General features: G+C 45.6%; 2 protein-coding genes across 5 annotated transcripts in view; one reads left to right on the top strand and one right to left on the bottom strand.

Moving 5' to 3' along the window:
* The window catches only part of DZIP1 (DAZ interacting zinc finger protein 1), a 63,836-nt gene extending 58,742 nt beyond the window's left edge, over positions 1 to 5,094 (bottom strand). Inside the window, exons 1-3 of one of the 4 annotated variants that reach the window (XM_083168789.1) lie at positions 4,935 to 5,055; positions 3,105 to 3,232; positions 2,341 to 2,901 (exon numbers count right to left, since the gene is read on the bottom strand). In XM_083168789.1, coding sequence (XP_083024915.1) covers positions 2,341 to 2,823 — 483 coding nt within the window. In that variant the 5' untranslated portion in view covers positions 2,824 to 2,901; positions 3,105 to 3,232; positions 4,935 to 5,055. Of the gene's footprint in view, positions 1 to 2,340; positions 2,902 to 3,104; positions 3,233 to 4,934 lie in introns of all 4 variants that reach the window. The other 3 variants (XM_083168788.1, XM_083168786.1, XM_083168787.1) reach the window with 3 other exon arrangements.
* Positions 5,095 to 14,512: 9,418 nt separating this feature from the next.
* On the top strand, positions 14,513 to 66,170 carry DNAJC3 (DnaJ heat shock protein family (Hsp40) member C3). The gene is made up of 12 exons (XM_083168785.1): positions 14,513 to 15,064; positions 24,227 to 24,337; positions 29,911 to 30,035; positions 35,442 to 35,516; positions 49,026 to 49,178; positions 50,124 to 50,305; positions 50,743 to 50,862; positions 52,881 to 52,986; positions 56,417 to 56,537; positions 61,934 to 62,066; positions 62,556 to 62,704; positions 65,534 to 66,170. Exons 1-12 carry the CDS (start codon positions 14,983 to 14,985, stop codon positions 65,692 to 65,694), a joined length of 1,518 nt encoding a protein of 505 aa, XP_083024911.1. The 5' UTR covers positions 14,513 to 14,982; the 3' UTR covers positions 65,695 to 66,170.
* Positions 66,171 to 72,089: the final 5,919 nt, after the last annotated feature.

Below are 72,089 nucleotides of genomic sequence, written 5' to 3'. Positions count from 1 at the left end.
ATATGTATGAAAAAGGGGACTGACAGAAAATGGATTGTGTGGGTTAATTACCACTTGGACCCTTATTATTTAGGTGGCCCATGTCCTGTGATGGACTCAAATTATTGATCTCAATGTTCACAGACTGTGATTATTTTTCTCTAGTTGCTTTGTAACTGTTTGCAAATACATTCAGAGGCTGTTAAGAATGATGAGATCCATTTGATATTATGTATCAATTAAAATGTCAGTTTCTCATGTTTTTGTTTAATGACGCGCTAGATGCAAAACTCACACAATTACGAACATCGGTGTGGCCTACATTATATTACTGCCTACCACATACTGTATTCAGTATATATACACCAGTTAGAGCACAGTAGACCATTACTGTTCTGCTTTATAATGCAGTTAAAAAAAGGTGAAAATAATGGAAAGAGTGGAGCTGAGGGGTCATCACACATTTACTTGGACTACCATTTCTGTTGGTCAATTGAACAGGATGATCCCTGTCATTACCAATAGTTACATTTGGTTACGTTTTCTAAGGATTGATCAGTAATATTTGGACACATTTTTTTTTTCTCATTTGTAGTAGAAGAAAGGTATTCGGATCTCTAATGGTTTCAGAAGAACTAAATACCTGTAAGCGCAAAGGAATATATAAAACCTGTAAATAAATAAATAAATAAACCCATTTAAAACACTAGAGCTCGAATTCATGCAGTATAAGCATTGTATTACTCTCTTTACTCCATGCTCCGCAACTGGTGATCTGGGCAAATACAACCTCCTCTCTGCCTCCAACCACAACAGAGGGGGCTGCACAGAAACGCATCTGTTTGCTTTAATATTGGTAGGTGGCAATAGCTCCACAAACGTTTTTCATCAGCTGCTATTCCACTATCTTACATAAGGGGAAATTCTCACCATCAGGCTGTAAGCTCGTGTGTGCCGGACAGTTTCCCGACAGTCATTACCCTGACGTCCGGATCCCGACAGTCAAAACCCCGACACTCGGGGTCCCGACGGCCACCGGCTATTCTCCCTCGTGGGGGTACACGACCCCCATAGAGGGAGCATAGAATAGGTGGCGAGCGTAGCAAGCTACCTTGCCCGCAGCGTGGCGAGCCCGCAAGGGGCTTTGTTGCGCTCGCCCATGCTGTCTGAGTCCAGCCAGTTGGGATCCCAACGTCGGGCTAATGACTGACGGGATCCCGACTGTCGGGACCATATACCACACCCAAGCTCATTAAGTTCAGGCCTTCTTTGCCTTTTGTTACAGGTACCGGCACCATATAAAAGCATTAGCATCTTTAAGTGTGCTATTAGGGGTGCTTGCTAATATTATTTACAAGATTTGGATGTGTTAGATATAACACATATAATTAGTTTTCATTATTCATATTAATATTCAATTAATACTGACACCATATTATAAACAGTATATATATATATATATATATATATATATATATATATATATATATATATATATATATATATATAACAGTACTGGATATTAACAAATAGAGGTAAGAAATAGGAATTTTCAGGGGAACCCAATTAGCGATAAAAGCCTGCACAGAAAAATGCAACCAGCAGGCATTACCCTGTGTATTAAGCCACAAAAGGTGGACTTTATCTATGCAGCTTAATTCCACGTTTTACCGTGGTACAGGTACAGGGGGCAGCATAAGATCGGTGGACCAGGCCCGCCAAAGTCACCACTGCGGGCAGGCCCGGCATCTACGGTGATGATGGGCTTCCCCGAGCATACTGGTTAATGTAAAAAGATCTATTCACGCAGGGACGGACAGACCAGCAGGCTGTTATAGCAGGGCACTGCTAGAGGAGCAGCGTGGGCGATTATTTTAGCTGAGAGAAATTAATAACATTTAAAAATTTAAATCCTAAAAACAAAAGGTTTGCAGTAAAGATTAATATTCCATTTAAAATCCCATTCTGAACCAGTGGATTATGATGTCACTCAGTCTGGATGTGCCAGTTTTAAGCAGAGTTTTGTTTGCATGTGTGAGTATGTGTATGCTAAAAAATGGATGGAATTATCTTTCACATAGCTATTTCTTGTTGTTTTTCTCAATTTAGCTTGCGATTAAATTCAGCCCCAGCACTGACCATCATTGCTGGGTACGTACCCTGTAATAGGATGCATCATCGGCAATGATCATCATTGCTGGGTATGTAACCTGTGATAGGATGCAGCACCGGCACTGACCATCATTGCTGGGTACCTACCCTGTGATAGGATGCAGCACCGGCACTGACCATCATTTGCTGTGTATTTACCTTGTGATAGGATGCAGCACCGGCATTGACCATCATTTGCTGTGTATTTACCTTGTGATAGGATGCAGCACCGGCATTGACCATCATTTGCTGTGTGGCAATGATCTTTTTCCTACGCTTACACTCCTCTTTCAGTGACTTCATGTCCTCTGACTGCTTGATTACTTTACATTTTATTTGCTCCGTCTCGCACAGAGTGGAATGAATCTTCTCCTCCAATGTCTGCACATGAGAGGTTAAGTACTCCTGAGAATGTAGCAGGTACTCAATAGTGAACTGAGCAAGTCTAAACAGTTTAATTAATACCGGATCCAAGCTGTTGTGACAGCGTGGGCACTTTTCATGTTCTATGTTGCAAAAAGTGATGCCCATGATGTTTTCCTGTAGGGTTGTAAAGTCCAACTCATTTGCTACTCTGTCCACATCAATAGCTGCAATACTCCTCCAGTCTACACTTTCATGGCGTGCTCTGAATTTGAACAGTGTGCCATGGCTTGACGAAGGCGTACTTGTAGGCATTGTAGATTGTGGCATCCATGGAGTATTTAGTAGAACGGGAGACTGTTCTGCCCAGACAGGCTCAAATGGGTAGTACACATTATCACTGAAAAGCTGAAAGAACAAAAGACAAAAATCAAATCTAATGCCAAATATGGTGAAACGAAAGTTAATATATAAAAGTACTGAAATATTTGGTTGCTCTCTAGCTAGGTAAAGCATGCTGTAATCATTGTTATACACTAAGAATGTACGATTCCTATCTGCATATCATGCCAAAGTTTATGTGCAAGCAAAAAAAAAAAAAAAATCCAAACCAAATCAGTTTATGTACAAGGTTACTGGGTACGTCCTCATATTTGCGGTCACCGCTTACGCCAGTTACATTAGCCGCTACGTAGATTTAGCCAGTGGTGCACTTTTTTAGTGTTCATGTCGACTGTGTCTACATTCGGAATAAAAAAAAGTGAAAAACCCCATGTTGACCTTTTGACTGTTGACCTTGCTCATGTCGACTTCATGGTTGTGTCGACCTAATGAACCTGTCGACCTAACCCCATGTCAACCTTCCTCTTGTTGACCCTGTTACCCCTAGAAGAGATGACAAAATCTTAATGCTCAGTGTAGTCCCAACAAAACCATCAGGTTCTGTTATTTTTCATCTCATTCACAAGTGTACCAGACAAGGCAGCCATGTTGGGCATTTTACAGTTTGTGCGGCACAATGGATGCCTGAGAGATCAAATGCTGCGTCCTAGGCGCAGGTCACATGACTGAAGCAGCAGGCATCTCCTGCTGCATCATCATACAGCAACATCACTGCTGCTTCCAAGGGAGCATAAATGGTAGCAACTCCAACTATGTTAGTGAGGTGTGAAATGTTTTGATTTCTCAGCTCATTAGAAATTCCTGGTCTTGTAAATAAAGCAAGCATATGTCATAAGCTGGGAAATGAGACTGTCAGCTGTACACAAAGCCAGAAATGTTGCTATATCACCGCAGGACATTGCTGATCTACCGATATATCGATTGTCGCTTCCTGCTCATTCATCACTTTCTTTCCCATCCCCACAAGACTAGTTGATAAGAACAACATTACAGCCTGGCACCCAGGTCATGAGCTCTGCAGACAGGCTGGAAAGATGATGTGTGAGAACTGAGGTGATACAAGTCTCCACAGGTGGAGAATTCCTGCTTACCACAGTGTCTGCCCTGGGGCAGTGTGAAGCGAGAGGAGAGCATTTGTGTATTGTGAGGGAAGGGTGCCCCAATGTAATGTAAGGAGGACATAGATGTATAAGTGCGGGGGGGGGGGGTTGCAAATCCGTATTGGAGAGTATACAGATGAATAAACCAGTGCAGCAGCAGGAGGACACAGAGTATACAGCATGGTGTGATGAGGGATAGCAATGTATAAATTACGAATTATGAGCGCAGGTAGAGGAGTGAGTCTCCCCAGCAGTAGGGGCACTACCAGGACCAGCATATTACAAGTTCTACAACAAGAAGCTGGGGTATGGGTAAAATCCGGAATCGGATAAGACACCGGAATGCCGGACTGGACATCAAACTCTGCTTTCCGGAGCTTGTAGTATCCGGTCCGGGGGTGTCCTGTCCGGGGGTGCTCCATCTGATGAGGCTGCTCTCGCACCTGTCACCTGGGAGAGGAGAGGGGGGAGAATACAGCCTCACCGCATGGTCCGGGGGTGTAATAAAAACTGGAACGGTCCAGACCACACGGGGGGGCTGTAATCTCCCCTTCCCCATGTCCCTGGTGTGAGCAATCACAGGCATCCCCCCGGACAAGACACCCCCCGCATGGGACACCCCTCGGACCAGACACTATAAGCTCCGGAATGCAGAGTTTGATGTCTGGTCCGGCGTTCCGGTGTCTTATCCGGGTCCGGTTTTAACTTAGTCTCAAGAAGCTGGAAGAACAAAGTTTGCGGGCTCCAGTGATAGCAGACATTTGGCCAGCAGACACGCACCGTGAACAATAGCATCAATCCATCACAAACACAACCACCCCCCCAGCACAGAACATCCGGGGGGAGCACGGCACGCATACTCAGACACCCGGCAGGGTGAAGGTGAAAGAAAGAAGTAAGCTGCTCCCCTATTGAATCCCAGGACTCCCATGGTCTCACCATTAGCCCAGGCCCTTCCAACGTTTCTTCATCCGGGGACTCGGCTGGGTTCGCAGAGCAGCAGCAGTGGGATGGTGAGCGGCTTGGGTGGTCTGCGCTGGTTACCATGACAACGGCAACATGCCCCGCCCACAAGACTTACACACACTGCCTAGGAGTTACGCCCCGCCCCGCTACTACATCACTCACTCGTCCCCTCTCAGAGTCCACGCTGCTGCTCCCTCTGTATATATGACACCTTGGATGGATGGAGAATACCGCTACATGCATGCTGGAGTCTCTGGACCGGCCTTACGGGGCAGCACATTATGCCTGTGCCGAGGGTGAGCGCCATTCCCCCAGTCCCCTTACCTTGAATTAAAGGGCCTGATTCAGAGTTGATCGTTGATCAGCAATTTCACAATTAGGTAGTCAGCCGCAGTGGCGTTGAGGGGTATGGAATGGATCAGAGGATAGACATGAACTAGGTCGACGTGGGTTAGGTCGACAGGGTCATTAGGTCGACACAAGCATTAGGTCGACATGGGGAAGGTCGGCAGTCAAAATGTTGACATGGGGTTTTTAATTTTTATGTCCCGAATGTCGACACAGTGGATATTGACAGTGAAACGTATCACCGTGTCCCCTCACCATGCTTAGACTATTTTATTCTCCCACCATGCCCTAGTGGATGGCAGGCCATGAAATACCACCTGTCGCACATGTCGGATTAAAAAAAAAGTGAAAAACCCCACATCAACATTTTAACTGTCGATCTTCCCCATGTCGACATAAAGCTTGTGTTGACCTAACCCATGTTGACCTTCCAGAATGTCGACCTTCAGTCATGTCAACCTAGTGGTGTCGACCTAATGCTTGTAGACCTAGTGACTGTGGGGGTTATTCAGGTTGATTCGCAAGGCTGCGAATCCACAGCCTTGCGAGTCCACCAAACCCCGCCCGGCGAACGACCCCCCCCCCCCCCTGCCGCCCCCTCAAAGTGCGGCTTCGCCCGAACAGCTGCAAATGGATGTTTTGCATAAACATCCATTGGCATGGCTCGGGTAACCGCTCACATCTTTCGATGGTCACCGACCATCGAATGGTGTTTGGCGTGCACGCATATATAAGTAGTGATGTCAGCTACCCGCGTCACTGCCTCATTACCATGAGAACGCCCAACGTTCTCATGAGAACGCCCATGGAACGCTGGGCGTTCCCATATGGTAATGGGGCAGCCCGGCGCCCCCCGCCCATCTCCACCCCCCCACGCCGCCATGGGTGCGTGCACCATACGCCTGCACATGCGCAGATACCTGCCTGTGCATGCGCAGACGCGCAACATCGGTGAGATCTGAATGAGGCCCTGTGTGTGCAATGTTGATCTCACTCTGTACCCCACACAAATTATGTTTATTTTTTTTCACCTGGTCCCAGAGTCCCCACCCGGTTGCCATGCCCATCTATGTTTACCAAAGCCCTGCCCAGTGGCGTTACTAGGTTGTGGCAGGGGGCGTTGGGAGGGTGGAGCCGATGGAGCACGAGCTCCGAGCACCGTAGGGGTGCAGGGCAGTGTGCACTGCAAATGATCCTCCGGAACTTGCTGTGCCTGTCACCTATGTGGTGTCCACCCTCCTCCCCGCCCAGCCGCAGCCTGAAGTCTTCTCACTCCGTGTCCGGACTCTCGACTCCTGCCCTGCGCCACCCTCAGCTGTAAACCACGGGAGGCTGCACAGAAGTCAGGACACTCCCTCCCTGTACTCTTCCCTCCATTAGCACTCCCAAGCGTATAATGTGCCTTGTTACATTTGATGGAGGAGGCTGAGGAGAGAGAGGGACTGGAGCCACGTTTTACATGACTAACTACAGTGCTGCTGGCTGCCTGGCTGAGGCTGTCAGTAATGCTGCTTTCCCACTGCAGAAACGGGTAAAGACCCGGTATTGTTAAATAGGACTTTAAAACAGGTCTGAGCCTGAAACCCCTTTCCCACTGCATGTTGTAAACGGTATATTACTGGTTAATTACAGTTTTTGTACCATTCATATTGCACCCGTTTTGAAAGGTACAAAAACGGTAATTCACCAGTAATATACCTTGTGTCCCCTGGTACCTGTCCTCCCCCCCCCCCCCTCCCCTGGTACCTTCCAACTGGTACCCCCGCTCCCGCCCTGGTACCCCCCCCCTGCCTTGGTAACACCCCCGCCCCCCCCCCCCCCTCCCCTGGTACCTGGCAGCAATACATCCAGGCAGTGGGGCAGTGCAGTAGGCATCGGCGTGCCAGGGCTCCTAGTCGGCAGGTCCCCCACTGATGCATGGAAGCATCATGCAGGAGCCGATGAAATGACAATCTCCTAATGGACCTGCTTCCTCCTCCTGAGCACGGACCTGCCTGGATCCCCAGTACACCCGCTGACTATGCACCAGCTGTAGCCTCCTCCTGCATCAAACTCCTTCATGATGCTTTCATGCAACAGTCCGGGACCTGCGGACTAGGAGCCCTGGCATGCCCTCTGCCTACTGTGCTGCCTGGATAAATCTCTGCCAGGTACCAGGGGAGGGGGTACCAGCTGCAAAATACCAGGGGGGGGGGGGGGGGCAGGACAGGTACCAGGGGAGGGGGAAGACTAGTGTGGGGTCTTAAATACCGTTTAAGACCCTTTCCCACTGCCAAAGAACCAAGTCTTAAACGTGTAGGACACTGCTTTTTACCCGTTTAACAAATACCGCTATTTGTTAAACGGGTAAAGCACCCTGGAGCTTTCCCACTGCAGCTCTACCCATTTAAAAAGGCAAAAAAAACCCGGCAATTTACCGTTTAAGAGCTGCAGTGGGAAAGGGGAATAAGGTGCGCTTTCAGTGTGGAACACACAAATCAAACACTGGGCATTTATAATATTAGTGCTCAATCATTAATTGATGGGGAGGGGCCGAAACATACCCTTGCTCCGGGCACCATTGCACCTAGCTTCACTGCTGGGCAAGGGATGCAGGGTGTCAACCTTCATTGGGGTGCAGCCAAAAAGAGCTCCACTGGAGCAGGGATTGATGTGAATGTTCAAATAGTCTGTGGAATATGTGTGCGCTAAATACCTGGTAATAAATTATACCCATTTTCATCAACCTGAAATTTAAATCAAGTATTTATTTTACACAAAAAAACTCGCTTTAAAAAAAATTTTCATTGTTTTTAAAAATTGTAAAAAAATATATTTTTAATATGCCCTTTAATTTACTTTTATACCGTTATCCTATATACTTTGCTATTGGCCAAAAAATGCCATATGTGTATCTGACCAGCCAAATCCATGCAACTGATCAGATAGAAAGGCCCGAACCTGTATTTTCTGCAAACCAATGGATCGGAATATGATCCTTTACCACAAAAGCTTTACCCCTAATCCAACAATTAAAGGGTGGCCCTACTCCCAATATTTAAGAGTACAGTATGTAGGTCAAAAATTCAATTGAAATGAGAGATCACACTTAGAGGGTATGACCAGGAAGTCATCCTAAGAAAGAATTGGAACAGGCAAAGAGGGAAACCATGAGCATTAATAGGGCAGAACTCATTAAAAGGCGCACAATAGCTTAAAATACATATATAGTTTTGTTTGTTATAACATATAATAATAAAAGCTGGGCTCCTTTTAAGAGAGCAAAAGATCTGTGGGGGGATCATTAAAACTGATCCAGAATTCCAATGTTTCGCTAATACAGAATTAATGCTAAGATTTACTAGAGGAAAAAACATTAAAAAACTTGTGGTTAAAACTGATGTAACCGGATTTTTAAAAGAGGACAAAAAGGTGCATTTTCTTTGTTCATACTTAGGGCAGTATTCAATGCTCTTTAGCGAGCTGTGACTGCGAGCAGTGCTGATTGCTCACCGCCATAGCTTGTGGGTCAGTATTTAACTGACCCCCTTGCACCCACCATTTCCACCTCGCTGGATTTTTACAGCAAGATGGAAACGGCGTGTGCGGCCGCCAAAATGGCAAGGCTTGAGGCTAAATGCAGTGGGCTCCCTGCATTAGTCGCGAACCTCGACATTTGGTGGAATCCTCGTCATACTCTGACAGCGAGGATTCCCTTGGAACATTGTATAGGGTGAGATGCTGGCACGGGTGTTAAACGGCGAGGGTGGCTTGTTTTCAACCATCCTCGCCGGCAGCATTGAATACCGCCCTTAGTGACAGGAGATAAGTCATCCCCATTCAGGAAAGAAGATCCCCATATGCTGGCCCTTGACATGTACGACTAGTCATTCCATTTATATTATTTGTCCCTGCGGATTGTATTATGTAGGAAAAAATCGAAAGTACATTTAAAACCTGTATGGCCCAACATCGGTCCACCATTCGGTCAGTGCTAAATACTGGCATTTTTAGGACAAAAAACCGCATGGTCACTTGCCGCTTTTTTCCAAATATTATTTTTAATATATTTATTTTATAATATAATGTAAATTATTTCTAAATAAGAATAGAGTGATTATTAGAGTTATTTCACTGTTTTATTATGACCTAGGTTATTTAACAAGACTCTTATTGTATTTTCACAGTTTTTCTGTGTGTAGTAGTTGCCATGGCACCACTGCCATGATGATGTCACTTCCGGTGAGATATGACCCCGCGACCGGAAGTTGGTGGAGTCACGAATGGACGGCTGGGACCAGGCATACCTGCTGGGGTTTGATCTGGGAAGTAATTGTTATTATATGTATATATTGGGGCAGTAAGGCTGGTGTAATGGTTAGCATTACTGCCTCACAGCACTCAGGTCATGGGTTTGATTCCTACAATGGTGCTAACTGTGTGGAGTTTTTATACTCGACCTACGCTGCAGACAGTTACAGGTCCGTACTCAATGGTGAGAGATGACTCTGGAGCAGGTATGGGCAGTCCGATGGTCAGAGGTCATGCTGCTCAGGTCCAACTGCCCATACCCGCTCCAGACTGCAGTCTAGGGATCAGGAACTCCTGGGTAGCGTCTGAGCACTCGCTCAGATGCTGCCCGGAATTAGATATGCGCATCTAATCCCGAAATCCCGGGATTGGAAGATCAAATCCCGGCGTTTTTTAGGCCAAATCTCGGGATCCCGATCCGGGGATTGGCCACCCTACTTGTGTGGGTTTCCTCCGGGTACTCAGGTTTCCTCCCACATTCCCCCAAAAAATATGCAGGTAGGTTATTTGGATACAAAAAAAAATTAACCCTAGAATATCTGTGTGTGCGTGTACATGTGGTAGGGAATATAGGTTGTAAGCTCCACTGGGACAGGGACTGATGTGAATGTTCAAATATTCTCTGTAAAGCGCTGTGGAATATGTGTGCACTATATAAGAAACTGTTAATAAATAAAAATAAATAAATATATTTTGCACATTTCACTGTATGATTTATTCTGTCTTGAGGAAGGGGAGGTAGTCCCCAAAATGTAGACAGGAGAAGAAACAACATCTATTATTTTGCACTATACAAAGACTCCTGTGTGCTGTCCTTCATCACAGAACTTTACGTTTGGAGGTGAGTCCTCTGGATCGGGCACCAGGAGCAAGGATACCCCACTAAGGGGCAGCGGAGTGTTGGGAAATATGTGGACTATATGTAAATGCAGGTTGAGTATCCTTTATCCAAATATCCGTTATCCAATTATTCTGAAAACCATACGTTCCATAATAAAAAAAATTTTGCTACTACTGAGGACATGATATGTAACTGCCCAGTGGCGGTTCTTACCATTATGGAGGTTGGACTGCCGCAATGCCGTCCCCGGCCACCGTGCCCGGACTCCACGCACCCCTGTCCCCTGTACTGCGCATGCGCTGGCCCAAGCCTCTGGGGGCTGCCTTTGCATCCAGCCTCCAGAGGCTTGATCGGGTTCCCGGGTCCGGCGCATGCGCAGTATGGTCCGCAGTACTGCGCATACGCAGAACCTGTTTTGGGGACTGCTGCGCATTTGCCTGGCTCACTGTGCTTGCCATGCTTTGGGCAAGGTGGATCGATGCGCTCTGCACACAATTTTTTTCTCCCAATATGCCGTAGTGGATGGTATGGCATGAAATACCACCTGTCGGCACATGGCTCAGGAAACGTGAAAAACTCATTGACCTTTTGACTGTCGACCTAATGTTTGTGTCGACCTTCCGACCTGTCAACCTAAGGCAGGCATGTCAAAACTATGGCTCTCCAGCTGTTGTAAAACTACAAGTCCCATCATTCCTTGCCACAGTTTCGCTATTAGGGAATGCTAAAACTATGGCAAGGCATGCTGGGATGTGTAGTTTCACAACAGCTGGAGTGCCATAGTTTGGACATGCCTGACCTAAGGCCTGTCGACCTTCAGTGGTTGACCCCAAGCATGTCGACCTTAATAGGGTTGACCTGATGACCGTATCCCTTGCAAAGTGATAAGGTGGAGATAAAGCGAGAGGGGATAATGCATGAGCCAATCAACTCCTGTCATTTTTCAAACACAGCTGGTACGTTATCAGCTTCCACTTTATCACCACCATATCACTTTAACAGGCATAATCTGCCCCAGTATGTAGTGTGTACCCAGCTTTACCATAAAATGGCCATTCCACTTCTGCTTCCTGATGCATTGGACATTGATATCCAGTATTGCACAGAATTATATTTCTATACATCTAAGTCAAAACAAGCCTCTTATTTTGTGAAAGTAACATCATTAATGGTGAATCTATAATGGGTGCAGAGTGGGCATTGCATGAGGACTCCTGAGTCAATAGGGGACCACATTGCACATCCTGCACCCATTTCTTCTATATCTACCTGTCATGAGTCCAATGTTAGCAGTCACATCGCTGAAGAAACTTGGAGAAAATGCCACAGTGGCCATGTTCCTGGTGTTTTGCGCATGCACATAGTCAATTCACCAGGAGGATGTGCCTGAAGACCTGCACATACACTCTGGAGTTTGGCACAGCACCAGTCTACTAGCGCTCAGATAAGATCTGCCTCTCTTTTTAAAATGCCCTTAAACATTATGTAATATTTAGTGTGGAGAGGAACAGCCTCTATTACAGTGGGTGCAACCCCAAAAATCCTAATAAAGGTTAGGGGAGAATGAAGATAGAATAAAAATGTTACTTTCATTATAAGTAATCATTAATGACCCCCTCCCTCAACTAAACATGTACAGATGAAGGAGGTCCTCGTTAACAACAGCCATGCTGCAGCTACAGCACCATTGCTCCATTCCATGAAGGCATTGCCAAGTCTGTATGCTCTTGCCAATGCCTGCACCCCACCAATACCGGTGTTGACGGAGATCGGCTAATGGACCTTATTCTGATTAATGTTTTGTGTCTGCGCAGGCGTGTTTCTGTGCATGTGCAGACACAGGGTGAGTGCACCCACGGCAAATGTTCGGTCCGCCGTGTGAACGCACCCTACATGCCGAGCGGGGGGGAGGAGGAGGGCGAGTCAATCAGAATAAGGACCAGTGTGAATGGTTAACACTTTCGGTCCAAAACTTAAGCAGAGCATAGACAGTCAGTAGACTGACAGACATTGCAAGTCAGCCTGTAACCCAGCAAATATCATGGCCATACAGTAAAGGAACAGGGAAATATCTGATGCGGCTGACTTACAACTTCAATCAGATCTGAATAAAGGCCTATGTGGGAAGATGCAGCTCTCTCCCACAGAGACAGACAGCACAGCCTTCGGCCTCTGACATGGTTTGTAACAAAATCTGGGTCTTTAAATGGCACATATGACCTTTTTTATGCTTTTTTGGGTAGGCATGACAAAAAAAATGGCTGTCATTCCATTGGAAATCACTGTCATTACACATCAGGTGACATGTTTATTAAATTACGGGTATAGATGCATATGGAAAGGGCTGATGGGGTGATCTTAAGGGATCTTAGTAAAATTTATATCTTTATGTGGCACAACAATAGTAATGTTTTAATGTTATTTTTGCTTAGGGATGAAAAATAAAATGTCTGTCATTCCATAGAAAACCCCTATCATTCTGCATTATGTGACATGTTTATTAAAGTAGAGGTACAGTATAGGCAGGTGCATATGGAAAGGAATGAGTGTGTGCACTAAGGGGATTACAGCAAACTCTGGGGCTTTATATGATATAATAGTTCTGTTTTAATGCAATTTTGGTTTAGGGATGACAATTATAATGGCTGCCATTCCATAGAATGCCACTGTCATTCCATGTTATTCCATATGTAACATATGTGTAATTGTCTTAATCATGAGATCACACCAACGATTTTGAAAAATTGCATGGATGGCACACCAATCGTATGTGTCACCAGACGTGATGCGTTGGCATGCTGGTCAAATCTCGCATCTCAAGATTTATGTACAGCACATAATATTAATCGCATTGCATGTACAACCGCATGTGGTTTTTAAACACCTGCAATCTATCACAATCTCCAACTTTATATACCCCCAGACAGCCCAGCCCTCATTCAATCACCAGGTTTCAGGTCACAAGGGGCATGCGATTTATCTCATGATTGTATGCACATTGAAGGCGAAAAGAAACACTTCAGATGCGATTTATTGAACGGGGAGCTTCACAGCACAATATAGCATCACATACAATCGCCCTAGTGTATGGCCAGCATAAAGCTGTGTACACACGCTTCGATTTTTCTGTGTTTTTGTTTCAATTTGACTTCTAGAAGCAAAATTGAAACCTAATCAAAATCAAATGGTTTTTAGGACACTTTCGACTGATATTCGATTTGAAGCATGCTCCCGGTTTGTCTATATCGAAAAGAAAAATAGACTGTGCAGCCAAGGAAATATCGAATTTGATCCAGTAAATCAAATGTCACTGGCGTAACTATAGCACCGCAGCCCCCGCCACCGCGGGGGGGGGGGGGGGGGCGCTGTGCATATGGGGGCGCCGGGGGCTGCGGTGCTATAGTTACACCTTCCCCCAATCCCCCGCAGGCTTACCTATTTCGCTGGTCCCGGCGGCTCCGTTCTTTTGCTGAGGACCACCACAAAATGGCCGCCCCATATAGCACAAAGTTCTCTGAAACTGTCTGCTGTATGGGGGCGGCCATTTTGTGGTGGTCCTCAGCAGAAGAACGGAGCCGCCGGGACCAGCGTGAAAGGTAAGGCTGCGGGGGATTGGGGGGGTTTGAATGGGCGGCGGGGGGCGCCCCCCCCTGACGGCGGGGGGGCACCCAAAACGTAGCTACGCCGCTGTCAAATGTGTACACTGTGCACCTGTGCCTTGAATGTAAATCGAATTCAATATCGATATCGAATGCAAAGGTGCAGATTGACTGTGAAAACGAATGGAAAATCAAAGGCAAAATCGAAAGGTGGTGGAGAGGGGAAATCGAATAGAAAGCGAAAGCAAATCAATGCGTCTGTACACACCATTAGTAAGATGTGTGCGGAAGCTATAGCGAATCGGTGTACACTATATGACATATTCAGAAAATTAAATCTGCTCTCTTTATAGTCAATTGTCAGTCCATTTCTGCAGACCGGACTGGCATTCTTTTTTTGTCGGACTCATTTTAGGAAAGAACAGAAGGGACGCCTCCTGGCACAGCCAGCCTGCACTCTACGGCAACAGAGAACCCCCGGTTAGTAAGCGCCGGTCTCCCTGTACGGAGCTGCTGTAACTGCTCTGACTGACGGGAGCGCGCACACAAGGCTCCACAGTCAGCGGCAGCAGAGGTCGCTGCATGGAGCCGGACGGAGCCGTTCCGGTCCGGCTGTCCGAGGATTCCGGATTTCACCCAATCCCGTGCAGGCAGCAGGCAGGCAGGAAGCAGATGGGGAGGAGGCGGAGCAGCACCCGGCGCCCAGCACGTCTACTCTCCGGCCGAGGCTCCACGTTCTCCAATGGTGAGGGAGAGACGGCCTCTTCCCCGCTCCTTCCAATCACAGCTCACCACGACCAGGGCTGAACTAACTTACTAGGAACTAGTTGAACTGAAGCTGGACAATTATTATTACTGTGAGTGTATAGGAGGCGGCAGCTGACTGCACACAGCAACACCTCGGAGCTGTCCTGCTGTCACTGCTCTCCCCGAGTGGCCCAGCATGGTGTCCCCCAGCGCCTGTGCCCGCAGGCTATTCTCCTTCTTCCCCTTCCTGCTGGTACTGCTGGATCTGCAGTATGAAGGTAAGCAGCAGCTGGGACCTAGTATGCAGTCAATGACAGCACAGTATATATAGTATAGATGTCACTGGCACAGCCCTGCACTTCAGCAGTGAGTGCACTTACTCTATGTATTATGTGCTGATGATGGCTAGCTGACACGTTACACTTTGAACATGTCACTTTGGGACTGATTCAGACCTGTTTGCTGGGCTGCGTATGCTCGCATACATGTGAGAGGATGTGTACATAACCACATCCCCTCACATGCAGCTGCCTGGGTGGAAAATCTACCATCATATTATTTTTTTCCATTCGCAGATAAGAGTCTGAACTGACTTTTTATCTTGGCTGGAGATGGCCGAATTCAGGGCGGGCGCCAACGTCATGTAATGTGATTGACACGACTAGGGTGGCCAATCCCGGGATCGGGATTGGCGGGATCCCGGGATTTGGCCCTAAAAACCCTGGGATTTCAATCCCGGGATTGGACTCTCCAATCCTGGGTTTTCGGGATTAGACTGCGCATGCGCAGTCTAATGCCGGGCAGCGTCTGAGACCCTGCTCAGACGCTACCCTGCTTCTCCCATGCCCAGCAGAGCGTCTCTGCGCAGTGTGACTATGTCAGAGGTCACACTGCGCAGGTCGCACAGCCCACCACGCTGATCGCACGCTTGCCCAGCTCCCGGAGGAGCAGCCCACCCTACCTGCCCAGCTCAGCTCCCGGAGGAGCAGCCCACCCTACCCGCCGCCTGCCCAGCTCCCGGAGGAGCAGCCCACCCTACCCGTCACCTGCCCAGCTCCCGGAGGAGTCGCCCACCCACCCGGCCGCAACCGCCACACATGTAAGTGAATATGCGGGGCATTTTTTTTAATCAGGGAAGCCAATCCCGGGATCCCGGGAATCCCGGGATTGAGCATTTTTCAATCCCGATACCCGGGATTGAAAAGATGCCCTGGGATTGGCTTCCCTAGACACGACTGTGTTCTGAACGCCCAGTGCTTTTATGGGGACGTTCCCCTGCTGCCGCCACCTTCCATCCTTTTATGAGCTATGGTATATTGTTTATGGCCTTACTGCGGTATACAGTCACTGTGTCACCAAGTGGCATGTTATCATTAATAATGTCAAGACCAGAATGTTAAATGTGACGTCAGCGTAGTGACAATGGGGAGGTTAGGGTTAGAACTTCCTTGTAGACATTTCATCATTGTCAACATGCTGAAAGTGTCATGCAAATACACTGAACACGCTCATCTCTGCTGTCATAGTATAGGTGGTGTTTAGTAACATTAGCCCCTGCACTTTTGGTGGGCATGTTCCAATGCGTCTCATGGCTAAGCCTATTGGTCGGACGACTGGTGCTTATGCACAAGATGGGTTGTGCATTCACACCAGTCTCTGACTCTGACCCATATGTCTGGCCAGCTGACCCATTGGAACATTTGTGTCGATCTATTCAATGGATTCTGAGAAGGCATTCATGGACAAATGCACTTGGCAATATGTTGTTTGTCAGCTGTATGTATGACATACAGTATTGGACCAGTCTTGGATTGTAAGCTCCTTTGGCCCAGGACCACTTTACCTTTTTTTTTTTTTTTGCCATTGTATGTTATTGGTGTAATAATCCCCTCAACATACAGCACACCATAATATCAGCGTTTTAGAAATAAAGTTATTCTATATAATCCACACTGATTTATGCTGATCGTGGTTGCACATACAGGTAGTTTTACCGATAATCAGGCACCCTGGGCTCCAGCACTGTGCAGGATAACCTGTTTTGCCGATTTATCAGTGGTATCCCCTGGGTCATCTGGTGGACCTGCACTTGGTTCCCCATACCCCCGCAGTGCCCACCTGTCTCACTTGCAGCAGGGCACCTCCACCATAAATAGTATTCAACCCCTGTTTTACACTCACATTTTGGATGTATTCCTATAGAAATGTATTCATGTAAGATCTACTGTAATGTGTTGAAATTTAATAATAAAAATATTGTAGCGTTTCCACGTAATTATTAACAAAACAATGCTAAGTTGATTATAACCCACCCTTGTCATAATACTTTATAGAAGCACCATTATATGTGTTATTTACAGCCATTTCAAAACAATTTAGCACCTATTACGAACAGTAAAAATGCCCCCCCCCCCCCCCCAAAAAAAAAGAGACCGTTCTAAAAGAGTGTGCACCACAAAACGATGTGTGACCTTGAAGAAAAATACTACATTTACAGCTATACAATACTTCCCCTTACTCCATATTCTGTCCCAAACAGCTATTCCCCTTGCATCATATTATACCACACTACCTGTTTATTGTCAGGGATTTCATGCCACTGCCTCTAGCTGCAGTATCTGAGTCCGAAACCCTTCTCTCTTGGCCCACTGTCCACAGATACCCCTTGCAATTGCACAGCTCGCCCAACCCTGAAAACAGCCCTGATGTCACATATTCCTTAATACAATATTGCTTGCAGTACAGTAAAGGTCCATACACACTGGACGACTTTGAGCTGAAAGTCGCTCAAAACAGCATGTTTGAGCGGCTTTCAGCTCAAAGCCGCCCAGTGTGTATGGCCTGGCGATGAGTGGTGAGCGCTGCTGCGTGCTGCTGCAACATCCCCGGGAAAGCCGTTCACCTTCGCCGTTCACCAGATGAGCGGCTATCAGGACGGCTTTGCATAGCGCTCCGCTATGCAACGCCACCCCCCCCCCTCCGTTGGCGCCAGGCACTGAGCGGCTTTCCCTTCAGCGATGAACGCTATCATCATTGTCCATACATGCTGGGCATAGTCGCCCAGTGTGTATGACAGACTGAGAGACTCCAGTGCTGCAGAGGGAATTCAATTGTTAGTGATGTTGGCAAAGTGTCTTGTGGATATAAATACAGGTAACACAGCAGCTGCCATGTTTCTCCGGAACATGTATGGCTGTACATAGCTGAGCAATGTATTTCCCACAAGATCATTCAGTGCTACCTGTTCTCTAGCTGAGTGTCAGTACAACACAAATGAAAACTGGAAAAAATAAATACAGAATTGGGTCCTAAGATATCACAAGAGAAGTGTGAAGTTTTCACAAGGAAATCTCTATGAATAGAACAGGTGGCAAATGGAAACATGCGTTTTCTTGGCAAAACAGCATATAGAGTATATGATTTAATATATATGGTTCTCTATCTTCTCTGAGAGATAGTAACATTACGTACAATGTGCGATCCCACAACACACAGATTACAACATTGATAACTGTAAATATTGTTTACAGGATCTTTGTTATCATTGCTGTAGGATAAGTAGCTTTTGGGGAGGAGATGTATCAAGCCTTGCAGTGAGACAAAGATAGCTATTCATGTCGGATTGCTCAGGTCGGAGTTCACACCGGGTCCCGATGGAGGGGGTTTACACATGTGCGAATATGCACATGCGCAAACGCCCGTGAGCGGACACCTTTGGCACGTTTGGGGTTTTCGCAACCGGATGGGTGGGCAGGGCCGGATGCAGGGGACCACCCATCATTTTATGGGCGTGCCCACAAAGTGGTCGCGCCAATGGTAACGCTGGTCATACCCCTGAGAGAGCCTGTATCCTCGGGGTGGTCGGCTGACATCACATGACGTCAACGTCTGCCCCAATTCGTCGGATAGCAGGCATCTGAAAAGTAAGTATAGTCTGACGTTTCAGCGCGAAGGCTGCATAAATCATTCGATGGTGAGCGACCATCGAATGATTTCTCCTCCTTGGGGATGCGAGTGGATCGGTTAGCATACACATTGGATTCGCTCAGCTGAGGGGGGGGGGGCATTTACCTGCTCGTGAGACAGTGAATACACGCTGTAAATGCCGCAATCCGCTGGTCTCAGAGGAGGGGGCGGAGCTAAAATGGCACAATTACGTCACAGTCAAGCCCCGCCCCCCGATCGGGTAAGGAAAGTCTCCTCTCCGGGCTTCTCCCGGAGAGGAGCATTTAAAAGTCGGCAACCCTGGTATTACTTTACATGTATTCCGCGTCCCCTCACGGGGCTCGGTGGGTCGCTGCGCTCGCCACACTATCTAAATTCAACTCCACGCCGACGTGGATAGTGGGGGTATGAAAAGGTCGGAGGACGCGTACAGACTTGTGTTTTTTTCATGTCACTAACTGCCTCCTGAGTGCTGTTCTTTTGGAAATTTGCATTAATTCTTTTCGGGCACCGGGGCCTATTGTCAAGGAGTTTCTAGCGAGTGCCGGTTGATTTGGAATAAATATATATATATATATATATATATATATATATATATATATATATATATATATATATATATATATATATATATATATATGGAAAAAAGTGAGATGGGCGCCTTCTGGTGCAGTATATTGATATTAAAACGGATCCCTCCACCTTAAGTGAATAGATCACCCCTAGTGTGTACAAGTGTACCGTAATCAGTGGTCTCCCAACCACTCTTTCATTCGCTTAATTGATAGGTGCCTCTGGGTGTCTGGTAGCTTCAATATTTCTCAGCTCCGTGTATATACAACAAAACACCTCAGGTTCACAGGAATGGAAAAAGGAATATAATAGCGTAATATTGCTAACACAAATTTATTAAAAAGCAAACAAGACAAAATTTGCCCGTACAATAAAAAGATTTTTAAGAGCTTATCTGATGCATTGGATGAAGTCATTCAGTCATCGCATAGGTAAGAGTCCCTCTCTCAACGCGTTTCATCCCCCGCCTCAAAACGGCTTGGACTTCCTCAGGAGTATAAGTCCTCTCTCAAAACAGGCTTCTATTTATACCACTTCTATGGTTGTGGATCCCGCCAATTCGCGGTTCTCCACTCCCTCTTCCGGTTATGTGGAACGCATACGCGTCATTTCCGGAAGTTTCGTGACACGCACGAGACTTCCGGTTCTAGACGCGACTTCCGGGTTTTTCCCCGGCATTCTGAGCCATTCGTAGACTCTCTGGCTAAATGGAACGCACGCGCATCATCACCAGAAGTCCCATGATACGCACGCGACTTCCGGTTTCGTGCGCGATTTCCTGGTTCTGCTGTCACTAGCTAGAACCATTCGTAAATACCTTGGCTGTCATATATATATATATATATATATTTTATTAATAAATGTCATTTATTGTCATTTTGTTTGTAAATATATTTTTTTATGTTTATTATTGCCCATATAAATATATTTAGATTTTTCTTTTCTTTTCTGTCCCCATCGCACCTGCCCCTCTCTGTCCCCATCGCACCTGCCCCTCTCTGTCCCCATCGCACCTGCCCCTCTCTGTCCCCATCGCACCTGCCCCTCTCTGTCCCCATCGCACCTGCCCCTCTCTGTCCCCATCGCACCTGCCCCTCTCTGTCCCCATCGCACCTGCCCCTCTCTGTCCCCATCGCACCTGCCCCTCTCTGTCCCCATCGCACCTGCCCCTCTCTGTCCCCATCGCACCTGCCCCTCTCTGTCCCCATCGCACCTGCCCCTCTCTGTCCCCATCGCACCTGCCCCTCTCTGTCCCCATCGCACCTGCCCCTCTCTGTCCCCATCGCACCTGCCCCTCTCTGTCCCCATCGCACCTGCCCCTCTCTGTCCCCATCGCACCTGCCCCTCTCTGTCCCCATCGCACCTGCCCCTCTCTGTCCCCATCGCACCTGCCCCTCACTGTCCCCATCGCACCTGCCCCTCACCAGAGAACACTGGCCCTGACAGATCACTCAGCACACAGTGTTGACACATTGCTGTGTGATGAGCAATCTCAGAACGCTCAGCAAATCTCCCCCCATTTTTTTTTTATGTATAAACTTCTCTAGTAATTAGGTTCATTTTGAAGTGATTGCATGTTTAAAGCTTCAAGGACAGTTATTATTTCCGGCGATCCTGCTCTATGTTGTAATGTTAGGCATAATTATAGAAAACATCTCCGATAGTTCAAATGCAGTTTTACAGGCAGTACGCTGTCAGCCTTCAGATGCTTTTAGTTGAAATGACCAATGCTTTATCTTTTAATGACTGCTTCTTAAATACATCTTCAATCATAGACACTTTTATTTCAATGAATTCAGGTTATCTTGTTAAAAGCAATATAATGACTATATTATGTGAAATTGAACACTAAGAAAGTATTCATTTGAGAAATATATGGTTGTGGTATAAAGTCAGTGATGCCAACCAATACAGAGCTTTTGTTTATTGACTAATAGGGCCCATACATCTGCATTGTAATTCCCTTTTCTGCCAGGATTAGGGGTAAACTAGCGTGCTGGAAATCTGTGTCCGGTCAGCAGGTTGACCACTAATGGTCCATAGTAGGTCGGCACCTAAGAATGGTCCACATCCGCTATGTTGACACAAGCAAAATGGCGACATGAACATGGTCAACACAGGTAAAGGTCGTTTTTCATGACTTGTTCATACGCTACCATGCAAGGGGACATGATACATTTATACGGTCAACATAGACACCAAAAAAAGGTGAAAACTCTTGTTGACCTTTTTCTGCGTCAACCATTTTCAAATTGGCCTTTTGCTTGTGTCGACCTTCTGTCAATGTGGACCTAGTGTATGTCAACAGTATTTAGGTGTTGACCATTATGGGTAATCTTACACAGACTGAACATAGGGGTAGATTTAATATAGTTCATCATGAAGAAGAAGCGGTATCCGTGCCATTATGTGCACTGATTCTGCTTCTCCCAATGTATGCATGCGGGGAATTGTGTTCAGTGTCCTATCTACAAGATAGCACGCCACTAGCAAGGGGCAATGCATGAATGTTCAGTAGATCATGTAAAATGCACCGGCAGCCTTGTGTACATGTAGCAGTGGATCGGTAGGAAGGACACAATTCTGTAACTCTGGCATTCCCCTGTGAGGGATGAGATTAGTTGCAGGTATCTCTGTTACAGAAAAGTGTAGGTGCTGATCATCACAGCACCGCTCCCCCCCCCCCCCCCCCCCAGAATCTCTGGGGGAAAAAACTTATATGGAATAAGAGCGCCTCATACATTTTCTTCTTTACCCAACTAGAAGAGCTTAGAAGGCAGCATATTCCGCTTTATAAGCTCACATTGAGCTGGAGGTACATCTAACTTTCAGCTGTGTAATTCTGCTTTGTTTTCTTGTGCATATACTGTAAAAACACTTTTAATTATGTTTCAAGTAAATTGCACTTAAAACCCCTCTGCCATGCAAGGGGTTATGCAACCCCTCTGCCATGCAATTATGGTAAAGGCATGCTCGTCTAAAGGCCCATACATACTGGGTGACTTTGAGCTGAAAGTTGCTCAAAACAGGAGGTTTGAGCGTCTTTCAGCTCAAAGCCGTCCAGTGTGTATGTCCCGGCGATGAGCGGTGAGTGCTGCTGCGTGCTCCTGCAACATCCCCGGGAAAGCCATTCATCTGCTGGTTATACGAGCAGAGGGACGGCTTTGCATAGCGCTCTGCATCGCCGCCCTGCCCCCCCCTCCGTCGGCACCGGGCAGGGGGAAAGCCGCTCAGTGCATACTTTCCCTGCAGCGATGATAGTGATCATCGCTGTCCATACAAGCTGGGCATAGTCGCCCAGTGTGTAGGGACCTTAAGTGTGGCATTCCCCTTTAGCAGGGGTGGGGAACCTCAGGCCCGGGGGTAGTATGCGGCCCCTGTAGCCGGTCTGAGTGGCCCTCCCACGCGTCGGGTGGCTTTGCCGTGAGTCAAGTACAGGGGAATTCTCGCAGGAGGTCGGTTGCTCTCGCGAGATTCCTCTTAATCAACAGCAGCCAGAGACTGTCAGTCCTATTCAGTGGCAGCTGCCGGAGCGTGGGACAGCTGCAGCAGGACAATTTGTAAGATACATTTTTACTTATGGCCCGAAGGATTTTTTCCCCATACAAACGGCCCTTGGCACAAAAAAGGTTCCCCACCCCTGCCCTTTAGAATGGGGCCTAGTCTGAGTAGGACACATCTGAAGATATGTTTCTACAGTAGGTGCGACTTTTGCAGTCTCAAGTCTTCCACTTTTGTACCACGACACAATCATTGGAGTAAACTTCTTGTTGCGTAGCATGTGATTAGGGGAAAGACACTAGAACCACTTTAGCTGCATACTGGGATCACAGTTAGGTGATGGGACCCCCTTATAACTGCCCACAAACATTCCATGACCATCAATCATTTTCCAATTAAATCCACACTGCCATGCCATTGCAAGACCTTCACAGCATGTGCAACTCGGATACATGCCCCGTGGCAAAAATCGTTCCATTGCGTCCGACATCGATATTCTGTCCATTTCTGAATCAGGCCGTTTGTCCTCCCATTCCAAATTTGGCCCATTGCAATGCAGCACGGTTTTGGAAAAGTGCTGTAATTACTTGGCGTGTCTGCTTTAATATAATTAATTATAATTGGAAAAGTAGTATGCTACACATTTTGCCAGTGTGCCTATAATAAGCCAAGTTTTACTTTGCCAGGTGATGGACTGGTACCAAGCATTCACTATTTATTAGATCCCAAATTGTCATTCTCTAAAGTGACTAAGGGCTTTGTTTAGGAATGAAGGTTGGAGGAGAACGTGTATAACTGCACTTACAGGTGCTGTACTCCCTGGCATGCCTTACACAGACTGTGCAGTACTCCCAACGTACTAAGATGGGAGTTATATTGAAGATGGGATGTTGCCCATAGCAACCAATCAGATTCTGTCTATTATCTTCTAGAAGGTGCTAAATAAATAAGAACTTGAAGTAGAATCTGATTGGTTCCTATGGGCCACATACCATTTTCAGGAGAACTCCCATCTTAGTACGTTTACCCCTGTGAGCTCGGTTATACATCTTCACCTTTACCCTCTGGGAAACAGTCGCCACTTCCTAAATAAAGCCCTAATACAGAGAGACATTGGGAAAGAAAGACGATCATTGCTTTCACTCGCTAGTGGTAACTGGACGTTTCTTAAAGTTATATTATAACTAGCCTGGTGTTGCTTTTAATTAAATTTGAATATTTTATTTAGGCAAGGATTTGTTTAAAAAATGCATTTTGCATTTCCTAGTTTGCTATGTTTCGATTTTGTTACCTGCTGTCCCTCTGGGGAAACTAATGTGAACGGACTCATTACATTTATATTTCGTTTTTTGTAGTCTTGTGTATATAGGGTGTCTCTGGGATATTGTGTGTCTTGTGAACTTTTATTTTCTTCCTCACAGGAGTGGAATGCGGGATAAATGCAGATGTGGACAAGCACCTGGAAATGGGGAAGAAGTTGTTAGCAGCTGGCCAGCTTGCTGATGCGTTATCTCACTTTCATTCAGCCATTGGTGAGTTCTCTACTCACACCGGTACTGAGCAAACGTCTACACTGTAGTATTCATTATAGCACCCTGCACCTTTCAAAACCTGTGCAGTTCCCGTTTCCTGTCTGAGGTGTCGCTCTTTGGTTTGGTGTCTGTAGCACGGTCCATGGTCTGCATATGAGCTCTGAGATATAGACCATACTGAAGCACCAAAGAGAGCGACTTCCTAGGTGGGGAAGGGGAACTGCACAGGTTTTGAAAGGTGCAGGGTGCTGGAATGAACACTACCACTGTACTGTTCTGCAATGACCTTGTTACATTGTGCTCCATATATCCACTATAATATTATACAATGTGTGTGGATGGAAGTAACACCATCTAGTTTATATGTATAAAATAAAAACTACCCTGTGTCAGTGCTTCTATTACTGTGCCAAAACTAAAAATAACCATCAGCTGATCTGGGAACATGGCCTGTTGCTTAGTAGTGGATATCAAGTATTCCTCAGCAGGCTAGGGCATGAAAGGAGTGTGTTTCACATAGTGGCCTTTATTCAGATCTGATCGCAGTACAAAGTTGTTTGGAAAATGGGCAAAACCATGTGCACTGCAGGTGGGGCAGATGTAACATGTGCAGAGAGAGTTAGATTTGTGCGAGTTACTTAGTTTCTGTGCAGGGTAGATACTGGCTGTATTATTTTTACACTGCAATTTAGATTTCAGTTTCAACACACCCCACCCAAATGTAACTCTCTCTGCACATGTTACATCTGCCCCACCTGCAGTGCACATGGTTTTGCCCAACAAATTTGTACTGCAATCAGATTTGAATAAGGGCCAATATGTGTATCCTACTGGTGACCGCAATAGCTCAGACACATATACACCAGTAATAAATGATTGTAGTAACGCCTACTAAATGCACACATGCACTGGTATACTATCAGGTACTAAAGGACAATTCTTTCAATGTAAACATAAATTATGTTACAAGAGAATGCCCATTGACGAATATATTTTATAATCATATATTTGAATTTTATAGTGACCAGTGGCTTACTTCCTTTCCACAATCCTTTCCTTGCCTTGAAAAAGCGTTAGTGAAAAGCGCGCCGGCAGCATGGCCGTGTGGGTGTACGATATGTGCACAGTCTCTCCCATTATCATAAATGTGTATTTAGCGTCTCTCAAACCTAGCCCTTTTAAGGGCTCTAATGTGTTTAATGTGTCTAATGTGATGTGATATAGATATGGCGAATGTGAAAATCTGTTTAAAACTCTTGCAGTACTACAGAAGTGCCTATTGCATTAGTGGGCACACTAACTATCAGCAGGTATCGCTGAGATACTCCAAGCGCCACAAGCTCACGTATTGGCTTAGCGCCGTGTGTTTTCAGCCCGGCTAAGGGCTCTAATACCAATCTGTTATTTTACTGCAACAGTGATATACATATATATGAACTACCGCTGAGATCTTGAGCTCAAAGCGGATATATGCATACTGTATACAAATCCGCACTGTTAATATGCTGACGGGTGCAGTGGTTCAGCACCATAGACAACTGGTTGTAATACATTGAGACAGTCAGGCTTGACTAGTGCTCATATATAAACGACCAAAGAACAGTGTTCTAATGCTCACAGTATGAAGTACACTTTATGTCCCTAAATATACAATTTAGCACAGTATCAATTATATTAAAATTTGACTGGCTCATATAACACCGAGGACATCGATGACCCAATTTGGTTGTGTACTATCATCAGAGCACATACACACCCGACAATTGCGGGGAGGTGATTTGCAGCACCCATATTAGCAAAAACCTACATTTAACAGAGTCGACATATGATGTGTTGACACACACACCAGACCTGTCAGCGGTCACCTCTCCTATCTGTACACTAGTGATGTGCGGTGAGGTTTTTGGTTGGTGAGGCACTGGCTTGATGGAGCCAGTGCCGCCAGGCTCTGTGAGGAGCATTGGGTTCAGGATGTTTCTGCGCTGAGAGGCAGGTGCGGTAGCTGCATAAGCAGCAGAGACCTGGCAGAGCAGCTCCTGCCTGTCAGCGCAGAAGCAACCTGGACCCAGCGCTCGCCACAGACCCGTCGTCGCTGGCTCCACCAAACCACCATGGGGTCTGCCCACATACCTTTTCACTTAAAGAAAAAACATGCAGACAATGTACTAACTAGCCTCTAAAGGGACAGACTTGTGTGTTTGTGTTGTGAAAGAGGTATGCATTTGTGTAAATTGACAAAGGTGTGTGTTTGTGTAAAGTGACAGCGGTTTGTGTTGTGAAAGAGGTGTGCATTTGTGTAAAGTGACAGAGGTGTGTGTTTGTGTAAAGTGACAGAGGTGTGTACGGTTTCTGTGTGTTTGTGTAAATTAAGTATATTTTTAAATGAAGTATACAGTATTGGCCCAATGTACTAGCCTTGGAGTTCAGTGGCTGTGCGGGGTGACGGCCGAACTCTGAGGTTTTTTTTAAAAGGGCAATCACTTACAATGCATGGTTTTGCCTTGTAAATGTCTGCCTCTTTAAAAGAACCTCTGAGTTCAGCCAGCACCCCGCACAGCCACTGTACTCCGAGGCTAGTACATTGGGCCAATATACTTAATTTAAAAACCACACTAAATTTACACAAACACACAGAAACAGTACATACCTCTGTCACTTTACACAAATGCACACCTCTTTCACAACACAAACACACACCGCTGTCACTTTACACACATACAGATACACACCTCTGTCACAACACAAACACACAAGTCTGTCCCTTAACACAAACACAAATAGACACCTATGCCACTTAAAAAAAAAAAAAACACAGCCCCCACCCTTCAACAAGTGCCAAACACAAATTACCATTTCACCCAGGTACCACATGGATACCCAAGCAGCAGTGACGCAGCCTCCCGGTACAGGCACCAAACACAGATCAAGAGCGGCGGGGCGTGAGGCAGAAGAGAGACGCTGGTGCCTGTGCCGAAGCGTGTGCCAGTGCCTGGTGGCCAGATAACAGCGGGAGCTGTCGGCTCGTCTCAGCGCAGCTCCGCCCCCCACCCCCGGGCGTGAGGCAGAAGAGAGACCCCGGTGCCTGTGCCGAAGCGGGAGCTGTCGGCTCGGACCACTCGCCCCCCACCACCCTCCCCCGGCAATACAAGTAAGCAGACGAGCTGTGCAGTGGTTGCACGGCTCGTCCACCTTTAAAAACTTCAGAGCGCTATAAGCGGCACCTCACCTATAGAAGAGCCATGGTTCAGGGACGTGCTTTCTGCCTTTATGAAAGCTGCCCCTGTCACTGAGACAGCGCCACTGTGCCCAATCACATCTGTCTCAGTGACAGGGGCGTGCTTTCATATAGGCAGAAAGCAAGTCCCTGTCACCGAGGCACTGCTATAGGTGCCGCCTATACACTTTTTCTAAATGAGCTTTTACCAGCTCGGTTCTCAGCCCTGCCCACTGCCCGCCCCTGTGTCTGTTACTTTAATATGGACAGCGGGAGGCACCGCTCATGGTGCCTCCTAAGCTAATAAAAAAAAAAAGCAGAGTAAAAATTATTCTAATAATACAAAGCATATACTTATGACACATAATATGTGTCCTAAGTATTTTCTTTGTATTGTATTATTATATTAAACATTAATGACAGAGGAGGCACTGCCTCCCCTGACTGCACCTCCCTGCTGTACACATACGCTGCCTCAGCATAAGCAGCTTGCTATCAGAAGGAATTAATACTGCAACAAATGTAATAAGAGGAAGTTTTCCTTCCCACATTTGGCAACAATACTTGTTATTCTGAAGAACGCTACACTGTATTAATATAAAGAGACTTGTTCTAAACACATAGTCAGTCCCCACACGTGCTGTTTTTAAACACGCATTATTGTTCACTTTGTTTGTCATTTGTATGTTTTCTTTTATATTTCGCAGTTTTAATAATACTCAATTATAGGTTAAATTTTATTGGCATCCATTACTTCTTTAAGGTGCACCACACCCAGACACACTTTCTCTTTCTGTGTTTAACTTTCCACAATCATGTTTATATTAAAAATGTGTCATTGGCATGAAACCTGTCTATCTGTATATTAAACATATAATGAAATTGTACAGAAAACAAATAATTCCTATACATTTCTCATTTTTTGAGTGCTAAAATATTCTCTGAAAGGTGATGAACAGCACAATTTGGGGGCATACCATCCTCCTATCATGTGGAAGTGACTGTTTCCACACGGTTTAGGGGCTATTTAAGAAATGGCAAACTAATACTACAGACTGGCCCAAATTACCAAGCTCTGAAAACTTTTTTCTCTGCTTCACCCTTTGGTGAATTACTACATCTGCAGCTGGCAATAGCTGTTATGGGGTGAGCATTACTGGGGACAGATCACGTGGAAGCATCCATACTTCTTCTTCCCTCTCTGTTCTGATATCTATGCAGTGGCCTAGTCCGCATCCAGATGATCGATCAACAGTGTCAATGTCGACACAAGCAAGAGATCTAACAAAGGTCGACATGACTTTTCCACAATGTTTTCTTTTATACTGTAACTTCCACGTGTCCCAAAGCATGGCTACGGTAATTGGGGGTCTAGGTGCTCAGGTGTTGACATTTGTACAAAAAAAGGGAAAAACTTATGTCGACCTGTTCATGTGTCCTTTTGCTTGTCAACCTTTTTTTGTGTATGTCGGCCATTTGACAGTTGACCTAGACACTGTCTATTAACCAAACCCAGGCATGTCCAGCCTGCGGCCCTCCAGCTGTTGTGGAACTACACATCCTAGCATGCCTTGCCATAGGTTTAGTATTCCCTACTAGCAAAACTATTGCAAGGCATGCTGGGATGTGTAGTTTCACAACAGCTGGAGGGCCTCAGGTTGCACATGCCTGCTTTAGACCATGCCCGGCCTAGTGAGATGTAAAGTGATAGTAACAGCTATAATTTTATTGCTGGCACAATTTCCTCTTGGAGGCCTGTTTAAGGAATTGTTGTACCCGAAAAATCATTTGTTATTGCTGCAATAAGAACTACTTTTTGGTGACCCCTCTGCCTCCAATGGCCAACCAACCTCTAAATATGCGAGTCCTCAACATATCTAGCAAATCGCTGATTTATTGCCTAAAAAAAACACCTGGCCATATTGGGTTGTTCCCAGCTGTCAGGTCTGGGTCATTTGGCCATGAACTCACATGGCAATAAAGCATATCAGTGGTTCTCCATAAGCCTCTGTGAGTATTCCATCCTGCCCACATGATTTTAGAAACAATCTTTCCACAAACATACAATACAGTACAACAATCGGTATAAATGTGCATCTATAGCCTGTAAGCTTGCAGCAGGGCCCTCCTACCTCCAAGTCTGTCTGTTGTTACCCAGTTTGTGTTATCACTGTCTACAATTGTAAAGCTCCACGAAATCTGCTGCTATATAAGAAACTGTAAATAAATGTATACACACCTCAGGAGAGATGTGACAATACACACCAAGTGCAGTCTGCATTCTGAGATTAATGTGTCCTCCTATACAGTTTATGTAGTTGTTGATGCCAGCTTGTTTTCTTTCCCCCTGTATTGTTAGATGGAGACCCAGATAACTACCTGGCATACTACCGAAGAGCAACAGCATACCTGGCCATGGGCAAGTCTAAAGCTGCAATTCCCGATTTAAGTCGTGTGATTGAGCTGAAGCCTGACTTCACATCCGTATGTAGTGCTTCTAAAGCTTATCTGCAGGGCAGGAACAAATAACCAGCTCCTACAGTATTTCTCTGCCTATAATCTGCACTTCACTTGGGTTAAACCTTTTAACATGTGAAACAGAATTTAGAAGATTTCAAGTATTGCTGGATGTGACTTAAATGTAATAAGCAGGCATATGGTGATATAAAAGCCTCAATATTTTACACAGGGCCTGATTCATGGCAGAACCATACTGCACTGCATGTGGGGCAGATGTAACCTAGTGCAGAGAGATTTGGGTGGGCTGTGTTCAAACTGAAATCTAAATTGCTGAGCTGCCTTATTTGTTTGTGCTACAGGCAAAAGTAGCCAGTATTTAACTTGCACAGAAAAAAAAATATATAAATTTATTTGCTCCCCATGCAGTGCAACATGGTTTGTTCCAGACAGTCCCTTGCTTTTTATTGGTTTCAATGAGTCATGAATGCATGAGTCAAACCCACAATCTGTAGTGCTCTAGGTGAAATCTAAACCGAGAAGGCAAAGTATAGGGAAGGCTTTGCATATGAGAGCTTACAATGTACTAGGAAAGGAGAAGAGCTCGGTCCTCAGGAGCAAATGTGATTTATAGTAGAGGGAAAGGAAGGAGGCTACAGCTTTACTGAGCCCTCTGAACTCCGGCTGCAGGAAAAATGTTAGGATCGCACTTTTCTTCCCATGGCCAGAAGAAGGAGTTTGCCAATGGAAGAGAGAGGCCGGTTGGGCGTGCTTAGTCTGGGGGCTGCTGGAAGATTACCTCACAGCAGCCTCCGGCAGGAGTTTGACAGGCATCTGATGTGACCATATCAGGGTAATCCCAGCTGGCATGATCTGATAAGACTATGCCAGGCAAGTGGTAAATCATTTAGGCTTGAGTGGGTCTTTAAAGGGAAATGGGATTTTGCAGGGACTGTCATTGGATACAGGGGAGATTGAGAAAATCTGGAAAGCTAAAGAAATGGGATAAACATGGTTTAATGGTGTATATTATATCTTTGATGTGAGTACCAATTAGCTGCTGTGGGGTAGTAAGTACAGAAGTTTATCTATATATAGCAGACTTTCTCCATCAGGACTCGAGACTCTTAACAGACATCAAAACAACGCACCTTGGGCCTTATTCTGGTCCATGTGCTCCCCTGAGTGTTCGCACAGGGGAGCGATGGTGTGTGACTGCGCATAAACAGTTTTCCGTATGTGCAGCCGCTTAGTGCAAGTGGCCACAGCTAATTGATTTAATCGCACACAGCACTGCGGTTTGGGGCCGTGAGGCAGCGAGCAGTCGCACCCATGGTAACTCCCAGCGTTTCATGGGCATACCCATGAAAATGCTGGGCGTTCGCATGGAGATTCATCAATGGTGTGGGAGGCGGGCAGCTGATGTCAACGGATGTCAGCTACCCGTCCTCTTTCCGCAGACCTGAGACAAAACAGAGGTGTCTTGGGTCTGCGTGCGCTGTAGTAATGATTTCATGGTCAATAACCATCGAATGATTCCTCCCTGCACGCAAGCTGTGAATGGGTGTTAATGCAAAACAGTGTGGGAGGGGTTGGTGGACTCGCAAGGCTGCGAAATTTGCAGCCATGTGAGTTAACCAGAATAAGGTCCATAATACCTTATCCAGGCAACCAACTGGGGTGCACAGCGTAGGTCAGGGCGTGCAATCAGTGGAGGTACACACACTACAGGAATACTACATGGCGGGGCAGCGATTAAAAGATGCTGCTCTAAATCTTTAGTTCTCTCATTCTAGGCATGACCGCAATGTAATAGCACCCGTAGGAATAAACTGGGGCTTATGTATACACCATTTCCCATTCTGTGGCTTCCAGTGCACTCATTGTTTATTTACTAAGAAAAGAATTTCATTTAAGATTGGCAACCAATCAGAATCTACTTATTTATTTAGCACCTTCTAGAAGATAGATACAATCTGATTGGTTTCCCATCCCATCTTCATTATAACTCCCATCTTCGTAAATAAACCACATCATCTCCATTAATTTACCCATATCGTTCCCGATGAGGCTGGTGCTGCAAGTTAAGAATGTGCACGATACACAATGGGCGGTATTCAATGTGAATACCTGCGAGGTGCAGCGAATCCTTTTTAGGATTCGCTGCACATTCGCCACGTTCCGGAGCCAGAGGGCTCCGGTATTCAACGTGTCAGGGGCTCGCTGCCCCTGACAGGCGAATATGAGCTCCTGCGGCGATTGCCGCAGGGAGCCTGAGGAGGGTGCCAGGCAGAGAGATGGAAGTCTCTCTGCCTGCCCCTGAACGTTTGTGGGGGGCAGGTGGGCTCCCCGGGTGCCAGGCAGCACAGGCTGCCCCCCGGGGGTGCCAGCAGGGGGCCGCGTATATTCACTATACCCGAACGTAACATCGGGTGCAGTGAATATATGAATATGTAATGAACGGCTCGGGTCCGGCGCCCCCTGCTGGCTGCTGTGTAAAAAAAAAAAAAAAAAAAATATTTTTTTTTTAAATTAAATATATATTCATGTGCTTACAGCACATGAATAAAAGTAGCATGCCCCTCCTCAGAATAAAATTCCTGATTTTTAGACACCAAATGTAAAAAACAAAACACTTTATTTTAGAAGTTCACATTCCACTTCACCATAAAAAGATAGCGATTGCTACTCGGTGAATCATGGCGAAAAAAACCTTGAAATGTATTCGCCATGTGGTCATTGAATAGGGTGATTCACCGTTTTTGTCAAAAATTCGCCAAACAGCACACATTCGCCATAAAAACATGGCGAATCAGGCTCATTGAATATCGCCCAATGTCTTATTAAAACCTAATGCAAATGGAACATACCTGTACATTGGTATAAAAGTAACTCTGAATGCAGTCATTAGAAGCGATCACTGGCATTGCATCTATGTATGGAGCAGATGCACAGTGCACCAGATTGTATGAGTTTGCTTCCACCACAGGCAGCTGCACCTTTTTATATCTCAGTCACCTCCAGCTGTTGCTGAAATACATCTCTGATGGGGCCTACACAACTATTACCAGAAAGGCTGCAGCAAATGGAAAGCTTTCTCTGTTTTGATTCACACAGCAATCCTTTTCTAAACTGCTCACTTTTTTGGGGGGGAAGGAACACTTGGGCCTATTTTTTTGTGCCTCTAGAATGGTCTCTTTCTCTTTTCTCTCATATATTTTAATGTGGCACTGCAGGGATTCAAAGCAGTATGAAAGATCTGATACTCCCACAAGTTAAGCATAATACCCATAGATACAATGCAGTATGCATACACCGTTTAATAAAGAAGCTTGGATGTTCCCTTACGGTGAGGCATTATATGAAACCTGACTGAATAGTACAATGAGACAAAAATAAAAAGTGCAGTTGAGATGCTGTAAAGTCCTTCATTTTAGCCATGATGTTCATGCATGGAATCAAATAAACCATGACTGTGCTTGCTGTAGGGTGTAATCTGTAGCAAACACATAGGCCTAGATGCCATCCATAACCAAATATATCATCTGCAGAGTGGACAACTGTGGACATGTTATCAGAGCCAGCCCTAAACCATTTTCTGCCTTTTGTAAGATATTGGGCCAGCTGCACTCAGCTTCAAAAGTGATAAAATAGAGAGTGATAAACAACCAACCAATCGGCTCCTACCTGACATATTTCAAGCACAGCCTGTGACATGGCAGGTAGGAGCTGATTAGCTGCCTGTTTATCACTCTCCATTTTATCACTTTTGAAGCTTCGTGCATCTGGCCTATTGTCTGGTGCCCCCTAGCACGTCTGCATGTTCCACTATTAACAGATCACCCCTATCCCAGCATAGCACCCAATACCCAGCAGCACAAATCACAGCACCATCCATTACCCCTTACCTTTAGCAATCCTCATTTTGGTGCCCTGTGCCAGCAAAAGCAATGGCACCCTTACCCTCATATTATAAAGAGGGAGTGCTCAAAAGTGTGTTTAGAAGTACAACCTTTCTAACCATATGTCACACGAGTTTCCCTTTTTCATATTAGGCCACATAGTAGCGCCTCTTATTCACTTTGTCACATAGAAGCATCCTTTATTCACTTTACGTAATACAGTAGCATCCCGTATTCACGTTACGCCAGATAGAAGTGACACATTCACTTTGAGACAAAGTAGTAGTGCTGTATATGCCTTTTTGTTCCATCATTATACAATAACGAGGGACTGGATGTAACACACCTGTCACCATTATGTGTATCTGTAGTCTGTAATACTTTAGTTTCCAGCAAAGGGCGTGTGTTTCCTAGGAATACTAAAGTCTTGAGGTCTAAACTTATGGTCCATACGCGAATATGCCCAGAGATTATGGTGCATGATGATGGGGAAAATAGCCGGACTGAAAAACGCTAATGGCATACACACTGAGCGGTTTTTGCCCATTTTAGCTATTTTTCCACGGGTGGACTGCTTTCCATAGCAGGAAGCTACGGATAGCCGTCCTCTCCGCTGCTTCTCTGCTGGTAATACCTGCAGATGAGCGGCGGCCGGCAGCAATGATACAGGAGCCTGCAGGAGATGAGAAAACTGAGCGGCTTTCACATGAAAGTTGCCCAGTGTGTATGGGGATCATGTGTTGCTACAAATATTTAGAAGCACAAGTAATGATTATAGATGTTTATAATGCATTATGGCCCTTACTCAGATCTGAGCGCAGTACAAATTTGTTCTGAAAATGGGCAAAACCATGTGCACTGCAGGTGGGGCATAAGTAACGTGCAGAGAGAGTTACATTTGGGGGAGTTATTTTGTTTCTGTGTAGGGTAAATACTGGCTGCATTATTTTTACACTGCAATTTAGATTTCAGCTTCAACACACCACACCCAAATTTAACACTCTATACATGTTACATCTGCCCCACCTGCAGTGCACATGGTTTTGCTCCTTTTGAGAACAAATTTGTACTGCGGTCAGATCTGAATAAGGGTCTATGTATTTTGGCATTATTGTTACGGTCACTATGCAGCAGTTTATCTTCCCAATAAGATCAGGATTACTCTGTCAGCAGTTCAACAATCAAAAGGTCAACGTGAGATTTTCACATTGTTTGGGTGTCAAATGTCGACATGGATCCTCAATTCGTGGAATGCGCACCCTCGCTGGCTCTCTTTGCTTGCCATGGTTTGGGCTCAGCGCCTTGCTAGGCTCAGCCCACTATTATATTCTACCACTTTGCCGACATGGATGGTGAAGTATGAATTTTTTTTTTTTTGTGAAATTGTGAAAAAAATCATATTGACCTTTTGCATGTTGATGTTTTGTTGTCGACCTACTGGCGAGACGCTGTCGATCGATCAGCCGGATACCTAGAAGAGATTGCAGTTTTTCTTTTATCCTTTTATCTATTTATGTTTTATTTTTTTCAGGCAAGATTACAGCGGGGACAGTTACTGTTAAAACAAGGGAAATTGGATGAAGCAGAGGAGGACTTTAAGAAAGTGGTAAGTTATTTACAAAGACTGATGCAGTAACCCACAGCAGCTGTACAGTAATTTAATAAAGTGGGTTACTAGGGGTTATGGTACATTCATCTTTGTTTCTGAATTAAACCTATTTTACTATATTCATTTGCTGATCACTAGATGGCACATTTCCCTGTGGCTTTCAGTGTCACGTCTTTTTTTTTTTTCACATCTACTGTACTTGCATGTATAGCTATGTTTGTGTGGCAAACATGTATGGAATATCTGCTATTTCTGCTTTGATTTGTAAGCAATTGGTAGTGGTACATGTTAAAAATAGGTATTTTAGTACTGAAATCATAATACAGGTCCAGTTTTCATGTTCTCTCAAAGTATAATACAATACAGTACAGGAGACTAGTTCCTCACCTTCTAATCTAGGAGGCAGTTCAAGACCTGGGACAAGCCTGGTCAGTACGGCTGGGTTAGGTAGGTTGAGTACGCATCAATTGGCGTCTTATCCCAAGATTGAAGCGACATCTGCTTTTCGTCACGTAAGATGGGACTACCCGGTTTCAGAATACGGTTAAAAAACGATATGTGGTGCGATTATCGTTCTGTGTGTCCGGGACAACCAACGTTGTTCGAGCACTTTTGCATGACAAAAGTAACTATTTCTCTACATTTTATGGTAATAACAATACTGCAGATACCGTACCACCGTAGTTTGCTAAATGAACAAGCAATAAATATGCAGAAAAGAATTCACTATGGATAGAATGACAGATACAGCTAGCTTCATGCTACTCAATAAGTGAGCTTTGGCCCGCAGTGCAGCCTCGCTCTGACAAACAGACATGCAATTGTTGTATATCAAATGAATCTGTGCAGTCTTGAAGTGTTCTTGTTCCACTGCATTGTGATTAAAACGCATATTAGAGTGAAAAACTACAATGCACCAAGCTTAGTCGCACTAACCTTGATTTTGAACGGCTCAGTCCCCTTGCGTGTTTGCACAGCGGACCGATGTTTCTGCTCTGCACATGCGCATATTCTCATATACCCATTCGCAGGGCCTCTGTGTGGGTGCCTTTGCTGATTTGCATCGTCGGCCTGGCACTTGTAAGGGTGGGTAGGAGGTCAGCGGGATGGAGATTGCCAGGGCATGTGACACCCTGCACTTCCTGGGCATACCCGTGAAAACGCTTGGTGTCCCCACACAAACGCTGCGGGGCACCTGCACGCCAAAATCTTGTAATTTTTTAATAGTCTCTTTATTGGCCTCCCCCAATACAGACTCTCACCACTATAGTCCATCATGAATGCAGCTGCAAGGCTTATCTTCCGAGCCAGACGTTCATCGTCTGCAAAGCTACTGTGTCAGTCCCTTCATTGGTTACCTGTACCGTATTCAATACAAAATTATTTTACTTACACACAAAGCCATAAACCAAACTACACCAACATACATCTCTTCTCTTATCTCAAAATATCTTCCAACACGACCTCTACGCTCCTCCCAATATCTGCGTCTCTCATCCACACTCATTACCCGCTCCCATTCCCGACTGCAGGACTTTCATCAGGCTGCACCCACTCTGTGGAATGCCCTCCCAAGCACAATAAGATTCTCCCCTAGTCTCCAAACCTATAAGCGTTCCCTGAAAACTCATCTCTTCAGGCAAGCTTATCAAATTCCAGAACCAGCCACATATACCGTTCCTATCTATTCACATCCCCACGGTACAGTCCACACATATCCACTCTTTCTTTTTCACATTTCCCATCCTCCTGACCCCTGGCCAAACTGCTGGGTCACCGTATCATACAGCACACCAGGAACCTTTGCATTCTGGTGGAACAATGCCTACTTCCCTATAGATTGTAAGCCTGCGAGCAGGGCCCTCAAAGCTTTGACTGTCTGACAGTTTGTTGTTGTCACTGTCTCCTATTGTAAAGCGCAATGGAATATGCTGCACTATATAAGAAACTGTTAAATAAATAAATATAGTTGCATAGGGGTATTTACCCCCCAAAAAACCTGTTGTACTGACCACCCGGACTGTCTACCACCTTTAAACTTGATACAAACAGATTTAAACCTTCCATTCATTGGCTCTCTGTTGCCAGCACAACGGTCCACCTGCTTACCTCCGCAGCTCCACACAGCACACCTGCTTTCACGAACTGGATAGTGCGGCTCGCTCCCTGCTGAATACATCATCGGCGGTCTGCCAACGGAGGAGGATCACCGGGCGGGTGTAGCTTGAGCCGCATCAGTCGTTTCCCTACTTGCTGCTGCAGGATTCTCTGTGTAGCCTGAGCTACATCTGACGTTTTCTACACTTGTTGCTGCAGGAGCCTCGGTGCACAACATCACCGGCTAAGGTATTGCTGTTTGTTCATGGCCACTGAGGCTCTCCATACCATTAATGCCAATTGAGACGGTCTAATTGCTCAGGGTACCTACTATATCCATTTCTACCACTTCGTGGGATAACAGAATTAATCAGTAATAATCTTTCACAAGTCCAGAGAGCACTATTATAATTATTATTATTAATAATAAATTTGAGACTTTTTTCACTTCGAAGGTGGAGATCACGAATACCACTCAGGAGTTGGTCTAATTGAATGTGAATAATAGTATATTTCTTCTGAGGAGTTGTTATAATGATTTTATTGTGAATTATTTGTATATGTGATTTCTTCATTTTAAATATTTTTCTAAAGAATTCATTCTTATAATAAATTTAGATTTTTTTCATTCTCGTATGTCATAGTCGTGTGGCGCTCTCTCATATATATATACATACATATATTTACTTATCTTTAGATTATATTGTATATAATTTCCCTAATTTACATGTTTTCTGGAGGCCTGGTTATGTGTTTAGGTATTATTATTATTATTTTTTTCTCTTTTTTAATTACTTGTCAGTGTGTAAGCCCTACTTGAATTAACATAGAAGTGGAAAATTACCACTGCAATTTGTTCTGCTGGTTGAATCGGAATAATTCAGTTGTTTGTTCATTTGTTTATTTCTATGTGAATTCCAGTTTGCAACCTTTTCCCAGCTTTCATTATTTTACATTTGGCCTTGCTGACAAACCAAATGTCTTCCCTGTTCTACCAGCAGATGGCGCCAGAACATAAGTTAGTGCTCTGCTTTATTCTGGGCAACTGTCTGCAGAACGATGCAGTGAGTGTCATAGTGATAAGGAGCAGCCTGATAAGTATCTTTGTCCAAATGACCTATAGCAATAAAAGGTCTCTATAAGCCGCATGTATTGTCACTGATCCAATTATAGATGCTGTTAAGATTTGTATTTATGAGAGACGGAAATCAAATTATGCCCTTATTGTTGTAAATTTATTTTATTACTTTTCATATTACCTAAGGAGTGTAAAGCCAACAGATTTTGGAAATAATTCTCATGCATAAATAATAACAATTTAATGGAAAAGCGGCACTGCCAACATAATATATACTGCTATTGCATTGTACCCAGTTTTACTTGGTTATGGAACAGAGCGTTCATTTTTATGAAGGACTAGCTAATGAACGGAGTAACAGCAGGTTGCATCATTCTCTGTCATTGTAGGCTTCTTACAAAGCATCTCTACTCTGTGTGTATACCTGGGAGCCACACAATGGCTGTCTACAAATACAAACCTTGTTCTACTTTTATTTTTCCTTCAATAATCTTTTTGATTATTCTGTTTCAAGTTTGTTTTTGAGTGGCATTGGTTCTATGGAGTTACTAAAGTGCCATTGGCATAAGGATTCTTTCTTCTCCGTCCAGACTTCACCCAGCTATCACATCTAAGCTGCATGTGGCAGAGGCTTGTTGGCACTTTGAAATCTACTACACTGTAGTCTCTGGTGTCAGAGGCTCGCTGACTGTTCTCTACACAGGGTCATTCTCTACACAGGGTCATTCACTCTGTGGGGTTTTACAATGGGAAATCTATTCTTGGTCTAAAATAAGTTTTTCTTTCATGCATCAAAAATGTCAGTTTCATTGTTACCAACCAAAGCATGACCTAGAAGATAGTAGATAAAATATTTTCTGGGTTATGTATGTCAGATGTTCCTACGTACTTGGCGAGAAGGGCTTATTACTAGCCTTGCAGTAAGGCGATACATTTCCCTCCTATCTCGTAGTGACAAGTCTCTGATTTGTTGCCGTGGAACCTTTGCTGCTGTAGCTCAGTGGTAATGTCACACCCAAATGTAATTTAGGTCCTAATGACTGAAGGTGTCTTCAAGTTTACGCCTACAACAATACAGTAAGCCAGAGGTTCTCAAACTACAAATTACAGGACCCCAGCAAGTAGTATTACATAGTCACAAAACAAGTGCAGTAACCAGTAGTGTCACGAGGAGGCAGTAGGTAATAGGGGTGGGAGAGTATGACAGGGAGATGGAAGAGGGAGGCAATTGGTGTTTACTTAATGAGTCCAGCCCCCCCCCCCCCCCCCCCCCCACACACACACATGCCTCTTCCCTCCACAGACCTACCATAAAGTCTGTGCTCAGTGCTTCCCCCTCATTCTCCTCTGCAGCTGATGTCCAGAACTGTTCATCCTGCATCACATCAGTGGCCGACAACTGCAGCACACAAGCTCCCGGGAGCCCGGAGTGGCCAGTGAGTGTCAGTGGCTGGGTGTCGGCTAGACAGCCGCAGCACACCAGCTCCCGGTGACCTGGAGCGTCCAGCCCTGTGCGACGAGTGTCAGCAAGCCTTTCACAACCGGGAGGCTGAGTGCTGTCCTCAGTGTATTGTATGGTGGGGCATCTCCGCGATCTGCATAGCTCTGGTTAAGTGCAACTTTTCTGAAAGTTGTGGGTCAGGAAGAAGTTGGGATTTGGAAGGGGAGGACTCAGACTGGATGGGGGAGGGGCAAAATGAATCTGTAAAACTAGAAGAAAAGTCTGGATTCGCCCATGGATCAGTGGTCGCAGCAATTGCTGCTGAAGAGGAAAAGCAGAGCAGTGGAGTGGAGTGGGGGTGTAGCTGCATGATGACTTTGATGATCGCTAAGCCAGTGATCCAAGGACAGAAATGTACTAATCTGGTGCTGTTCTAATGGGACCGGCCACAATCATCCATTTATTTTTTTTCCGGGCCTGAAAATTCGGCATATTTACAAGGTGCTGACTTCTCCATGATTGGTATTTCTGATGGTGAAGTCATGCATATTTGGCTGCCGCAGCCAAATATGGCAAACCCTTAAGAATTGCAGGAGTCTTGTCAGATCCGTGCAATGCTTCTGTATAAAAATAAGAAAAATAAATAATAGAATAAAACTGCGGGGTTCTCCCGCCCCAAGTATAACCAGCCCCAGGCTGTTTGAGACGGTCCTGGTTCCAGAAATACTGGGTGAGATTAAATAGGATGAGAGATTCAGAAACTGAGAAATTTGGTAAGAAATCTCATTTTTTAAAGCTGCAATCATTTACACTGCAAAATCAAACCGATTTTGAAGTGTAATTGATTGCCGCTTTAAAAAAATAAACTGAATCTCTCATCCTATTAAATCTCACCCACAGGGTCAAAAGTTTGGGGTTTTCCCCTGTATTTAAGAAACTTGGACCAGTCCTAGTTTAAAAAAAGACTACGGGTTCCCCGTTTTTTTTATCACTAGCACTGGGCTCCAACAGCCATCCGGGTAATACCACAGCCAGTGGACACTTTATTTTATAAGGTCCCACGGCTGTACCATTAACCTGTAGCTGGTCATTTTTGGCTAGGTTCCTGGGGGACTGTGGACTCCCCAATAAAGGGGTCTCCCTCCAAGCAACCCCTGGCTAGGGACGAAGTCCGAGATATCCCTGGCACCCCTGGGTGATGGGTACCGGGTTGATAGCTTATAATGTGTAAAATAAAGAGGTGAAAAATAAGTATTTGGGTTCTGCTGTGGAACAAGTTTAAGCAAGCCACCCTGGCATGCAGTGGCATACTGTGTAGTTAGAACGGGGAGGGATTCCTGTCTAAATAGCTGTGGGAACACTGTGGTTTCCTAAACCACAGAGGTTAATTAGGTCAGACCTAATTAACCTTTGTACATGTGCCACGCACCACTCAAAAGGTCCTAGTGGCACGGATATTCGGCAAGTGTCATTTTCACTCCTGAAAAAATATAGTTAAATGCAACAAGAGCACTGCATAAACCTACCCAAGGACCTGAGGATGGAGCTGCACCTACCTGAACTGGCAACTTGTAAAGGTATATTGGACAAAATGACAGTGGCAAACACAGGATTTTCAGAAGGGGGTTTCCAGAGGGACGGAGCAAAGCACAGAGATGGACACTTAGGTGACCCAGTATATGCCGGGTCAGTTAAAGTATTATAGATAGACCAAATGTATAAATAATAATAAAAAAAAAATATATATATATACACAATACATGGCATAGCAATGTATTGGGGGCACCTACCGATCCTCCAGCGGTAGGGGTGGGGGAAGCTTTGATGTCCCGCGGGTGGTAGGCGGTATTATATCAACCGCTCAGCATGTAGGGCCTGGATCAGTAATTTCCACTAATTACCCCTTTACTGCACAGATGGTGGGAGAAGGGGGCATTGGGCTGAATGAAGGGGCCCTGATACATAACTTCCAGGGTGGTAGAGGATGTTTAATACGCAGAGGAGGGGTGTATAGTGGAGTGAGCTTATTATTCATAATTTTACGGTGGGAGGACAGCTTGCTTGACTGCAGATATCTCCAGATCCCAGAAATAGATTTCTTAGATTTTAATGGAATTAAAAACTAGAGAATCCCACCTACCAAATGGTACTGGGGACTAGGGGATCAGAGTTCAGGAGGCAGAGGAATCTGCCCACGAGTATATAAAACTACATAACAGGTGTGTGGAGCTGGAGCAGTAACCAGCTGCTCGAATGCTGATATCTCTGGTTCTGGGAAAAATAGAATACAAGCTACTAGTGTCCATCAAAGGGGGAGAGTCCCAGCTTTCGGAATATACCCTCAGAAAAACTCTAAGTTAGACAGAATCTGAAATATCTGACTGGTAAGAGCAATTGACAGGCTTGTATGGGGACCACTGCTTTGAAGTCAGATATCTCCAGTTCCCAAGGGCTGATTTTTTAAATTCTTGTACCCATGGAAAGAGGGGACCCTCAGCTTTCAGCCTAGGGCCCTTAGATGCCTGGGGGGTTTGGGTACTCAGAAACCCCCCCTGCATGCGCTACTGAATGATCAGTGCCATTGATCATTTCATAACTTACAATGCCACTCTGGCGCCCTGTTTGCTTAATAGCAGCACCAGGAATGATGGATGAGCGTAGAGAGGGGGATAATGGGAAACCCTATTGGATAATAAACATCTAAGGACAAAAGTGTTTAATCCATCCAATACATCCCTCCCCAAATCTGGGAAGTACAGCTCTAAAAGTTTTCCTTTAAGTGAACAAGATGCATGATCTCCTTAGTATAATTGTTAGAAATAGGCAGACATACTTGAAATCGTTGCTCACCCATGGAGAGCATGTATTTTTTATATATTTTAGAATAATTGGGGAAGGGAATGACAAATTGGTGTATTATCTCACATTTCATGTGCATTTTAGCTCTTGTATGTAAGGTGGCCTAGTTACACTACAGTAACTATTGATATCTGCTAATGAAACCCCTGCCTTGCAATATGATATACTTAGTAAAGTAAGCACATCCGCAGATTTTGTATCAATAATTCATGTGATGTCTGCGACGTTACTTAGAATAGAAGCCTATGAGAACTGTGAGACATGTAAAACAGTGACAAGCACAAATAGAACTTTGATTCTGGTTATTTTACAGCTGAAACCTTCTTTTCATGGAATTCTTTAACACAACATACTTTTTTTATTTTATTTAACTTGCTCATAGATGTCAACACTTGAATGTACTTTTCAGAGACTTTTTTACAGAGTAGGTGCAGAATATAATGTACTGTACCTGTAATGGACATATGGGGGGTTATTCTGATTCACTGGGAAAGTGACAATCACTTTCTAATGGACAAAACCATGTGCACTGCAGGTGGGGCTGATGTAACATGTGCAGAGAGAGTTACATTTGGGTGTTTTATTGTTTCTATGCAGGGTAAATACTGGCTGCTTTATTTTTACACTGCAATATAGATCTCCGTTTTAAGTACACCCCCCCACCCAAATGTAACTCACTCTGCACATGTTACATCAGCCCCACCTGCAGTGCATATGGTTTTGTCCATTAGAGAGTGATTGTGCCTTTCCGAGTGAATCAGAATAACCCCCATAGTTTGGGGAAATACATCCCCAAAATCATATGGCCATATTATAATTCACTATAACAATCAAGGGGGTTGATTCTGGTTGACTGGCTAAGAGCGAAAATTTGCTGCTTAGCGAACCGTTTAACGCCACCCACCGGGCTAGCACATGCCCTCCAGCGCCGCTTTGCGAATGGATGTTTTGCATACACTAGTGTTCATTCTAGCACCCACCATCTTTGAAACCCATGCAGTTCCTCTTCCCTGCCTGGGGTGTCGCTGTCTGCTGTAGTGCTTCTAGCACAGTGTGGTCTGTATATCAGCACTGATATGCAAACCAGACCTGTGCTAGAAACACCACAGCAGACAGCAACACCCCTGGCAGGGAAGAGGAACTGCATGTGTTTCAAAGATGGTGGGTGCTAGAATGAACACTAACTAACATCCCTCCACAGGGGAGCGTATGGTCTCCGATGGGTGGTGCCCAGTGATGGTGAGTCTGTAAGGAAGGGTTTTGTACATTTGCAGGGCTGCCAAGTCTTTGCACGGTGTACACATCCATTCGCACAGCGTGCACATTAATTAGCCAGGTGGGATTTCATGCTAGCAGGGTGGTGTCTCCCTGATGGCCGGCTGCAGCACATACGTGGCCATGTGATCAGGCCTGAATTACCCCCCTATGTACAGGAGTCGTTATACAAGTCTGGCCGTCCTATTACACGCTGTGTGCATTACCTCCTGGGTTTACAGATTACTATAGATATAGATAATAGATTTACGCCTTCACAAAGGTCTTTTAATGATAGATATTTCTTCAGAACAAGGGCTCTCATATGACCAGGTCTTTGGTTAAAACCTTCATTAAAAAACCTTGAAAAAGCAGACCAGATGCTCAGTGATACATATACCTGTTATGTCTAATAGAAATGTAATATAATCTCCTTGTGATTATATCTGCATACAGTAGATACTGATTATAATCCTATTGTAACATTGGACTTTTATCGGGTATGGGTCATTAGGTGAACACATGCAAAAGGTTTACATGGCTTAGGTCGACAGGGTCAATAGGTTGACATTGGGAAGGTCAACAGTTAAGAGGTCAACATGAGTTTAAAAAAAATAAATAAAAATTCCGGTACTTTAGTTTCACGGCGGCAGCAGCATGGCCGCGCAGTCTCCCTGCAGGGCTCGCCCACGCTATAGGCTCGGTGGCTCGCTACGCCCGCCACACTATCTAGAATCAACTCCATGCCAACGTGGATAGTGGGGGTATGAACTATCCACATTGGCATGGAGTTTATTTTAGAAAGTTTGGCGAACGACGAACCCGGAAGTAGCGCACGGCCATGCTGCCCCCGTGAAACTAAACAAGTACCGAAAATTCTGTTCTTAATGTCAACACAGTCCACGTGAACACTGAAAAAGTACACCGTGTCCCCTTGCATGGCTCGTGATGCTTCGGGCTCAGTGTCTCGCTGTGCTCGGCACACTATTATATTCTCCCTCCACGCCCTAGTGGATGGAAGGGCATGAAATACCGCCTGTAGGCTAAAAAAAAACCCTGTGAAAAACCCCATGTCAACCTTCCCAATGTTGACCTAATGCTTGTGTCGACCTGTTGACCTAAGCCATATTGACCTTTTGCTTGTGTCGACCTTCAGTGGTTGACTCAATGCATGTCGACCTTGTGACCGTATACCCTTTCATCACTATCTCTGATCTATCAGCATTGCCAGGATGTAGTTAAGCTGTATAGCAGCATGTAAACCTTTTTGATTGTTTTGAAGCTGTGTCAGTGTCAACCTTTCAACCTGTCAACCGTTTGTCACTGTCAACCTGGTGCTCCTTGGTGCAATAACGCTTTTTCAATCAAAACTTTTATTCCATGTAAAAGACACCAATAAAGCTGCAAGCTTTGCAGCTTACAGAGTCAACCAGAATGAGGGCCGGTATGCAGAACACTGTAATGCCCATTACACAATATGCTGCACACTTTAATGCCCATTATGTACTGCTTATACACATAATGCCACAAGTAGTGCCCCTTACACAATGCCCCATTAGTGCAATTGGTCCATACACACTGTACACTTTTTTGACCAACGTCTTCATTTTGGCCTTTCTGAATGAAATTGGTCAAAATATCTTTCAGTCTGTAAGCGGCGAATGATGATGAGCATACCCGTCAGTTGTTCATCAAAATTGTTCGTCAACTGTGCATGCAGCTCAATTTGGATATTACACCCAGTAATGCCTATTACACATAATGCCAACAGTAGTGCCGCTTACAGAATGCGTGGAGTAGTGCCCATTGCAATATGCCCCCATTACTGCAAACTGTGTAATCTAGTCGAGTCCAGCCCAGAGCTCAGCACCTGGCATCCTGCCACCGCTGCTGCTGCTGCTACTGAAGATGGAGGAGAGCACAGCCTGCAGAGGCGCTGAATTGATTTTTAAATATGCCAGCTTGTGAGCCAATTAAAGCTTGTGGTCCTACAGCCAATCAATAACTGCAGCTTCTGGACCACAAGCTCCGAGAGCAGTGGCGGCTGGCAATCAGCAGTGAGTGGTCATGTAGGTGGTGTACCGACAGTGCAAATGGGCAAGGCACCACTTACACGCACCTAGTTACGGTCCTGCACATCACCTAGTGCCCCTATATTTACATTACGCTTCACAGTAGTGCCCCTTACACAAAATATCCACAGTAGTAGTGCTGCTTATACATATAATGCCCACAGTAGAACCCTTCCACACACATAATGTTCACAGTAGCGGCTCGGTTTACACATAATGCCCACTGTTGGCCACAGTAGCAGGGTTGCTTATACATAATGCCCACTGTTGGCCACAGTAGTAGACAGTAGCAGCGCTGCATAATGCCCGCACCAGTTGCTGACAGTAGTAGCGCTGCGTAACGCCCACACCAGTTGCTGACAGTAGTAGCACTGCATAACACCAACACCAGTCGCTGACAATAGTAGCGCTGCGTAACGCCCACACCAGTCGCTGACAATAGTAGCGCTGCGTAACGCCCACAGCAGTCGCTGACAATAGTAGCGCTGCGTAACGCCCACACCAGTCGCTGACAATAGTAGCACTGCGTAACGCCCACACCAGTCGCTGACAATAGTAGCGCTGCGTAACGCCCACACCAGTCGCTGACAATAGTAGCGCTGCGTAACGCCCACACCAGTCGCTGACAATAGTAGCGCTGCGTAACGCCCACACCAGTCGCTGACAATAGTAGCGCTTCGTAACGCCCACACCAGTTGCTGACAATAGTAGCGCTGCATAACACCAACACCAGTCGCTGACAGTAGTAGCGCTGCGTAAAGCCCACACCAGTTGCTGACAATAGTAGCGCTGCATAACACCAACACCAGTCGCTGACAATAGTAGCGCTGCGTAACGCCCACACCAGTCGCTGACAATAGTAGCGCTGCGTAACGCCCACACCAGTCGCTGACAATAGTAGCGCTGCATAACGCCCACACCAGTCGCTGACAATAGTAGCGCTGCATAACACCAACACCAGTCGCTGACAATAGTAGCGCTGCGTAACGCCCACACCAGTTGCTGACAATAGTAGCACCACATAACACACTCACCATTTGCCGACAGTAGTAGTGCTGCGTAACGCCCACACCAGTTGCTGATAATACTAGCCCTGGATAACACCCGTACCAGTTGCAGACAGTAGTAGTGCTGCATAACGCCTGCTCCATTTGCCAACAGTAGAAGTGCTGCGTAATGCCCACACCAGTTGCTGACAGTAGTGATGCTGCATAATGCCCACACCAGTTGCCGACAGTAGTGATGCTGCATAATGCCCACACCAGTTGCCGACAGTAGTGATGCTGCATAATGCCCACACCAGTTGCCGACAGTTGTGATGCTGCATAATGCCCACACCAGTTGCCGACAGTAGTGATGCTGCATAATGCCCACACCAGTTGCCGACAGTTGTGATGCTGCATAATGCCCACACCAGTTGCCGACAGTTGTGATGCTGCATAATGCCCACACCAGTTGCCGACTGTAGGGACGCTGCATAATGCCCACACCAGTTGCCGACAGTAGTGATGCTGCATAATGCCCACACCAGTTGCCGACAGTTGTGATGCTGCATAATGCCCACACCAGTTGCCGACAGTTGTGATGCTGCATAATGCCCACACCAGTTGCTGACTGTAGGGACGCTGCATAATGCCCACACCAGTTGCCGACAGTTGTGATGCTGCATAATGCCCACACCAGTTGCTGACTGTAGGGACGCTGCATAATGCCCACACCAGTTGCCGACAGTAGTAGTGCTGCATAATACCCGCACCAGTAGTAGTGTTGTGTAACGCCAGCACCACCACTTTATTGAAATTAAAGCTAGCTGGCTGGCAGGCAGTGGATCTACTTCTTTCAAATTATTTCATTAACTGTGCTCCCGGTAGCTCCGCCCCTTCCACTCATATAGCTCCGACCCTCCACTTCGTGTAGTTCCGCCCCTCCACTTCGGGGAGCTCCATCCCCTTTCCAGGATCCACTGTCATGACTGATGACATCAAAGGGGGTTGGGAGCCAGGAGGGAGCTTAGCTCTGTCTGTGCTGCCGGCTCTGCTGCAATCAGTGTGACAGTGTACTGGCAGCCGGCAGCCCCAGAGCCTGAGGACAGCAGTGGGGATGTACAGCAGGGAGGGCACATCTCATGGCCGGCGCCTCCCTGCACGCAGGTAGCAGTGCACACTGCACAGTGGCAGACAGTACTGCGGGAGCAGCTGCGTGCGGCCGCACATGCGCACCAGCTCTCCCACGGCCATTTTTACTGCTGTAAGAGCTGGCCATATTTGTTTGGGGAAAACTGCTGCAGCTGATAGCTGCAAAGATGGCGGCCGTGCGGTCCCCGGCCCAGCTAGGGAGGTGAGTAGCCTCTTTATCTCTATTATGGCCAGTCCACCGGGAAATGTCCCGGTTTCCCGGCAGTCCAATCCGCCCCTGCCTTCAGGTGTATTTGGGCATATGTGCTTTTCTCCAGGTGTCTCATTTTCTGTTACAGAACATTGCCTACATTAGATCACCCCATTACACCCCATTTAGCTTCTCCAGTTGTAAGTGTAGATGTGATAAGAATTTGTGTGACTCTCTTTTCTTGTGTTTCTAGTTTGGTAGTCATGTCTATTGTGAGCAAACCTTTCATAATATGGGGTAACCTTTTTTTGGGAGGTACTGTACAAGCCTGATCTTTTTTTCCTTTAAAAATCTGACTTGATTTTGTTACATTATTAAAGCTGAAGTCTAACCCAAGTGATCAAGAAGAGAAAGACGCCTCCGCTCAGCTGGCAAAGTCTGATGAGATCCAGCGCATGCGCGCAGAAGGGCTGGCGGCCTACAAACAGAGAGATTACACAACTGCAGAAGGATTCTTTAATATTGTTTTGGAGGTAAGTGGACATCTAGCCCATACTTAGCTTGTGTTTAGGACAGACTTTTTTTTATGTAAAAAATTTTTTAGTCAAATGTTTTCCTATTGGTTCACCTTTCTGGAATTATCGTTCGGGTTAATCAAGACATATTTGTGAAGGCAGGGACAAATCATTAGATGGTCGTCTACCATCGAATGATTTCTCCTGCTGCGGGCACATGTGAGGGGATGTGTCTTCCTAACACATCCCCTAGCAATGGTTGCGAGGGAATACGGTGGAGGGGGGGCGGGTATTAGACAGGGCGTGGTCACAGGGACTCGGTAAGCTGCGAGCTTCGCAGCTTACAGAGTCAATCAGAATGACCACCTTAGGCAGATGCCACATTCCACCAGTAAAATATATACAATCCATAACACTATAATGGAGATAGCTTTGTTACATAGGACCAGATGCACTAAGCTTCAAAAGTGGTAAAATAGGGAGTGATATACAACCAACCAATCAGCTCCTGCCTGACATTTTTCAAACACAATCTGTGACATGGCAGGTAGGAGCTGATTGGCTGGCTGTTTATCACTCCCCATTTTATCACTTTTGAAGATAGGTGCATCTGGCCCATACTCTTTACCCTTCAGCCTGATTACAGAATAGCATTCACTGTGTTTGGTCCTAAAATATGGGAGCAACATTTTGACGATTATATTTAGTTTCTAGGCCTTAAGTGTTTTCTGATCTGAAACTAAGAAAGTCTTTATGACTGTTGTGTTTGTTTATGCCTCAGTGTTTTCTGCTTTCCCCCCTAACATTGTTTTATTGATCCTCCTGCAAAGCCTGTAACTGCCGGCAGATTAAGCAGCAGTCCCATTTGTTGTTGAGCCTTTGATGCTGACCCAGCCTCCAGTTATATGTTCACGTATTGTGCATGCCTTGTGTAGGTGAATAAAGTTATTTCTTTTCTTTGAGACATGTGTATGGGACTCCGAGGTCCGGGAGCTGAGGGCTGAATGCTACATCAATCAAGGGGAGTCTGGAAAAGCGATCAGTGACCTAAAAGCAGCCTCCAAACTAAGGAGTGATAACACGGGAGCCTATTACAAAGTCAGCCGCATATACTATGAGCTGGGAGACCACGAGATGTCCCTCAGGTGGGGATTGCCACGTGTAGGGAGCTGTCAGTAGTTATATACATGACCAAAGCACACATACATACACGTCAAGCATGATGGTACAGACATGTATGTAACTTATGTCTACTGAATGTTATGTAGAATGCCTTCTCTGAAAGAGGAGTCTGCTGTGCATTTATATATCTCCTGCATTTAAATAGAACCATTTCCAGAACCTTTTTGCACATACATCTATGAAGTTTGTAGGCGGCTCCGTCCTAAGTAAAATGTTTGTCAATGTGAGATGTAAATAATACGGACGCTCTCTATTCCCGTGTGATGCGTAAATACGTACTACAGTACTTTACCTCCTACAAATATTACATGCCAATTTGGTGACTATACTCAATTCATTTAGTATTCCTGGAAAAGTCCTTATTTCACTAACCTCCTGTGTTTCCTGCCTCTGTCCTTAGTGAAATCCGGGAGTGCTTAAAGCTAGATCCAGATCATAAAGACTGTTTTTCACACTACAAACAAGTGAAGAAGCTAAATAAGCAGATCCAAAGTGCTGAAGAGCTCATCCAAGCAGGAAGGTAGGAGGTTGTCTATGGATAGAACACCGGATCTTTCTAGGTCATCCAGTAATAAATGCTTCTGTAAGACACACCCACAAAACACGCCCATGTTTCTGTAGCCATTTTCCCATTATCTCCTACAAACTGTCCCGATGATCAATCACTCTACATCCATGCTATGACCACCACCAAGTCAGATGCTGTGTCATTGTGTGAGAAGGGGAATAGAAATAACCAAGAACCCACAGACAGAGGTTCTTGGTAGTTCCCGATAGTGACATGAGGCTGCCGTATCACTGACTTAGCTAACTATCCATTGGTATCTCCCCTTCCTTATAATAAAGTCAGTAGTCTGCATACTGTAGATAGAACTGATGTCTTCAGTTTATGATTGATCAAATAAGTTGGATGTATTGTATGCAGGCGCAAATAGAATGGTATACAGTCATTAGGTGGACATGGCATTAAGTTGACACAAGCATTAGGTTGACATGGGCAAGGTCAACAGTCAAAAGGACAACATGGGGTTTTTCACTGGTTTTTGTGCCGACAGGTGGTATTTCATGCCCTACCATACACTAGGGCGTGGTGGGAGAATAAAATAGTGCCCGAAGCATGGCAAGCCATGTGAAGGGACGCGGTGCTACGTTTCAGTGTCCAGGTCGACTGTGTCGACATTCAGGTAAAAAAACTGTGAAAAACCCCATGTAGACCTTGCCCATGTTGACCTAATGCTTTCCAACCTGTCATTTCGACCTAGACCAATGTCGACCTTTCTGCATGTCGACCTAATGGTGTTGACCCAATGAATGTCGACCTAAGTGGTGGAGACCTAATGATCCATACCCGGCATGCCACATATTTTAATCAGCATAAGCTGCTTGTGTGTCTTACTTGCATAGCAATGAGAACAGTAACAGACCGGTCCCTCACTCAAACCAAGCATTGCCCACTGTGTGGCGTATTGAAGCAAGATGTACGAGGACACCTCTGTACAAATAACAATCACTAAGTTGTTAAACCCTTTGAGTGCCAAGTGTATTTGTCAAAATTGGTGTGAAAATTTCCAAGCAAATATTTTTATTCATAATAATATAGGAAAAAAATGTTAAAAAAAGGATTATAACAAATGTGAGTGACGCTGGCATTTTTAGCAGATGTTTTGCGCATCTCACACAGATGTTGGTACTCAAAGGGTTAAGTGCTAAATATGTTAAATGATACTGCAGGACACAAACTACTGCTTTGTTTTTTATGTGAGGTGGAACTAATTGTGCACACATAAAATGTTTATTTTAAAAGCAAATGTAAAATGGGAAAGGGTGTTTTATACCCCTTTTGGACTGGTTTACCCAGGATTTTCAACCCAGGTCACTCCCGGGATTTTAGTAACTTTCACACTACACCTCAAATCCGGGAAAAACCCGGGTATACCCCTTTCACACATAAGCCAGGCTTTTCAAGCATTTCAGTGTTTCATCATTAAAATGGGACACGCCCCGGCAGCAAAAAAAAGCAACATCGCATGTTTAAAACGGAAAAACCCGGGTAAACCCATTCAGACATAAGCCGGGTCAATTGCAGGTGCTCAGTATCTGGGAGTGAAATCCCGGGTATACCCTTTCAGACATACACTAGTCCCGGGTTTGGGCGCGTTCATGTGAAAAAACCCGGGATTTTCGCGTATGTCTGAAAGGGGTATGAGTTAAACTCTAATGCTCATTCTTTAGAATAAAGCTGCTCAGTATTTGTGTAGTACATGCAACTGAAGGCAGTTTTATAGCCTGATATTCTCCCAACTCTGTATGTGGCCTTACTGTATGTTGTTTTAAACATTAACACATACAATCCTGTTTTATGCAAACCCTGCAGCACATATCCAAAGGGAAATAAAAAAGTAAGGACATTCTGTATGTGACAGTTTGACACTCCCAATGATGTTCTGTACATTACATTGCTGATAACTTTCATTGCATTGACACATCTATATGACAGTGCTCTACAATATTCTGTATTACTAACGAGTGTTCTTGCAGGTATGAAGATGCCATCAGTAAATATGAAGGAGTTCTGAAAACTGAACCAAATGTTCCTTATTATTCGTCACTTGTCCAGGAACGTAGATGTCACTGTTACTCGAAAGTAAGTGGTGGTCCGTTCTGTATTGTATTAAGGAACTTGTCTAGAATATTAGTATAAGACAGTGGGTATGGAAAGTCTTACCATACCCTGCTTATAATTTTCAGGCTTAGGCATGTCAGTTGGTCATATTAGGATTCTCTGCTAGCTACAAGAGCACCACCATCTTGCCTAAGGTCAGCTGAGCATTTTCAGCCATCCACAGTGTGCTACCGCTGCACATGACGCACACATTGAATCCACTGCTGGAGCTCACTAGCTCCGCTGCTCCTCATCACCTGTATCTTACCATTACAATAAGCCTCCTAAGACTTCTGTTCCCGAGAGCCAGTCTCTGTATTACAGTTTACTGAGTGCTCCCATTGTTACCAATACTCCCCAGTCTGCAGGTAGAAGTGATCATCTGCTGCTGAGGTAATAAATGCTTTCACCAACACCAGTGTGCTGTCTGTATCCTGCAGCCATACCTATGCTTGTTCCAGACTGCATTCAAACTGCCTGCACGCAGTCTTCTCACTACATACCACCTGTGTTCCAGCTGCTACTGACTCTCCAAGTTATTCAGCTGCTAATGAATATGCACATGCAATAGTGTGTTTACAGACTGATCCATCCAGTACTTATTAAACACTTATTGTTATAGGATGTGTAGTGTTGCTACCACAGCCAGGTAGCACAGCAGCCGAAATTCAGCATGATCACAGCACTACATTTTTACAGCGGGGTTTCTGAATTTTCTGTAGTAAGGGCCCGACCATCCCTACAGCCTCCGTTTCCCATTTCTGTTTTCATCCATATGGTTGTACTGTACTACATGACTACTTGCTGCCTACGTCCCCACCTGCACTGCAGCACAGTAAGAAGGTACAGTAGTGCAAGTCAGGGAATTATAGCCTTTGTACGCCAGTGCTTTAACGCATATGACAGTGTGTGCTGGGGTGCCTTGGGTGACTTGCAGGGGTGCCCTGAGTTGAAGGTCCATTATAATAGTCACATTATGGACAAACAGAAGTACATTTTGTCCATTACCACATAACTGATCCTAAGGAGATATAACCAGAAATTATCTAACTTAATATTTGTTTCTGACTTTCTCAATGAGAAACCATTAGCCTATGGGTGCTGCAAAAACATTCTGATGCTTCAGGGTGCCGCGATTCAAAGCCGTTTGGGAACCCCTGACATATGACAAAGCCCAAATGTGTGGTTCTTTGCCAATGATGGAACAGATCCCCAAAATGTTTTTCTATCTGAATATGGAGCATAGCCCCAGCCTCTTCAATGGCACAATTGTTGGTGAACATCGATGGTTGCCTTACTGATGGCCATGCCTACGTCAGTGTGTTACTGGCCATTCCATGGGGACATAATACTTAATACTATTCTAGACCTTACACAAGGACATTTATTAACCTTACCATTTAAAAAAAAAAAAAAAACACCTACAGTTCAAGACATTTGTGTGCATTGTTTTTTATTTTATTTATATTTTTAAGTCTTTTTCTCCTTTTTAGGAACATGAATAATGATACGGACATAGTTTGGTACTTGTTTCATATCTGGGCGCCCATCGCGGGCATCGCGGGTACATCGCATGCCATTATAATGACATGCGATGCGACCGACGCGATTACCGCGATTTTACATAGGGACCAATGTTAAATGTCCCAATTGACCCGCGATGACCACGATTTACCATAGGAAACAATGTAAAATGGATCAATTTCCCCAAATTATCATAGGGAACAATGGGAAATGGGGCAAAAACACCCCTGAACATAGAAATGTCCCCCCAAAAGTAGTTGACGCCACCCCGCCATCAACGTGAACCCGAAGCGTGGCGAGCGCAGCGAGCCCGCGAGGGGCGGCGGTACGTGTCCTCCGACCTTTTCATGCCCTACTATCCACTAGGGCGTGGAGTGAGAATAGAATAGTGTGGCGAGCGCAGCGAGCCACCGAGCCCGAAGCGTGGCGAGCGCACACGGATACCTTCACAGTTGTACGCGTCCCCTCGCGGGCTTCCCAGGTGTCCATGGCGACGCGGACACCTGGGAAGCCCGCGAAGGGACGCGTTTACCTGTGAAGGTATCCGCGTCCCCTCGCAGGGCTCGCTACGCTCGCCACACTATTCTATTCTCACTCCACGCCCTAGTGGATAGTAGGGCATGAAAAGGTCGGAGGACGCGTACCGCCGCCCCTCGCGGGCTCGCTGCGCTCGCCACGCTTCGAGTTCAAGTTGATGGCGGGGTGGCGTCAACTACTTTTGGGGGGACATTTCAATGTTCAGGGGTGTTTTTGGCCCATTTACTATTGTTCCTATGCTGATTTGGGTAAATTGATCCATTTAACATTGTTTCCTATGGTAAATCGTGGTCATCGCGGGTAAATTGAGGCATTTAACATTGTTCTCTATGGGAAAATCGCGGGCATCGCGTCTGGCCCATCGCACCCGATTTTTTTATCGGCCGCGATGGCCCCGATTTTACCCCCGATGCCCGCGATTAAAATCGTGGGCGCCCAGATAGGAAACAAGTACCCATAGTTTAATTTTACCTGCCCTTGTGGCTTACAAGTCCAGTCCTAAAATAAATAATATACTGATGTGTCCTCAAATATGTAGCCTCAATATGCCATGCAGCACCAGATGCCAAGTCTGAGCAAGCCCAGGGTCCCATATAACTCTGCTAACCTTGGGCATCTTTTTGCATAAGAGTCGCAATGCAAAGCCACTGGAAAACATAACAAGAGTATGCTGATTATTGGGATACATGACCCTATCCCATTCATCCCATACACTAGTATATCGAAGTTCCATTTGGGCTTTTTGTCCAAAATAAACATACACTGTATATTCATTTATGGATATTATTTTTTTTATTGTATTCATCTGTTTGTTAAAGAAAATAAGTACAACTATAACGAGCATTAGAGATTTACGATGTTTGTGAAGATACACAAAGCAATACAGTACGTCAATAATTGTCTGAGAAAACAAACTTGTGAACAAGTGGCGCCTGTAATGTTCTATATTAGGGGTAGTGACCACATTTCCGCTACTATATACAACAAAGGAGATGAAAAAGAAAGGGAGAAAGGTGAAAGAAAAGGACCATGGGACGAGATGGATGGATGGATGGTATGGGGGGAATGGAGCAGGTTAAGGGGCAAGTACACATTAAGTCTACAAATGTAAACACATGGCTATGTTACATCATTCCCGAACAGAGGGATGGGGTCTGAAGGTGAAGGAAACTGTCTTTAATGATTGTGTGCAAAGCTAAGAGAGATTACAGTTCAGCCGTCCGATAAACATATACTGGTACATTTATGCTGAAATACTCCATCACACACTCTGTCTTAGCAGTGCTTGCAGAAAGCAGACTTGACCTTAATGCTGTCCCGCATATAATAAATGTATACCACTTTATTCTAGAACCAGCAATCTACTGAAGCCATTAAAGAGTGTACAGAGTTTCTGGAGAGGGAATCTGATAATGTGAATGCTCTGAAGGACCGAGCTGAGGCTTACATACAAGAGGAAATGTATGAAGAAGGTACTTCGCTTTCACTTCTGAACCTTCTGTATAAGGCTGATATGAATACAGAATGGAATTGTTTGTACATGTGATACGTATTGATGTACCTGGGCCACATATACATACTTCTGGTAATCCCTTTATTTGCACAGACTACTTACTGTACCCATACATGTGCCATGTATTCACAGTTACCTAGGTGTAGATTGGAGACAAAGCAATACTTGTAGAGTCTTTTACAAAAGATATTGTTCCCAAGGCAACCATTAATCATCTTTCCAAAACTGTATTATAGAAGACCTTTGTTTCAAGGAGCACATAGACTGAAAGGAGAAAGTCCAATAAGTGCAAAGTAAAGGAATGGTATAGAATAGCCTGCTTGGCTTTATCTGTGTCTAAAAGGATTAGTACTTGAAAACACACACACACACACACACACACACGCACGCACGCACGCACGCACGCACGCACGCACACACACACACACACACACACACACACACACACACACACACACACACACACACACACACACACACACACACACACACACACACACACACACACACACACACACACACACACACACACACTCTGTGTGCCCTTGTGTACAGAACACACAACAGATTTCGCCCAGGTACTGCACCATTCTATAGCTGAGGCTGGTGATGCATGCTAGGCGATGTAACTCCGCAGCCACCGGCTGTCCTTTTTAAAAGCTATATTGACTCTTTAGCCGTTACTATAAATAGAACCTGTTGCTTAATGTAGAGCTGTATCCACATACCCCTATCCTCAAATCATGCCAATTAGGTGAGCTACAGACTGTGGAATATAACATATAAGCATCTTTGCCATCTATGTGTCTTATTTGCATTCCTAATAACAAGTACAAAGCATGGGTCCGCTGAATACAGACACTGGCACTGCATGTTGTTCCTGTCTGCTACGCTGCCACTAATCTGCAAAAAAAGTAATCACGTCATTCTGCCTAGTCTTTATACCAATTCTCTGTGATCGCAGTACTGAGCGAGTGTGCATAGTACACTGTAACTAACGTGTGTGGCTACGATGCAGTGTTAACTGCCTTTCGATGCAGATTTGATCCCGATGCGTGGCCCCGTGGCACTGGGATCGGAAGTAGAAATAGACTTGACAGACAAGTTATTTTGGCTTTGATCTGGAAGACCGAAGGCAGTGTAATACTGCTCTATGCAGCACTCCCTCCCCCCGCGCTCCACCCTCCTGACGGCCATTTATGGCCGCTGGGAGCGAAGCGTCTAAGTTATAGTAAACCTCGCATTTGATGGAAGATATCAAGCACTTGGCCCACCGAGTCTGCCCTAAACACACTTATTTAATCTTTCAGTTGGGCATATATGAAACCTATTGTAGACTGTGGCAGGTTTTCCCATTAAACCAGTGTACATCTCTACTAACAAAGCTCTGAATATGGATTGAAAGACATAGGGGGAAATTTACTATGGGCAACCAATCAGATACTATCTATCATCTAGAAGTTGCTAAATAAATAAGTAGTAGATTCCGATTGGTTTCACCATGTGAAATAGAACTCTCTTTCCCCATAGACTAGTATATAGTTGTGAGCATTACGCGGTACCGGTTAATGTTAACAGCTCCCTAACACAAGCCCTTGTCATTAGCATGTGCTGTGTGGCAGCGCTATGAAAGGGACGTGATGCTTCCATCTGCCACCAGGGACCTGATCCTTGATGTTGTACGAAAAGGTTAAATCACACAGCCTGCTGGATATGCTAATTTGAAAGATGTCGTATTGACATTTGAATTTTAAGCTGATTGATTCTCGTTAGGAAAATTGTGACTGGCTTACTCATGGGGATTTGTGTGCATAATGCCAAATCGTATTTGAGCATAATGGATCTCTATTTGGCTTTCAGCCTTTTTGCTTTTTCCTTTTTTTTTGCATTGCCAGCCATGTATAATACTTTATATGGTGTATTTGCAAAACAAGAATGTAGTGCGGAATGTGTATATTTGTTTATTCAGCCAGCTGATGAGTTCGCGTATTAATATTCTCAGGCAGTATAAGACGTTCCTTATAAATGATTTCCAGTAGCTGTAGATAATCTGAGCGTCCTCTGCGCTGTCAGACAGGAGTTGGTGCATGAGACCTGGCAGAACCCCCCTCAGCCTGTGCTCTACTTTGTGGAATAGGCTATAAATCAGGATAAAACAGGATTTATGTCACCTTCAGATTATTTCCTCAGAAATAACCTCTCAAATTGTGACTTATTACAGAGGTTATCGCAAGATGTTTCTTCTTCCCTGAGACTGGGTACATAGGCTCAGCATTGCTGAATGTGTTATACTTGTGATCTCAGGAGTTATGCTGTTCTATGTATCCTACAGTATATACAATACTTTCTTTACTTTCGCTCATTTCATTAATGGCACTATTTTCTAGCACAGTGGATATGACAATAAATGGAAAGATACATCGCATCACATATGGCCATATCTTAGCATTGCTCCCGGGCCCTAATCGTTACTGCCACTTGCTACCTACTTCACAACTGGTGCACCTATACCAGTCTGCCTATATTGCGTATTGGCAGAGGGTGAGATTGGTGGCTTTCTGGAGTCCATCCATCAGCCTGGGTGGCCTGCATGGCAGTCGTGTAACCTGCAGAGTGACCTCATTGAGGTGTCAGACCCTTCTTTCGTCCACCACTATTGTACAATTGGAGGTTGCTGCATCTGGAATGAATCCCTGGGTAGCGGGAAGATTGTGCCACTGTAAGTCGGTGTTGAGTTCTGGTGGAATGGCTAGGCTGCAGTATAGGCGATTCAGAGAGACCCGGATACTGTGGTGGTGAGACTTCTTGCCTAGCATAGTCTGTCCTTGACTATCTTATGACCTCGGTCTGAGACTTTTTGGAGATTATCTGCTGCAATTCTGTTTTGCTGTTGGCTGCCAACTATGAAGGCTGAGTGCAGCCAGCCCTGCCATCTCTGGAAACCACCTTTCCTACACTTGTTACTGAGCTACCTGATGGGGGTCTTGTAGGAATAATCTAACTCGCATTTCTCCTATAGCTACTACTTTAGCAATGGTTATGTCTGATGTGCTCAGAGCTAGATTATAGGGAGTGGAAATGGTGGTTGCTGACTCTTGGATACTCCAGGTCCTGGCGACTGCTGGCTGTAGTCCCTGTTTACTGCACAGGCCTTGCACTCTCCGCTGAAAGAGTACATTGCGGACACAACCAGCACCAATCACGTTGTACAGAAGACAGATGAACACCAACTTGCTGGTTCCAGAGTGGCTGTTGCTGGAGGTGCAATACCCAGCATGCACTTTCTGCACTGGAGAGGATTGGATGAAAAGTGAAGATGGGGGGGCAACATGGTTGCCCTGGGACCCCCAAAAGCCTTAATCCAGCCCTGTCTGTGCTGCATGTAGTAAAATAATTTTACCTTTTTCTGCATCTAAACCTTTATCTTTTTGAAGGATTGAATTATAATAATATCCTGTATCACGATATGCGGTCCCTGGGTCGACAATGTCTAGGCCGACCACTAATGGTTGACGGTGACTAGGTTGACACCTAAGAATGGTCAACATACCCTAGGTTTACACACCTTTAAGGTCGACATGAACATAGCCAACATGAATAAGGTTGAAGGTTTGGTGTCTGTCGACATGGACACTGTATACGTGTACTGCGTCCTTTCGCATGACTAGCTGCGCTCGGCACACTGTATTCTTACTCTATGACCACTTGGATAGTAATGTATGAAAAACTTTAACATTTTTTTTGAAAAACTAAATACTCCTGATCGACACAAGCTTAAGATGGACATGGTCGATATTAATTTTTCATATTTTTAAAAGGTGGTTTTTCATATTTTACTATCCAAGTGAGGGGACACGGTACACATCTACAGTGTCCATGTCGACATAGACACAAAAAAACTTGAAAAACTTATGTCAGCCTTATTCATGTTGGCTATACCCGTCAACCTAGGGTATGTCGATCATTCTTATGTGTTAACTTAGTCACTGCTGACCATTAGTGGTTGACCTAGACCAGTGGTAGCCAACCCTAGCCCTCGAGAGCTACCAACAGTTCACATTTTTCCAGACAACCTAGCTGCTGCACAGCTGCACTCATTAATCAATGACACATTTTAAAAGATCCACAGATGGAGCTAATTAGCTCACTTGTGATTCTGTGAGGAGACCTGCAAAACATGCACTGTTGGTAGCTCTCGAGGACTGGGGTTGGCTACCCCAGGTCTAGACATGGTCTATAAATGACTGTATGGGACACCAGGTTACGGTATAGATAGTTGTGAAATTTGCCATTATCCCAAACCTCTACATCATATAACCAGCATTCCGCACTGCAGTCAGGCTCCTATGGGTCTTTCCCAGGTGTTAAATGACTGCTAACGGCCTCCATCTCACAGCTGACATGGCCACGGCTGTAATGCTCTTTTCTTCTATTATTTCTTGTACAAATGAACGTGTGAATTCCTGCTGAGCGGTAACTGGACAGGATATTAGTTTGTCAGCAGCAGGTAGGCGAAGTGTTATGTCAGGGAGAGCATCTGCTTATCTACCTGGTGACAAATACACTTCTGTTTTCTTTGCAGTTTATTAAGTCACTGGTTGGTCAGGACTGAAATGTTCAGAAGTATTGTTTGAAGCCTCCCCGGAAAGCTAAAGTTTGACACTGATACATGTTAATGTTACTCCCGTATGTTGAATAAGACTCCGCTCGCTGGAACTGTAGATATTTAGTGGCCTTTCTGTTATTTATTGTTGGCAGGATGGTGGAAGTAATGTTTGCAGATTCATGTATTCATGTCATACTTTAGGACAGCTTTGCTCTAAGCTGTCAAGTGTCTAAGTAATATAAATTGCTTGGCACCTCCTGCTGTCTTGCCGGGAAACGGCACAAAAGACAAATGTAGCACTTGCTGAGAGAGAACATCTGCTTGGAAATCATCTGATGCAAATACTTTGTCTTACTTAAGACACCTTAGACTTGTTCACTTAAAATAGAACTGAGCAACTTGTTTGAAAGATGCTGGGTACATGTCAAACTGAACACCGTACATTGTTGCCTATTAAGGATTTTAATCTTTTTTTTTTTTTTTTTTTTTTTTTTTACCTAACAAATGATTCAGTTTTGTTCCTGGGTGGAGAAAATGCAACTGCAAATAACCTTATTAATTGTCTTCTAAAAAGATGAGGTAGGCCAAAGCGTTGTGCTTTCAGCTACATCTGTTAGAGCGGCAGGGGTGGTGCAGCTGAGTCTTGCATCTCTCAGCTAGAGCCAGTGTCGCTATACTACTGATCTGACAACAGGAGATGTGTATGCACCATGTGTGTATTTAGAATTGTTTTCTGTTCTTTGTTACAGCTATTCGGGATTATGAAACTGCACAGCAACATGGTGACAATGATAAACAGATTAAAGAGGGCCTAGAAAAAGCACAAAGACTCATGAAGCAGTCTCAGAAAAGGGATTACTACAAGATCCTGGGAGTAAAAAGGTAAGTGTCATTTTTCATAATTATTATAAGGGGCATCTAACTTGTTACCTAGTGGGGGTAGCTGTTTGTTTATGAACCAGCAATATTACAGATCCCTACATGAATGTCACTGGGTTCTGGGGCGGTAGTTGAGCGCACTTTGTGTAGGTACATTTACAGTAATTATGACTGATGATCAGGTGGCACTAGTTAATTTGGTCTGATAAGTGGTAACCTTTTTAAAAATGGGAGCATTCCAAGTACAAACATCTAGCAACATATATGTTCTGTCAATTCCGTAGGATGAGGTAATTACTATTGTGTCAGGGAAGAAGCTACACAATTGTCCACTAATGTGGTGAGCTACTGTATGTATCGTTATTTGCCGAGATCTGATCATGCGCAGCCATACCTGTATAGAAGTGAATGCATATGTTGTACTGAAAGATTACATACAGCTCTTTTGCCATGTAAGCTGTTTCACATGTGTTGTCTCACTGCTGCACACAGGAATGCCAAAAAACAGGAAATCGTGAAAGCGTATAGAAAGCTGGCACAGCAGTGGCATCCTGATAACTTCCAAGACGAGGAAGAAAAAAAGCGAGCAGAAAAAAAATTCATCGACATTGCATCTGCTAAAGAAGTCTTAACCGATCCAGGTAACCTTGACTTGCTTTCCTCACTGATGTGTGTGATTATAGGCATGTTAGAACAGCACAGACCGTACTCTGAGAAATGCGCTCAGTGCTCTGTTATTTGCACTGACAGAAGGACAGCCATTGGTAATACATTACTAAATAAGTTTTCTTTCTTAAAACAAATAGCAAATTCCTATGTCCAGGACACCTTAATAGAGCATACACATTCCATGGGGTTCAGTAGGAAATATTGCCTATATTTGGATTTTATACAAAGCTCTAGGTTTAATTCAGTGATTTTCAACCTTTTTACCTTGCGGCGCACTAAATAAGACTTTAAAATTGCCAAGGCACACCATGAGATCCCCACAGTGCAAAACACATTGGCCACCACAGGAAAAAAACAAACCTATTGGCCCCCACATAAAAAACAATCACTGGTCCCCACAGGTAACACAAATAAAATACATTGGCCCTTTACATGAAAAGAAGAGACCAGAAAATAACAGTTGAACTGGTGGTGGCTGTAAACGGGTTTGGGCTTCTCTAGATGTGGAGGCACACTTGAGAACAGCTCAAGGCACACTAGTGTGCCACGGCACACTGGTTGAAAAACACTGGTTTAATTCATATTTTTTAAATTTTTTATTTTTTTTAATTGCGGGAATAACATATAAAAAATACAGATGCAGTAATGCATTGTAAATAAAGGAAAGGTGGGAGTAACTGCTATAGGGGTTGTGTTAAAGCATTCATAGTACAGATGTTTCCTACATATAGCTACAATACACCATGCAGCGCAAGACACCTGGCGTGGTTGAGCCGCCTCCCATGCAGCGCAAGACGCCTGGCGTGGTTGAGCCGCCTCCCATGCAGCGCAAGACGCCTGGCGTGGTTGAGCCGCCTCCCATGCAGCGCAAGACACCTGGCGTGGTTGAGCCGCCTCCCATGCAGCGCAAGACGCCTGGCGTGGTTGAGCCGCCTCCCATGCAGCGCAAGACGCCTGGCGTGGTTGAGCCGCCTCCCATGCAGCGCAAGACGCCTGGCGTGGTTGAGCCGCCTCCCATGCAGCGCAAGACGCCTGGCGTGGTTGAGCCGCCTCCCATGCAGCGCAAGACGCCTGGCGTGGGTGAGCCGCCTCCCATGCAGCGCAAGACGCCTGGCGTGGCTGAGCCGCCTCCCATGCAGCGCAAGACGCCTGGCGTGGCTGAGCCGCCTCCCATGCAGCGCAAGACGCCTGGCGTGGCTGAGCCGCCTCCCATGCAGCGCAAGACGCCTGGCGTGGCTGAGCCGCCTCCCATGCAGCGCAAGACGCCTGGCGTGGCTGAGCCGCCTCCCATGCAGCGCAAGACGCCTGGCGTGGCTGAGCCGCCTCCCATGCAGCACAAGACGCCTGGCTGAGCCGCCTCCCATGCAGCGCAAGACGCCTGCCGTGGCTGAGCCGCCTCCCATGCAGCGCAAGACGCCTGGCGTGGGTGAGTTGCCTCCCATGCATTTGTGCTCAATTTGAACATTTTGTTTTGCTGAAAATGCCTTCTACATAGCAACACAATGTGGCTAGGATCAGGGCTGGATTAAGGGCCTCATGGGCCTGGAGCTGAAAATGTCGAAGGGTCTATTATAGGAAGTGGTTTAGGAGAGGCCAATGCCATGTAGGCATGTAATACCCATATGCTATAAGCCCCAGTGTCGCCCTAAATATAAACTGCATAAATTTGTGTGGAAATCAAAATCCAATTTAATACTTTAATGATTTATGGCCGACCATGTGCCCAGCTGGTGTCAGGTGATACGCATGCTGTCATGATCTGCTCCATTGTTAATCTGGCCATGGCTAGGATGCACAACGCTTGTATATTGTGTGTGATGAGTCTGTATATGGAACAGAACTGTAGAACTGTTCTAGCACATTATGTACAGGTTCAGAGACTCTGTTGCACGCATATATACAAGTGTCTCTCATATATATGGCACTCCAGTTAAAGAATATGGATGAGCATATAAAGTATCCGGTGCAGGGCAGCTTTAACCAACATCTCCAATCTCGTCTCATTGATTGGACTCCAGGTTGGCTGACTCCAATTAGGTCTTGGACAAGTCATTAGCCTAAGGCAAGCATTCCCAACCACGGTCCTCAAGGCACACCAACAGTGCAGGTTTTAGTGATATCCAGGCTTGAGCACAGGTGACTTAATTAGTACCTGAGTGATTTCTGATTAAACCATCTGTGCTGAAGCCTGGATATCACTAAAACCTGCACTGTTGGTGTGCCTTGAGGACCGTGGTTGGGAATGCCTGCCCTAGCGGTTCACATACTTTATTCACCCTGCACTGTGAATGTTTACAGTGTGTCCAATAAAAACATGAGAACATGTAATTGTTTGTGTGGTATTAGTTTAAGCAGACTGTGTTTGACAGTTTATGACCAATTTATGCAGAAATCCAGGTAATTCCAAAGGGTTTATATACTTTTTCTTGCACCTGTATGTGACAAACACACAATTTTCTCATATATTTATGTAATAAAATTGTGAGGCAAGATCTCCTTCACTGTATGGGCAAAGGTGTTGCAGTTTATTTCACCTATTCTAGGTATTCTCCTACTTCTGTGTGTGCTATTCCCTCTGGTCCCATGTAGAATACTTCATACAGATATACAGTGATGAATAAAAAAATCTCTCTGTCTCTAGGTAACTTATTATTTGCTAAATGAAACTACAAAATGTTTTGTAACACCTGCCATAGTTGTTTTATTACTTTGGTGCATTTTAGTACTAGACAGAACAGTCTTTAACCCCCCCCCCCCTTTCCCTCAAACACATGAGCATTGTTGTTTATTTGTTTCCATAGAAAAGAGGAGTCGATTTGATGCAGGTGAGGATCCATTGGACCCTGAGAGCCAGCAAGGAGGAGGAGGAGGGGGGCACTTCCATCGAGGCTGGAACCAGTGGCAAGGATTCAACCCCTTCAGCTCAGGAGGACCATTTAATTTCAAATTCCACTTCAACTAGTGCTTGAAGTGGTGACACCCTTCTGCGCCTTTCTACCAGAGACCATGAAATGTTTTGTTACAGTGCTGTGCAGGAAACATCCTGGGAAATTGGTTGGAATGACTGCTGTGCACGCTTCCAGTCAAGTGCAGTAAACACTTTCAAACAATGACTAGTTTGGATATATTGTAAGGAAAACATTTTTTTGTTCTGAATGTTGGAGACAGACTTGAATTATTGTTCTACCATTGCTCTATTTTTTTTTCCCCGCTTGCGGCAGATGATAGTGTTTCTATGGGAAGAAATCCCAAACTAATGTTCCTCAAGTTCTTATTCTGGAACAATTTGCAAAAAAACTGGAGAGATCCTCTGGCCGCTCTGAGGACCGATCACCGATACCAAATGATGTTGACCTGACAGTATACACCAGTGCCAAGAGTTAATACCTAAGCTGTTCAGAGAAGAAATAGCAACTTAAATTAAAACCTTACAAAACATTTTTGGATCTTTAATTTCATTATTTTAGCACTTGGCAAGCAAACGTGTTTGCAGTCATATAATCCTTCCCATCAGGCAAATGTGTGACCTGTAATCCTTCAGGATGTGCCTGCAGTACAATGCACCCACCCATCCAGCAAAAGCCTAGGAAAGCATGAGCATTTAATTAATATATTGTTTCTCCTTCATCCACTAGGTGTCACAGGAGTTACACTGGGGAATAGAAGGCGACCACAGGGAGCATGGGCACTTTAAATATACATTTGTGTGACCAACTCCTCCCCTTCTACCCCTACCAGGCAGTCTTAGATTGTGCCCGAAAGGGAGCAGGTCACATTTGGCTCACTCCTGGGCTTTTTTGTAATTAGGGCATAAAGCAGCAAGAATTGCCATTGAGGACAGGCAGATAGTTGCTGCTACTATCTGCCTACGACGCAGGAGCCTGCCGGAGGGAGCCGGCTGCTGCCACGGTATGCGCCCGACTCCCTGGCTGACAGAGACCACCATCTCTGGAGATGTAACTGGCACCACTCATACGAGGCGCATGCCCAATCCTCCCCCAGCCCCACCGCCGAGTATTACCCTGCCTCCCTGTTAGAGTGGAGGTCAGGGAACACAAGCGGTGGTGCAGCAGAGGATTTATATTAAATCTGGCACCATTATGGAGACTGAGCCGCAGGGCAGGAGGCAGAGTCACCGCGTCGTGCTCCCAGCAGCCATGGCATTTCCCGGCTTTCCTGCATGTCACGGCAGCCATTTTCTTTGTACCTTGGCACCGCTGAACACGCTGCTGGAGGCTCCTTGTTGCGCTGTAGATCTCATCAAGGACTATGGTTGGGTGATTCCTTGTGACCGTCCTACTGAAAGCTCTACCTGGTCTGTGAGGTACAGTGGGGTTTAGAGCTAGGTGAAGCCAGTTTGGGCTGTGTTTAAAATAGGGTATTATATACCATAGCGCTGTTTAGGCTCTGTGACAGCTCTTTTCTTTCGCAGTCTCTCCTTTCCAGTACTTCTGACTGGCAAACCTATACCTACTCTCTGTCTAAGGGGGGTATTGACTCTGTCCCATTCTCGGTCAGCTCGACTGAGAACATTCAGGCGGGATTCAATATCTTTTGAGCTCTCAGCAGCTCAAAAAGATAGAAAGATTTCCAGAAACCAGCAGGCCTCTTTAGCTTCTGCTGTAGAAGGCTTAACAAAAGCTCTGGCCCCAGGGCCAGCAGAGGGCGCTGCTGCATCCTCTTCAAAAGCATTAAACCCCCCCCCTCTTGTACAAAGAAATAGGTTGCTTCCACAGTCTGTGGACTTAGGTGAATATGATGATATATCTTGAGGAGGGTGAATTTGCTCCCCCAGAGGATGAGGAGGATGTTTTAGCGTTTGATACGCAAGAAACTGAACAAGCCTCTCAGGGCTTGAAAGATTTAATTGAGATGGTAAAGATTGCTTATAATGTTATTGAGGAAACTGAGATTCCTGTCCATCCTTCTCTTTTTGGTAAGAAGCAAAAAGCAATCTTCCACTTTTCCTCCAGCTGAGGAACTGGATGGCCATGTGCTGCAGGCCTGGTGTCATCCAGACACAAAATTTCAGGTACCTTGCAGGTTTTTGTCTAATTACCCCCTTCAACCTGGGTGAATAAGGCTATGAGGGTATGGGCCTCACAGATTTCATCAGAAATGCATGAGAGTTCTGACCCCGCCTCTATTCAGCTTGCTGAACAGATCCAGGAGGCTTCTACATTTTTAATGGAAGCTTCCTCAGATATTTGTATGGCTTCAGACAGAATTTCTGCACTCTCCATATCAGCTCGCAGAGCTCTTAGGCTACGCCAATGGCAAGCGGACGCAGAGTCCAAACGAGCAGTGGAGGCTCTTGCTTTCAATAGTTATGTCCTGTTCGGGCCTGCGCTCGATAAGTAGTAGTAGTTCGTTTATTTATAAGGCGTCACAAAGTGTCCGCAGCGCCGTACATAGCAAACAAATTACAAGGTAACGTACAGGGTGTGTTGATAAAATACAGCATAAATAGGGGTATAGCTGGTAGAACTAAAATCAGCATCAGTTCTGAAGTAGGTGTCAAAATTGTCGAGGAGATTGAAGATGAAGTAGAGGAAGGGAAGAACAAGGCAGGGGCGCTGGTGAGGTAAAGAGGTAGGGTGAGGAAGGAGGACCCTACTCATAAGAGTTAACAGACTAAAAGGAGGTAATTGGATGAACAAAAAACAATAGGATAAGTAGGAATGGATGGAGGGGTAGGATAGGAGGAGCGAAAGAGGTTAGGAGGAGGAGGGATAGGCTAGTCGGAAGAAGTGGGTTTTAAGGGAGAAAGCCTGATGGGTGGCAGGAGAGAAGTCCTGGACACGGGAGTGGGAGGAGGTGATTAGGTGAGAGGTCAGTAGTCAAGGCGGGAGATGACAAGAGAGTGAATGAGAATTTTGGTCGCGTCGGTGGAGAGGAATGATCTGATGCACGAGATGTTGCGGAGGTGAAAGCGGCAAGACAGAGAGCACGAATGTGGGGGTGAAAGAGAGGGAGGAGTCAATGATGACACAAGGCAGCGCGTTTGGTCGGTGGAGGTGATCTCTGTTTCACCAATGCTGATGGAGATAGTGGGAGAAAAGAGATGTCCGGGGGATGGTAGATTAGAAGTTCAGTTTTAGCCATGTTTAGTTTCAGGAAGCGTTGGGTCATCCAGGCTGAGATGGCTGGGAGGCATTCGGAGACCTTGGACAGGAGTGATGGGGAAAGGTCGGGGGAGGAGAGATAGATTAGGGTATCATCAGCATAAAGGTGGTAATGGAAGCCGTAGGAGCTAATGAGGGTGCCCAGAGAGATGGTGGAGAGGGTCACCGACTGGCTGCGGGGTAGTAGGAAAGGAGGAGCTCGGAGTGGAGACAGAGAAGGAGCGATCGGAGAGGTATGAGGTGAACCAGGAGAAGACCGTGCCAGTGATGCCAAAGGAGCGGAGGGTGTTAAGCAGGAGAGGGTGGTCAACAGTGTCAAAGGCAGCCGACAGATCAAGCTGGATGAGGATAGAGAAGAGGCCTTTGGATTTAGCAGATAGTAGATAGTTAGTGACTTTGGTCAGGGCAGTTTCAGTGGAATGTAAAGGGCAGAACCCGGATTGGAGGGGGTCTAGAATGGAGTTAGCAGTAAGGTGGCTTAGGAGACTATTATAGGCCAGATGTTCTAGGAGCTTGGAGACAAAAGGGAGGAAGGAGATGGGCCTGTAGTTGGACGGAGAGTTGGGGTCCAGTTTTGTTTTTTTGAGAATTGGGGAGACAAGAGCATGTTTGAAGGAGGAGGGGAAGATCCCAGAGGATAGGGAAAGATTGAAGAGGTGAGCCATGTGAGAGCAGACCGACAGACTTAGATGACTGATAATATTGGAGGGGATAGGATTGAGCAGGTGCAGGTGGAGGGAGAAACGGATTGAAAAAATGAGCGGTAAAATGAGGACGGGTGGGAAGGAGGGGAGTATCCCAGACAACTGGAGGTAAGTCTCACTTTCTTCCCTCAGCAGCTCCACCAGCTACTTGCAGGACACCACAAAGGCCTTCCTTTCGGTCCTTTCATAACACTAGCAGATTCAGAATATGTTCCAGAGGCGATGCTCCATCACATAGCAGAGGTTCTTCCATGTCCTCTGGAACCTCTACCAGCCAGAACCCAAGTCCACTAAGCCCACTGCATGATGTTTAGACGATCTGTTGAACAGCCATTTGAGAGATACCCTATTGTCCAATATCCTTCTCACACAGAAGACTCTCGTTTCTCACGGGTGGATCCTGAACTTCGCAAAGTCCCAGCTCCAACCCTCCCAACGTCTTCTGTTCCTGGGGATGACTCTGGACACCCGCCAGATGAGGGTTTTCCTTCCATCCGACAAGCTTCGGATGGTGCTACGACGTCGATAGTTGTCGGTACATCTTTGTACCAGACTTCTGGGGAAAATGGTGGCCTCTTTCGAGGCAATCCAATACAGTCGCTTCCACTTGCGACCTTTCCAGTTGTCTCTCCTCAATCAGTGGTCAGGTTCACACCTGCATCTTCAGCAGAAGGTCTGTCTCTACTGTGGTGGCTCAATTCCGAAAATCTGCAGATGGGCAGGAGGTTTGGAATCTGGGAGTGGACACTCCTCACCACAGACGTCAGTCTTCGGGGCTGGAGAGCGGTCACCCTGGATCACCAGTTCCAGGGATTATGGACAAAACAGCAAAGCCTGCTCTCCATCAACGTACTGGAACTCAGAGCCGTATATTACGCCCTCCTTCAGGCGAGACATCTTCTGCAAGACAGGGCCATTCGAGTCCAGTCCGACAACGCCACGGCCTATATCAACAAGCATGGCGGCACTCGAAGCCGGGCAGCCATGAAGGAGGTGAGCAGGATCATTCTGTTCATGCTCAGGCCTGGTCTGCCGTCTTCATACCCAGAGTAGACAATTGGGAGGCCGACTTCCTAAGTCGGCAGGATGTCCACCAAGGAGAATGGTGTCTCCACTCACAGGTGTTTCAGACCCTGGTGCATCATTGGGGCTGTCCTCAGGTGGACCTGATGGCCTCCCATCACAATTTCCAGCTACCCAAGTACTTTGCACGGACTCGAAACCCACAGGCTGTGGGGGTGGATGCGTTGGCCGCGCCTTGGCCTTTTCAGTTCGCATACCTGTTACCTGCAGTATCAATGGGAACAGAGGAATTACAATGCATACGGAGGGAGTCACAGCCCTTCTAATAGCGCCGGACTGGCCTCGTCGCTCTTGGTACACCAACCTGACGGCTCTGCTGGTCGAAGAGCCGTGGCCACTACCTCTTCAAGAAGACTTCCTCAGTCAAGGACTCTTTATCTTTCCAGAATTAGGATGTCTTCATTTGACGGCGTGGCTGCTGAAAGGTCCATCTTAAGGCGAGCAAGTATTCCAAGAGCAGTTATACCTACCATGATGAGGGCCAGAAAGGAAGTCACTTCAAGACACTACCACCGGATTTGGAGATGTTATGTGTCTTGGTGCGAGGGGCGTGGGGTTTCCACCCCCTGTTCAAAAAGGCTAGACTTCTCCTGTTTCTATAGGTGGGTTTGAACTTCGGGTTAAAACTGAATTCCCTGAAGGTTCAAGTCTCGGCCCTCTCTATCTTCTTTTTTTCAAAAAAAGGTTGGCCTTCATCCCAGAAGTACAAACTTTTTTCCAAGGGGTGCAGAGGTTACAACCTCATATTCGTCCGCCTACGGCACCCTGGAACCTAGATTTGATCCTCAGATTCTTACAGTCATCAGTGTTCGAACCTTTAGAAGACGTCGACCTCCATTACCTTACTTGGAAGGTGGTTCTTCTGTTGACTCTCGCTTGGGCCAGAAGAGTCTCTGAAGGAAAGGAGAGCGACAAGAGAGCGCTCCAAGTTCAGTTTTATCCGGACAGAGCAGAGCTTCATACGAGTATCTTTTCTTCCAAAGGTAGTCTCCGCATTCCATGTAAACCAACCCATTTTGGTCCCAGCCTTCTCGGAGGCTTTGCCAGAGAAAAGGTCCTTGGACGTGGTTAGGGCCCTGCGTATCTAAGTCACTTGCACGGCCTCCCTTCGCAAGTCAGATGTCTTGTTTGTCACCTATGACTCTGTATGTCGTGGGTGGCCAGCTTCCAAACAGGCATACATTGGCATACATTGCTAGGTTTTAGACACCTCCTACTACCATAGGGCCGCACTCACTAGGTCAGTGGGTCCCTCATGGGCGGCCGCCCGTGGGGTTTCCCTCCAACAGCTCTGCCACGTGGTCAGGTCGTCAAACCTTTGTCCGTTTCTATAGGTTTGATACTTTTGCAGCACCAGCTTCAGTTTTGCCGCTCCGTCTTATGGGGTTTTCAGTGCTCTCCCGTCCATGTTGGGAGCTCTGGGACGTCCCCAGTGTAACTCCAGT

This window comes from Crinia signifera, chromosome 2, assembly GCF_055691185.1.
Source record: "Crinia signifera chromosome 2, ASM5569118v1, whole genome shotgun sequence".
NCBI lineage: Eukaryota > Metazoa > Chordata > Amphibia > Anura > Myobatrachidae > Crinia > Crinia signifera.
The sequence above is the reverse complement of the archived record's forward strand: the minus strand, read 5'-3'. Positions and strand labels throughout refer to the sequence as shown.

Coding starts and splice junctions, on each gene's coding strand:
- DNAJC3 (XM_083168785.1), top strand. CDS start 14,983: ATGGTGTCCCCCAGCGCCTGTGCCCGCAGGCTATTCTCCTTCTTCCCC. Junction 52,987..56,416: donor GATGTCACTGTTACTCGAAA/GTAAGTGGTGGT, acceptor ACTTTATTCTAG/AACCAGCAATCTACTGAAGC. Junction 56,538..61,933: donor AGAGGAAATGTATGAAGAAG/GTACTTCGCTTT, acceptor TCTTTGTTACAG/CTATTCGGGATTATGAAACT.